Source organism: Biomphalaria glabrata, chromosome 3, assembly GCF_947242115.1.
Source record: "Biomphalaria glabrata chromosome 3, xgBioGlab47.1, whole genome shotgun sequence".
Lineage (NCBI taxonomy): Eukaryota > Metazoa > Mollusca > Gastropoda > Planorbidae > Biomphalaria > Biomphalaria glabrata.
The window spans coordinates 11770270-11830772 of record NC_074713.1 but is presented as its reverse complement, the minus strand read 5'-3'; the positions used below and the strand labels follow the sequence as shown (position 1 = coordinate 11830772).

Genomic DNA, 60503 nt, shown 5'->3' with positions numbered 1-60503 from the left:
TTCACAATTCGGAAATCCGACAACAATAGATATACATGTTTTCAAGTTACATGAAGTTATTTCTTTTTTCCAGTCTATATTTATATATGTCTAAGGCTATACGCTTATTTTTATCTGCTCCCTTTTCATTACTATTCTTCCTTTTACAAAAGTCGATATTTTCTTTTTCAATCTGAACACAAACAAAATAAATGTATAGTGAATGGTCTACGGTGATTAAAAGGGTCCACTATTTCCAACAGTTCAGAAAATCTACCACTCAGTTACTTCTGATTTTGATGACAACTCTTTGCTGCTCTCTAGATTGTTTAGATTTATAAAACTTACATCATACTAGCAAATCGATAAAGCTTACACGATATTAGCAGATCTATAAAGCGTACATGATACTAGCAGATTTATAAGGCGCCGCAAGGTTTTCATTGCCGGAAGTGGTAATGGACATAAACACTCCATTACCTATAAAATGCTCCCTAATGGCATGTGTCTCAAATAGCCTTTGCAACCAGTCCAAGTACGGCCCTTCACATGTGACTCAGATATTGAGTCCGTCGGAACTGTTTTCACTAACAGGAGAAGGGGCAAATGCGAGTAACTGGCGCCATGACCGTGTTCCACATATAGTGAATCTACATCCATAGCCTAGGTGTCCCACACTGAATGGATCTACACACATAGCCTAGGTGTCCCACACACTGAATGGATCTACACACATAGCCTAGGTGTCCCACACTGAATGGATCTACACACATAGCCTACGTGTTCCAAATACATCGGATATACACCCACAGCCTATGTACCACACATATTGTGGATCTACATCCATTGCCTACGTGTTCCACATAGAGTGGATCAGAGTGGATCTACATTCATAACCTACGTTACCCACATATAGTGGATCTGCATACAAAGTCTACGTGTTCCGCATAGAGTGGATCTACATTCATAGCCTACGTGACCCACATATAGCGGATATACGGTTACAGCCTACGTGACGCACATATTGTGGTTCTACATCCATAGCGTACGTGTTACGCATAGAGTGGATCTACACTCATAGCCTACTTGACCCACATATAGTGGATCCACATCCATAGTCTACGTGTTCCGCATACAGCGGATATACAGCCATAGCATACGTGTTCCAAGTAAAGTGGGTCTACATCCATAGCTTACGTTTTCCACGTAAAGTGGGTCTACATCCATAGCTTACGTGTTCCACATTGAGTGCATTTACACACGCCATTGGCGAAGCTACATTAGGGATACACATTTACGCTTGGCACAGACCGAGTAGCCTACTTTCTAATTAAACGAGTGAGCTATGCCAACTACGTGTGCTGTAAGACCACATTTGGAGAATTCCTCATAGCCTCACTAATTATCACCATGTTTTAATCTTTCTTGTCGCCAAAAATGTCCGTGGCTTGTCCGTGAGGCCTCTGTTGACACCGCCAACTGGTGGTGGCTCAACACTCTATTTAATACCTGGACCCCGAGCGCCAATAATTGGACCAGGGACTCTGTTGAACTGGCAATTGGAGGATGTTAATTTAGGCAAGCGTTACGTAGTGGTCACGTGTTTGCCTGTCTGATCTTTACTTAACAACAGCGTTTCTAAAAAGATGACCCCATTAAGTCGCCCCTGCAGAGAACATCCCCTCTTTACTTTTGTATCTCGGACATTCGACAATACAGACTGAACACACGTAGACAACGTTATTTGTACTTTGACCAGGACAACTTCAATATCTTTTGATGTGAAATGATTATATATATAAATTGTCAATATTCTATAGACTATAATTATTATTAATTGAGGAAATAATTAACTCTTTGTCTCCGTAACTAATTTCCACTTTATGACGGGATCGATCATAATTCACATTTGAATATTCTACCCTGTTATCATTAAACTTTAGTAACATTTTTCTTTGTAATTAGAAAATGTTACTTTTAATATAGAATTTTAGGAGAATGCATGCTCTTTTTGTATAGAACAAATTAAAGTTTATAAAAACAAAAATTAATTTAATTTAATCCGATCGAATCAACAGTGGTATCGTTCCTTAGGAGAGAAAGATTAAACAGCTGAAGATCTCAAAGTCACGAAAGCTCACAAGCTTTTTAAATATAACTAATACGCCGCTTTATGGTTTTGATTAAATGATTTTATCTTTTTCAATGCGCTATGTTATTACGTGTCTGGACAAGTTGGGAAAAAAGGGGGAAGGGACATATGGGTGAATATTACCATGATCGCTTTTAAAAAAGTATTTAAAAAAAAAGTAAGAATTCGAACTAAGAGTTAAAGCCTCCTCAAGAGAACTAATTCAACTTAAACCACCACATTTCAAGTACAATTTCTTTCCATTTATCGAGACAACAAACAAAATAATGTATTACCAATGATTAATGCGCTAATCTTCAAATACAAAATCTAATAAAATACTCAGAAAGACACAAAGATAAAGGCACATTTCTCGTTCCCTATGCTAGGACAAATTTGTACAAATGCTCATTCTTCCCTAATGCTATTAGAGCATGGAATGGGTTGCCTGAGCTAGCCAGGAAAACCAGTGACTTAGCAGAATTTAGGTCATTGGTTAATATGCATGACTAGATGCATGACGCGTAGGACGTAATCATCTTTTTTTTTGAAGTAACGTTTATATTATACAAAAAGATAAGAATTGTTTTTTTTTCCTGTATTGACTATGGTTTTGTCAGGTACAAGAAATAATTGAGATTTTTGTTTCTAAAATTTGCTATTGAAATAATCGTATATTTTTGTTAAATATTACAATCTATATATATAATTCTCTTTTTTTCCTCATGAGTTTGGACAAGCAAGAAGTAAAGGAAAGATCACCATCTTGTTTCTGCGGATAGAGTTATCCCATGAAAAAACAAGAAAAAAGGAGGGGGGGGGGGAGAACAATTCACCCATCACAAAATAGCAATGCCGGACCGATGTGACCAAGAAAGATCACTCTTTTTTTTATTTCTATCTTACGTAAAAAAGAGTGTGTGTGTGTTGGGGGGGGGGGAGAACAAGAAATCTTTCTCTTTATACATGCTATACACTTGACTTCATGTACGTGTGTATTTTTTTACACACGTCAATATTTGGTGTCATTAAAATAGTTTTTTTTTCTGTAGCTTTGTTTTGATTTTGCTCCTTCGTATTGCCTTTCATTTCCTAACCATGGCCACCGCTTCACATTTATTTCGTGGGGTCAACAGGTCTCTCAATGTAGACGAAATTCCTGCATCAGGTAACTGTTTATTTTTATCAGTCGCATATTTCTGGAAAAATGTCATCGACAAAACGGTTGCTCTCGAACTTCGCAAGATGGCTGTAAGCATCCGCGGGAAATCTGTTATATGTTATAAAATGGTTTAATTTAATAATTTTTTCACCTAAAATTAGCGCGGGTCCGATGAAAGTGCGGAACCCACTGCGGTCGCATAGGTTGCAGTGGCCTAAGGCCGGCCCTTTAAAATAGCGGCGTATGGTGCGCTTCCGGTCGACAAATAACATTTAATTGACAAGTACTCTCTTTCTCCTTCGCATGCTTATCGTTGATGTTATTGGCATTTTTTTTTAATAAGTTGATATTTATTAAAGCTTTAAAAAAAGAGAAAGGGCCTTCATAAAATTGTCTGCCCTGGGGCTTCCGTATAATTAAATCCGGCCCAGATTAATATAAACCTGTTGAATCTGTTTAATTGCACCAACAAACATTTTCAAAGGTTTTAAATAACTTGAAAAAAGAACCATAACTAATGCATTATTGTTAGATTTTTTCAACACCATTTCCAAGAGAGTTAGTCTCCCTTTATTAATCAGTGCATGATCATATTTTTCATCCGAATGGAAGAATACATATTTGAATAGTGAATATATCTTATTTATCCCGGAAATAGTTGTTTTAAATACTGTATACTATTTTAATATTATTTTAATTTACGCTTTTGTTGTCTTTTTTTTGGTCACAAATAGTTCTTGTGTCCAAACGGTTCAACAGACTAAGGCAGTGTTTCCCAAATTATGTTCCGCGGGACCCTAGTGTTCTGTAAGGCCCGAATAGTTGTTCCACGAACAATTAGAATAAGAAGCTATTAGGCTTCCACGTAAATTTATCTCTCTAAAAAATAAGCAATGTGTTCCGCTAAATATTCTGAATGTGCAAAGTGTTCAGTTAAGAAAAAAAGTTTGGGAAACACTACACTAGGTACGGAAGGAAGATTCAGTCGACATTTTATTCTTTTGATGCTATAAAAATATATTAAAGTACAGCAGAAATACCTCAAGTTCAACATTCATTTTTTGTCTTATGAATTTGTATATGAAAAAGTTCTTTTATCTATTTCCGTGCACTCTTTAATAAGAAATCTCCAGGAGGAACATCTGAAGATGAGGGAGACATTTTATCTAGACTTCACTGAAGCGAACGCTTAAATGTGTTGTATTAAATGTCAACTTTAAATTGGCTTTTGTCTCATTTGTGTCGGGGACGCTCATGACAATAAATTCAAGACATTGTTTTTATCATCTTGCTCATGACAGCAAATTCATGACATTGTTTTTATCATCTTGCTCATGACAGCAAATTCAAGACATTGTTTTTATCATCTTGCTCATGACAGCAAATTCAAGACATTGCTTTTATCATCTTGCTCATGACAGCAAATTCAAGACATTGTTTTTATCATCTTGCTCATGACAGCAAATTCATGACATTGTTTTTATCATCTTGCTCATGACAGCAAATTCAAGACATTGTTTTTATCATCTTGCTCATGACAGCAAATTCAAGACATTGTTTTTATCATCTTGCTCATGACAGCAAATTCAAGACATTGCTTTTATCATCTTGCTCATGACAGCAAATTCAAGACATTGTTTTTATCATCTTGCTCATGACAGCAAACTCAAGACATTGTTTTTATCATCTTGCTCATGACAGCAAATTCATGACATTGTTTTTATCATCTTGCTCATGACAGCAAATTCAAGACATTGATTTTATAATCTTGCTCATGACAGTAGATTCATGACATTATTTTTATCATCTTGCTCATGACAGTAAATTCAAGACATTGTTTTATCATCATGCTCATGACATTGTTTTTATCATCTTGCTCATGACAGTAAATTCATGACATTGTTTTTATCATCATGCTCATGACAGTAAATTCATGACATTGTTTTTATCATCTTGCTCATGACAGCAAATTCATGACATTGTTTTTATCATCTTGCTCATGACAGCAAATTCATGTCATTATTTTTATCATCTTGCTCATAACAGTAAATTCATGACATTGTTTTTATCATCTTGCTCATGACAGCAAATTCATGACATTGTTTTTATCATCTTGCTCATGACAGCAAATTCATGACATTGTTTTTATCATCTTGCTCATGACAGCGAATTCATGACATTGTTTTTATCATCTTGCTCATAACAGTAAATTCATGACATTGTTTTTATCATCTTGCTCATGACAGCAAATTCATGACATTGTTTTTATCATCTTGCTCATGACAGCAAATTCATGACATTGTTTTTATCATCTTGCTCATGACAGCAAATTCATGACATTGTTTTTATCATCTTGCTCATAACAGTAAATTCATGACATTGTTTTTATCATCTTGCTCATGACAGTAAATTCATGACATTGATTTTATCATCTTGCTCATGACAGTAAATTCATGACATTGTTTTTATCATCTTGCTCATGACAGTAAATTCATGACATTGGTTTAACATCATGCTCATGACAGTAGATTCATGACATTGTTTTTATCATCAGTGAAATGTTCGTTGTAGTACTTTGGAATTTGGCACTTCAGGCCCCAGGAATTAAAGGAAGTTGTTTCATCGACTAATTAGAACATTTCAAACTGTCTTTGTGAGAAGCATCTGCAAACAAAGTCAAGTCATAAAAAAAGATCACTGAAAGAAGGCTAAGACTCTAGCAAGTACTTTCTGACGTCACTCTGACGTCAGAACGGTTACATTTCTTCCGAGTGACGTACCATCGTTCAGTTGACACTTTGTACGCAAACAATTAGGCACGCTACATATTTCTGAACACCAGTAGGATCTTTAGATCGAGCCCATGACAAACGTACATACTGAAACGTCTAGAATATATCCCACAATTCAGTATCAACCTGTCCCAAGCTTCACTTAATTAATTGATTAATATTTAATGTTTGAAGGACTACTTCACAGAACAACAAATTCCTTATAAATATGAAACATAATATCAGTAGCAAAGGATGATGAACCAGCAAAGAAGAAAAATTTTCCAGTGTGTTTGGTGATTTCTATTTTCAATAATACAGATTGTTATTTTAATGGCTTTAAATTTGAAGTTTATCAATGAAATCAAGAGAGATCTCTATAACTTAAAATACTTTTTCACTCTTCGACTCACTTTTGAAAATTTATTTTAGAAGTGGAGTTGAATTTTAAAAAATGCAATTTAAGTTAAGCAAAGGGTCTACCAAAACCAGAAAACATGAAAAAGGGTCTACAAGACAAAATAGTTTGGGTCAGTTTGGGAACCACTGTTCTAGATTATGTATCTAAAATTGCAAAATAATAAATATGAGACGAGAGTGCTAGGGTTACATATCTTTCAAGCAGGCCGGCCACTAGACATGAAGGATATTCTAGTTACAGTGTTTATCCTCTCAGCCCAAGGTCTGGGAATCCAGTTTCTTATTTTTATGAATATTATATGTAGATTTGTTTCGTAGACTATTTGATATAATGATACAAATAACCTTAGAATATATTACCTAGCTAAATTATCTATGATAATTATACTTCAAAAATAATCTACTGTTTTAAGTTCTCTGGGTACTCCATGTTAATTTTTTTTTAAAGTTAGAGCTAACATTGAAATAGAATAATGTAACCTTTTTTAAACAAAAGACATTGACAGAGTAAGCTGTGACGAAACGTGCTAGTATGTAAAGAAGAATGTTCTTAAGTTTTAATGACTTGCCACCAGATAAAAAGTATTCCAATGTTCTACTTTGAATGACGGCATTTTAAGAGGAGGTTATGGAAAACAAGTCGGCTTCACACATATTTCGCAATATTTATATTCATTCATTCATTCGCCTTTTTGTAAAAGTTTTCGTCAAGAGCAGTTTCTCGTGTATTTCTTGATCTTTCATGTCTGGCTCAAATTTTGGTTCCGTGGACAAGGGGCGAAGGCGAGTGACTGGTGCCTAAAGCAGTAAGCTTTGGGCAGGAGGGATTCATTAGCCCTGGCCACCTAGCAGTAGGAAAACAATATTCAAAACTCTGCTGCCTTGCATCTAAACCACAACATGGGAAAGGTTTCGTGGGTCAATCCTGAGGAAAAATAAGGAGCCGGCGACCTTTGGACAATATGCATCATACAGTGCTACACCCTGTCAGAGCCTGCGACGCCGCTGATCCTAAATTATACAACTATGTATGTCTTTTGCAAAGAATTAGATAAGAAGCTTTTAATAACCCATATCACCTATGTGCCCTTGAACTGTAATATTGCGAAATTAGTTTAATAAGATCATATGAAGGTTTGTGTAAAAAAGTTTTCAAATTACTTCAACGGCTGGTAAAATCAATGTTTGACCTATAGTGTTTTCCATATTTGGCTATAAGTAAAGAGATCTTGTAAGACGCTCACATACTATCATCTTCTCTATATGATGTTAAAGAGGGTTTTGTGGGTCTATTCGAAACTTTTTCTTTAATAGTTCGAAAGATTTTAACATGTTATCTATTTTAACAGCGTGGCAGTGTCTCAAGTGATCCTTCAGGTCAATTAGTTTAATATTTTCATAAAAGTCACTCAGAAAACCGCTGGTTTGACAATGAAGGAAATGAATCGCAATTTCAAATAATCAACGCTGTACAATCTACATTCTGCTTTGTTCAACATTAATTACATGTAGACTAAATTAAGCTATTTATATAAGTATTAATTTAAATATAACAATTTTGCATTTATATAGGAGGATAAATATAGAAAGGATTAACTAAGATACAAATCATATAAAAGTGTAGGAAATAGTTACAGTAATGGGATGTGAACAGTAAAGTCACGATCTGATTAATTAAAATCTATTATTGTAGACCGCTTTGGACATCTCATAGACCCCCAATTTATGTTTTCACTTTGGTAGACCCCTTGAAAGTCTTCATAGACCTCAGAGGCTCTATATAGACCACTTTGGGAATCACTGATCTAGAAAGATATTGGTAATCAATCTATTTAAATGTAGGCCTACGTAAGATAATTAAAATCAACAGGCTTGAATTATTTCGATCTAGGATTTTCGAAACATTATTAGAAACAGGAAATGGCATAATATGAATATATTGTTCTGTGATTAGTAACCTTTTCTATTTTATTAAAATTCGCATTATTTCTATATTTTGAAAACTAAAGAACTAAAGATATAGACAGAAAGATCAGTTTTCATAGTTTCGGACGACTTCCTTTACAGCTTGAAAAAGAGTTACATAGGCTACATATCTATCTATCTATCTATCTATCTATCTATCTATCTATCTATCTATCTATCTATCTATCTATCTATCTATCTATCTATCTATCTATCTATCTAATCTATCTATCTATCTATCTATCTATCTATCTATCTATCTATCTAATCTATCTAATCTATCTATCTATCTATCTATCTATCTATCTATCTATCTATCTATCTATCTATCTATCTATCTGTCTATCTATATTTATTTATTTATTTATTTATATGAGAGAGAGAGAGAGAGAGAGAGAGAGAGAGAGAGAGAGAGAGAGAGAGAGAGAGAGAGAGAGCTGTGATCTAATCATTATTGGATAAGAATTTGCTTCCGTTTTTCAGTCAAGGTATAATAGGCCTATGTATGGGTCAAGCAGACATAGAAAAAAGAAGAAAAAAAAATGCTTTAAAAATAAAAAAAATTGTGTGTTTTTTTTTTGGTCTTATATATAGATTGTAGCCTATTTGAAGGAAAATAAAACTCAAAGGTTTGACAGAAAACTTGTGTTTTCGAAATTCAGGAGTCAGTTTGCGAATCTGTCAAAACCAGTTTTTTAGTGAGCATCTAGAAGGAAAAAAAAACCCACCTTTGTACGAAATTTCTATACCACTGCATGCGAATGTTAAGGTATCTCTTGATCAATCAGTCAGTCAGCGGTAAGTTACAAGCATAATATATATTTAGAAAGTATCGTACTCTACTGTTTTATTATTCCAAAATTATTTAAAAAAAAAATCGGAACACAATTTTATTGGTTATTATTTCGCTATCATTTAAGCAGCCATTGGATTAATTTAAGGTCCATAGACTAGTTTTCTCCTTTGCTTATGCTTAAAGACAAGTGATATTTTCCCATTTATTGTTAATGCCTCCTGTATGTATTACTAACGGATCCTAACGGTTTGTGTGTATATTCATGTGTTCTAATTAATATTCTTTACCCCCCCCCCCCCCCCAACTCCTCAAATATGTATGAATCTAGTCCTGGCCTCATCTACTAAGAAAATACCATTCACACTAACAAAACATCACCCACTCTTTACGACTTAAATATTCCTGGGCTTTGCTGTTACTTGCACATATGAACGTTGCATAGAATTCAACAAATGACAAAAGACAAATGTGTGAAGGAAGTCTTTTACTAGTCAATAGTTTACAATGAGTTTTATTTTAGCTAACGTTGATGGTTTGGTTGATCCAGTCTCTAAGTGCGAAAACATCAGTGTACATAACTAGTCTGTTAGGCTGTGTACAGTCGGGAATCCAGTAGCCAATGCCTGAAATATTGACATGAGTAATACATAATTGATAAGAAACATACGATAGCCAAAGGTCAATGACTTCGCGAAGGCTATTTTATGTCATAGCTATGAAATGTTTTTAGAGCTAAAATTTCTCGATAGGTCACATGCGATAAAGGTTTACAATTAAAAACAAAGGTTTTAAAAAGTATAAACTTAAGCCCTGGCGTAGACTACATCTTTAGGAGAGCGATGAAATCTTGGGTTGCTTTGATTCTTAGGGAGAAACATAGAGAGGTATGACAAACGTAGAGAAATAGAGAGATATGAGAGACAAATACAAAGTGAGTAAAAAAGAGATGAGAGACAAAGAAAGTAAGAAATAGAGAGAGATGTGAGAGACTAAGAGAAAGTGAGTAAAAGAGAGATGAGAGACAAAGAGAACCTGAGAAATAGAGAGAGATGCTAGAGACAAAGAGAAAGTGAGAAATAGAGAGAGAGATGTGGGAGACTGAGAAACTTAGAAATAGAGAAATGAGAGACAAAGAAAAAAGTGAGAAATAGAGAGAGTTGTGAGAGAAAAAGAGAGAGGTAGAAATGAGTGTATATGTGGCTTCACACGTGTGTTGAAGAAATACTTTGTAGGTGGACCAATACCTGTCAAAGTCCATCCGTATTCTCTATATGTGTAGAGTGGGGCACCGTACTCATACTGTAATAGGACGCAACACATGAATATTAAGTTATAAATACATCTCAATAATAAATATATAATGAACAATCATTTATCTCCAGCTACACACTTTCATTGGTTCCCTGGCTATTTAATGTTTTTCTTTGGCCAGAATATCCCCGCCCTTTTTTGCACTTTCAATAAAACGGGCCACATTTTAACGATTCCTATAACAAACATCTTCGTCCTTAAATTTTGTTATATTGGAACGGCCAAATCTGCTTCTGTATTCGTCTCTATCTATCCATTCTCTCTTTCTGTCTCTCCCTTCTCTTCTTTATCATTTTCTCTTATTCTCATTGTTTGAGAATACGACTTAATCTTTGACACTTTGGTAGCTACATTTAAAATAGATCATTACTTTACCTTCCTCTCAAAGTTGCAAGAGCTCCCAGAATAAAAAATATTTTCCGTTACATATTTGCGAAATAACATTAATTTATCTGTCAATATAAAATCTAAAATTCACAAAATTAAAAAAAAAAAGTCCTGTGTAAAGAGTGGCCTAATTTGCTAATAGTAGTGTCCCTTTCAAAACTATTAAAGTGATTTAGCAAGCATCAAATATGTAAACGGAACCTGTTCAAAAATGTAATGCTATTCCGTTCCAAAGATCTCTTAAAATATAGATAAATGAATGAGTGTTATTTCGCAAAAAACCTCTTTCAGACATTGCAATTTATAGGAAAAGGGTATCTGTTTCTGTGAGAGACGGTTATCGAGGGTTTCGTGTAAACAGCACAACGAACAACCGCTACTACATTTCCCAACTTATGTTGGCTGGTGTCAGGTACGTCTAAATCCCTGTCTTCACCGTTTACCGATATTCAACCTAACCCTAAGACCACGATGACGGAAATTAAAAATAGATGGGGGTTTTTAAGAAAAGGTCAAATTGGAGAGACCTTTTTAAATCAGTGACGCCCAACCTTTTAGGGCTTGCGGGCCATTTTAAGTTCCGATACTCGTCTCTCGGGGCCACATTAACGAAAAGATACACAAAATGAAATAGAGAATAAACAATTTTAAATAGTTTGATTACTTAAGGGTGTCTTATAACTGAATTTTTTTTCGACTAAATTAAATGCTTGTAAACATTGTGGTCATACATAGCATTCGTTTTCGGAAATCTGCAAGTTTATGTAGACGACACGGCATAGAAATCTTTTGTCTGCATTGCTCAAAATCTATTTTCTGTATTGCTCGAAATTTCTCAAGCGGGGAAGTCTGGCTTTGTAAGTGAATCAGTTCCAGTTGGTGTAATTCCTCAGAGGGAATAGAATGGATTTCAAAATCTGCTGCTCTGTCATTTAGTTTTGAATTGGGATTTTCGCCAATATCGTCCATCCATCTTGCAGGTGTTATGCCAGAAAGGCTGACAACTTCAACTGCATTGTTTTCAGTCCGATTTTATTCCATCATGCTATTAAGCACTTTTGTATGCTTCATTTATCTTTTAAAATGTGGGCAACTCTGTAGCCTCCATTACTGTCGGCTCATTTTCTTCTCGGTAAACATTTTCGCAAATCGATCAACTCTAGACGTAAATTAGCTATCTTCTTTTAGCGTCTCAAACCAACAATGCCACCATATTTTCGTAATGGTTTGTTTTAGAATGCCTTTTATGTTATGTTCTTAAAAACAAACACTATCTGTACAAATCAAACTTGTTGGCTTATTCCATAAAAAAAAAGATCGGTGCACTATTCCTGGAAGTTTTAACATCCAATTTTTATTTCTTCGACTCTTAATTCATTAACTTAGAAATGTTGGATTGTAAGACACCAATTAGTTTGATGTCAGAAGTACAAGAACCAAAATGTTGCATTGTAAGACACCAATTAGTTTGATGTCAGAAGTACAAGAACCAAAATGTTGCATTGTAAGACACCAATTAGTTTGATGTCAGAAGTACACGAACCAAAATGTTGCATTGTAAGACACCAATTAGTTTGATGTCTGTCACAGTCCAGTTTTAGAACCTCTGTGACATGAAGTGACACTCAGTCACCTATTGTAATATTCCGTGCTGGTAAGCACGAGAATAAGTTTAGGGTCTCTAAAATAAGGGTCAATATTAATCAGTTAGTGAAGAACTCCAGCAGAGAGTGGCTGTAATATAATGTTCTCTGTCTGTAAAGTGTACTATAACAAATTTGATCTAGTGTTAACTTGAAAGATTTCTTCGGACTTATGTTGTGAATATTTCATTGATGTGATTACTTAGTCTACATGGCATGAGCAGCCAATATTTATTGTATTATATTTGGTGAAGGCTGAAGTCGCCAATATCTTTTGTGATCTATATTTTATATGTAATAAAATTCTTGTCTGCCACAAGAGCATCCATTAATAATTCGGAATGTTTGTGGTTGGAGAGTTCAGTACGTTAGTGTTCTCACGCACCTGCAAATATAGTGAGTATGAGAAAGTATTTAATTAAAGAACATTACAGCAATACCAGAAGAGGTATCTACAACACCAGAGACATTCGCGTCATCACGCCTACGACCAGAACTAGGCAGTAACATTTGGTGGCCAGTAAAGGTGTCTTAAAAGACAAGTGAACCTGCACGTTCCCAACGGACCTCATTCGCCTTTCAAGTAAACAGCGCAAGATTACACCATAGACCGGTACATTTTTTTTCTCAAGATGGCGTCTAACTTAAGAAGGACTAAATCCAGCTTGCTCACAAGATCTACAAGGAAATTAAGGTATTTAAAAGGCATTGCTGTCCAACCTGTAACAAAGCAAGCTATAAAACATCACTAGATTTAGATTTGAACTGGGTGTCAAAACGCTACAGAACGCACTTGCCTGATCGCCACTGGCTAAACAAGATTCCAACACATGTTGAAATTCAGGTCATCTCCAACTACTAGATCTAGGTCATCAAAAACTAGTTAGACATCAACACCAGTCACGCCATTACATGCAGACCGAATCATTCAAGTAACCTAAATAGCTTTGCCAAAGCTATTCCACATCTGCATGCTGAGATTCATCAACCCCGTGTGTAACCAAGAGCAGTAGACAACCCTATACCACTCAAGACATCGTTTGATGACATATACACCGCCTCATCATCGAGTGCTCGCCATTATTCATCATTGGCACACTCAGAAGACATTGACATGGTCTCTACCATTCAGGTCTTGTAGAAAGATTGCTCTCAGTTGAGACACATCTACCTATGTTCAATATTTTTTTTCAGCATACTAATGGATATTCTGATTTGATGTTATTAATTGGGCTACTGAGGAGTTATATATAGCCTGATATACAAGTACCTTTACAAGTTCTATATTTCCAAGAACTGGATTATATTAATTTGAACTAACAGAAGCCCCTAGAAAGTAATTATCTTGGATTACCTATTTGTGAACTTCCTAACCACTGTGGATTATTTTGTGGATTATTATTTTGGAGTACTTGACAGAACTTGTATTATTTGTAAATTTGAGCATTTGAGCCATCTTATGGCATAGAACTGGGTTATTTTTACTACTACCACTTTGATGCTCATATTGATGTGTATTCTTAATTGGATTACTTATACATGGATTATTATTGAACTACTCCAGCTGTATTTGCATCTGACAAGCTACAAGAGAGAAGAGGTTTAATTTACACCAGTGTACAAAAAAAAAAAGTCTGTAAGTTATAATTAACAAATTGAATACATGCATATTATTATTAAGTACATTGATTGAAGTTGATTATTAGAGTTAATGATTAATAGCTCTTGGCAGTTTTGGAGACACATTTTGATTTCATTTTTCTAAGTGTTCTTTTAAGGGTGGCTGGAGAGGGACTATTTTGTGATCTATCATAATAATAGGATCTATTAGGGTCTATCCTATTTGTTCTTTAACCTCTATAAGGCCCAATGCGTTTGAGGCTCTCCTTGTCGGTAAAATATTTATTTAGCTGTTGAGTCTTGTTTGTATTTCTGTCAGTGTACTTAATCTGTATCTATATTGTTGTTTGTTTAAAAGTCCTGTAGCCATATATCTGTATTTCTCCTGTCGCATTTCTACTTTTTATTAATTTCTTTAAAGCAGACTGTGCTGTTCTCTATATTGTTTCTGTGTTTGTCCTATTCACTTATACTGTACATATATTTTTCTTTCTTTTACTAATTTACATTTTTTTACTATTTTACTCTGGCACAACAGCACACATGTATAACATATGTTGATATTTATGAGTATTGAATTTGAATACTTTATAATACTGAATTGAGTATTTCATGAGTAAATCTTGATCTATATTTGGACATTTGCTTGACGATTCTCATTACATTCTTTCATTACATTGTAACCATTGATTGAATTTTTTATTATTGTATAATACACACATGTAAAATAATTGACACACACTGTATTGATAAGTGTAACACAGTACATTTTTTTTCTCACTTAATTAACTATTTTGAGCACACAAAGCATTAAACATGTCTTCCTATGACAAAATTTTAGAGCTAGTGAAAGTCATGGAACTAGAAGGGGATGAGAAAAAGGAATTTATCAAAAAAGAATTAGAAAAGGCTGAAAAGAAAGAAAGGGAGGAAAGAGATAGGGCTGAAAAAGAAAAAGATAGAATAGAAAAGAAAGAAAGGGAGGAGAAAGATAGAATAGAAAAGGATAAAGATAGGGAAGAAAGAGCTGCTGAAAGAGCCCATCAGAAAGAATTAAAAGAACTAGAAACTAGACAAAAAGAACTAGAACTAGAAGCTGCCAAAACAAATCCCAACATTAATACCCAACAGTCCACAACAAAGCCATTCATCTCTAAATTTCATAAATACAATTCCAAAGATGAAACACTTGAAAACTATTTGGTCCAATTTGAGCATATTGCCTCCACTTACAATCTTAACAATGAGGACATGGCCAAACACCTGCTAGCAAATTTGTCGGGAGAACCCCTCAACATCATTTCCACTTTAACAGTAGACCAAAAGAAAGACTATGCGGCAGTAAAGACTACATTACTAGAGCACTTCGGGAAAAATTCAGACTTCTATCGCAAGCTGTTTAGGGACACTAAATTAAAGAAAGATGTAGACTTTAATAGAATAATATTTGACATGAGGACGAATATGATAAAATGGTTAGAGCTAGCAAAATGTGACATCAAGGACCCGACACAAATCCTAGACATGCTACTTATTGACAATGTTCTCAACAACGTGAAAGATTTGGTATTCACTTTCCTTAAAGAAAAAAAGATCAAGACAGAGACTGAACTGATAACCAACCTAAATTTATTTAAAGACAGTCACCCTGGACACACCATTGACAAAAGAGACCTACACCAACTTGCAGCAACAGCAACAACAACCAACAACAACAACAATGATAAATACAAATGGTCTAACACCAAGACTTGTTTCAATTGTGGGAGAAGAGGTCACGTGAAAAACCAATGTAAAGCTCCTATAAACTACAATAACAATTATAGGTACAGAAGCTACACTAATTTCTACAATCCAAACAGCTATAAGCACAACAATAATTACAATAATAGACCACATAGACCACACCAGAGTGCAAGTCCCAATGAAAGAAGAAATTTTACAAACAGTTACCAACACAATAACTATAATAGAAACAACAGACAATCTAGAAGGGACCAATTTAACTACCACACAAACAACCACCCAAACAACTACAATAGCGGAAATAAAAACAATAGAAACAACAGTGGCAATAACACCAACACACATAGAGAGGAAAATGTAGCTTATATGCAAGCAAACAAGTCTAAAATAAAGGTCTTCCCATCCTATGTCAATTTTAAGGAAGTGGGATCAATTCGTGACAGTGGAGCCACGGCAATCATAGTTAAAGCCTCTTTAGTTGAACCAGGACAGTATCTAGAAGATACAGTAAAAGTGACCTATGCAAACATACAAAAATTTGATATTTGTAAGACCGCTAAAGTTCTAATAGAATCCCCCTGGATTACAGGAGAACTAGAAGCCATAGTCATGGACACCCCAGCACAAGATCTAATAATAGGCAATGTAGAAGGTGTAAAAGATCCAACACTAGAAGAAGTTATGCAATGGGCGGAAGATAGACAAAAGTATGCCCTATTCAAACATGAGGCATTATTAGTTGAAACCAGATCACATAAAAAAATAACACCAGAAATAGAATGCCCCACTGTATTACTTAATGAAATAGGTATAACTAGGGAGGAACTAATAGCAATGCAGAAAAATGACACCACAATACAAGACCTCTTAAGCAAAGATTATAACAAGATAAATTTAAATAACCACCATATAGAAATTAACAACTTAGCCATTAGATATAACAGGAAAGAAAACTGTACTAGACTTCAAATCCTGATCCCTGAAACTTTAAGAGCTAAAATATTAAAGATGGCACATGACGATCCCACAGCAGGACACTTAGGGAAGAAAAAGATATATGCTAAGATAGCCAACAAATTCTTTTGGCCAAAGATGGGAAAAGACATTAAGAACTATGTAAACAGTTGCATACAATGTGCCAAACAAAAAACAGTGACTAGAGCCCCATTAGAAAAATCAGATAAATCTCACTATTTTTGGGACAAAATTGCCATGGACATAATGGGACCCCTAACTACCAGCAGTAAAGGGAATAAATATATTTTGGGTATCATTGACATGTCAGAGTCAGTCTGTCAGAAGTATACGAACCAAAATGTTGCATTGTAAGACACCAATTAGTTTGATGTCAGAAGTATACGAACCAAAATGTTGCATTGTAAGACACCAATTAGTTTGATGTCAGAAGTATACGAACCAAAATGTTGCATTGTAAGACACCAATTAGTTTGATGTCAGACGTACCAGAACCAAAATGTTGCATTGTAAGACACCAATCAGTTTGATGTCAGAAGTACACGAACCAAAATGTTGTATTGTAAGACACCAATTAGTTTGATGTCAGAAGTACAAGAACCAAAATGTGCATTGTAAGACACCAATCAGTTTGATGTCAGAAGTATACGAACCAAAATGTTGCAGAAAAGATGCGCTGCGTTACACACATGAGATGTCAAGAGCACGGCTAGATCAAGACACCCGCGGAATCGTCAAAGACTCTAAAACAACTGCCACTTCTTGTCGCCGAAAAAAAAAACATGTGTTCTTATAGAAAAAAAATGTTTTGAATATTACAAGACAATAGACTATAATGAAATCCATCAAAGAAAAAGTGAGACTTCTAACAGAGTAAATATATTTTTCAATATTTTTATTTATTTTCACATTTTTTACCTATGTTTTTGCGGGCCGGTCGGAACCACTTCACGTGTCGGATCTGGCCCGCGTCCATAGTTTGGGCATCACCGATTTAAATAGATGTATTGAGAGTGTCGGGGAGATGAGCGACTATAGCAAATGTATTGAAATTAAATTGTATGAGATGTAAATATCATAGCGATTTCAAATTCTAGAATAAATGTTTTGTATTTATTTCAAAAGCATTTTTAGTTTATACTTAATAGTACAATCTCCGGCGTTTCAGTATCGTTTGAGTAATCAAACATGTTAAATAGGGGATATTATTCCAGTAAGAAAAATCAGAAACGTATTGGTTGATTTTCAAGCAAAACATGGTTGAAGATAAAAGTAAAATCGGATAGTCAAGATTTCCTCTCTTCAGACTTACACCACATGGATTGAATCCACTTTCAGGTAAACTTGAACACATGGTATTACGAGTGAAGAGATTGCCGTATTTTTGTTCACATCTGGCCCTTGACCTTATGCGAGTTTCGAATTGGTGAACTTTTGGAAGATTTGCAGAAACTGAAGAAAAGAAAAGCAAAAACAAAAATTCTTATGTGCGTTTGGAATTGGTGAACTTTTGGTGAATTTTTTAAAAGGGAATCACTTCCTGAAGAAAGCAAAAACAAAAAAATTAATTCTAATTTAATTCAAATTGAAATTGCTAAATATAGATGACATAAAATGGGCGACATTTGTTGGTTACATTTGAAAGAAGTTTGGAATTTTTAAAGTGTAAGAATGGCATAGCAAACAACAATTATGTGTCGAAAATGGAACAGGTGCACTAACAACTTTCTAGAACTGAATGTCACAAAAACTCAAGAACTGATATTAGATTTCAGAAAGAAAAACCAAACTATAGGTGGAAATGCATATAAACACTATATCTATACAAGTAGTAAAGGCATATAAATATCTAGGCGTTATCATTAATAACAAGCATTTATTGCAAGACCATCTTGGAACTCTGACTAAGAAAACAGCCCAGCAACTTTTTTTTCTATACAAAATCAGTAGCTTTAACCTAAATATGAAGATCCTAAATACTTTTTACGGCGCGACTATACAAAATCTGCTAACATACGGAATAATTTGTTGGCAAGACAACGCCTCATCTAAACTGTTGTACCGTCAAGAAACCATCATAAAAAGGGCATTAAGAATTACTTTCGCAACATAACCACATTTAAAGGAACTTTTTGAACAAAAGTGTCTAAGAAAAATGGAATAAATCTTGGAAGACAACGGCCACCCGCTCACACAGAACTACGTCAGGTCTTCGCAAAGTTGGCGACTTCTGTCAATCAATACAAGAACAGAGCGGTACAAAAACTTGTTCCTACTCGGTCAGGCTATATCAACGCCGCTCGTTGATCAGGAAACATGATCAGGACCAAGATGCCTGTGTGTAGTCGCTGAATCAAATTTTTATGTTGTGTCTGTTGTATTTATGTGTATTCTTCTGTTGTCTTTATATGAGAAAAGAGTCCTTGTAATTACAACAAATTACCTTAAGGATCAATAAAGCAGTCTTAGTCTTAGTCTTAGTATTAGTCTAAAAAAATGCCTAGTCATTCTATTTATGTTTTTATCTACTTTGCCAAAGTAAAAAAAAAAAGGAAAACAATTACAGTACACAAAGGAAAGAAAATACTGAGGTAGTTGTAGTATCAATTGTTTAGATGGGAATAAAAGAAAAGTTTACTCACTATCAGTTTTATTATACCAGCCAACAAAAAGGCCTATTTGGCCCTCATACCAGTCCTCGTTTGGAAGGCAGGCGGCAGAAATGTAGAGATTAAATGGCAAATCAGTGTAAAGTTTAAAAATTGCAATGTCGCAATCATCTCTTGGATGAAATATTCTGAAAGAAATCGAAGTCGTAAGATATTTAATTAAATTTCAACTTCTTAGAGTTCGAATATTTCAGTTCAGCTACTAGTTAAAGCCTCTTAATTAAAAAAAAAACAATAGTTCATATTTTTGGAATTCATTAAACCAGCTCAATGGAAGTTTTAACATTTTCCTATTTATATTTAAACCTGTTTAATGGCGGTAGGGCAGGGGTCTGCAACCTTTTGAATCGGAAGAGCCAAAAATTACAATTTACAAAATTACAACGTTTTTATAGAGCCACACACATTTTTTTCTTGTCAACAATAAATAGTTCTCGTATAAAATTTTTTTTGATTGATAAACAAAAAAAAACACAAATGTATTTATTGATAAGAAAAATCTCTATTTATTTTTATATAAATAGTTTTTTTTTTACACTTTGTATATATATATATATATGAAATTATTAGATAATTATTTACTATTTAAGTATAAAACTTCAACAATTAAACATTTACATACAACATAGCCTGTGCTTCAATAACAAATAATTAAGGAAAAAAAGACACAATGGAAGCTCTGGCTTTGCATGGTTTTTAGAAAGTTTGCATAAATTTGGCTTATAGTTTGTTGTTTTTAGTTTCAAACACGACACTAAATTTTCAATAGTTTGTTGGATTCTTACTTTTCTTAAATTACTCTTACTCGCACGAATATGTCGATCAAAAGATAGACAGTACTCCAAATTCCAACTTTTTCACCTGATTGTAGCAATCTGAGAGACTATTAATGAAATGCGTCTAATATAAGTGCCTCATCTTTGTTTTTGTTTTGTTTTTACATGTTTCGGATGTTCCTTCAGAGTTGAAGATAGTTTACTTCCTAGTCCAAACCTCCCGCAGAACGACGGGGGATGGGAGCGGGCAGGGTTTGAACCCTCGACCTTCGATAAATCCGAACGACAGTCCAGCGCGCAAACCGCACGACCAGGCAGCCATCTCGCGGCATTTCTTTGAAAGTTGTCCACTTTTGTTGCATTCCATACATTTCTAGAGCTCCAACTCTTCCAACTTGATGTCTTGTTGCATTACATACATTTCTGGACCTCCAACTTTTCCAACATGATGTTCAACTCTGTAAATTGTCCACTCCACAAAGCTTTACTTTTTAAATCGATCAATTGTATTTCAAAAGATCCAGTATCGATTCCAAATGGCTCAATGTGGATTTTCTTACTATTTGTGTTGAGAGGATTTTTTAATAAATGCTACAATCGTTTTGTTTTTTTTGAATTGCTCAAATCTGTCAGCAAATTCATCTTTGATTTTTCTTTATAACTGTGCTGAAGTAACTCGTGTCAACAGTTGCACTGGTTTTATCGCGATATTGCTTTACAAACTGAAAATGAAGTAACTTACTGCTCTGAATATTTTCTGCAAAAAATAATTATTTTTTCTTCCAAACAAACAAATTCTACTACCATAACATAGGCTGGGTTTTTCATTCCTTGCAGTTTTAGATTAAGTTCATTTAATTTCACCCTCCACCATAAAAAAAAATGCTTGCAACCATTTGTCGTTCTCTAATTTAGGGTGATGGATGTCTTTATTGTTTAGGAATGTATTTCATTTATTACAAGCATAAAGTACAACGTTTCAACACATTACCTTTGGAAAGCCATAGTACATTATCGGGAAAAAAGAGGTCGGAATACTGAGTCTCCATTTTGTTTAAGAATTCTTTAAACTGACGATGGTAGAGTGCTTTTGACAAGATTCTGTTAAAAATCTTGATTACCAAATTCATGACTTCAATATTTCGGCCGAAAGTGTTTGGACACAAAGCGCTTCTTGGTATATTATGCAGAATTTTGTGTTTTTTTTTTGCTTCAAAGAATTCTAGTTGCCCCTTTATTTTTTTCCTGTCATACTTATGGCTCATCAGTTACTATTGAAACGATTTTTATTTATATATTTATTATAATGTCTTCAATGTATTTTTGCACGACATTAGCTGTATCTTCTCCTCTAGTTTGTCACGAGAGCGGTAGCAATCCTAGAAGTTCTTTTGGATCTTGGGAAGACATATATCTGTCTTTTATGTCTCAAGACTCCTGTATATCAAGTGATAAGGCAGAAAAAATGTTGAATATCTTCCACCTGCAAATATGTTACATATAAAGACATGGTGGAGGGGATGCGTTGGAAAGCGAGTACAAGTGGTTAAGAGATAGAATCGGTGCCAAATCCTCGTTAATCGAATCAGAACGATTTTTTTTTCGACAAAATAAATAATATTTCCGTATGGAACTAAAGAGCCTCAGCTTAACACCCAAAAACCGCATGTGTCTCGCGAGACGCAGGTTGCCGACCCCTAAGGTAGGGCTTAGGAGGTGGGGGGATACAAACTTTATTTGCTCTTTACTTTCCATTACTTGTTTAACTCGTAATACTATAGTTGGATAGATTTTGTTTATTTCTATTGTTCGGTTAGTACGAATATTCAAGACGTGATTTTGCTTTGATTGTTAAAAGTAATAATGTTTAAAAAATTCATTTGGTGTTTTCTTATATAAAATGTAAAAGCTCCCGCTGGACGACGGAGGATGGCATCGAGCATCGGATCCGTCGAAATAATGTTTTTTTAGCTTCAAACCCTGCTGAATGGGGGGGAAGGGGTTTAAACTCAAAACCCATTTGGCTACGCTCATAGAATTTCAAGCATGTCATTTGCTTTTTTTTTTATATTGTAGAAATATTTTTTAGCTTGATATCCCACTGCAGGGAGGTTTAAACACACACACACACACACAAAAACATTTTGGTAACGCTCATAGTTCTGGTGACTGATTAATGGATATTCTTTTATTAAAGAGGGGGTTTATCGTTAATTTCGGAGGGGTATTTAAAATCAAAATCTTACATATCTATGCTCTTGGAATATGAGGATTGTAGTTTGCATTTTTTTTTGTTTCGTTTTATAGAAGAGGGGGATTTATCTGCAAAATAATCAGGTAGGGGGTTTTTCAACTCAAAACCTCCTTGGATGCGCTGGGGCAAGTGATGGTTTAGTATTAAAATCTCACCTAAAATAAACAAAGCCAGCAAACCCCCCCCCCCACACTAAAATTCTAGCCCTTCCCCCACTCCCCCCTGCGGGGAGAATTTCATTTCGGGAAGGAGTGAACCCCAAGCCCCTACTGGCTACGCCCATGAGACTAGGTCTAGATAAAGAATCTAGAATTGGTCTAGACCTAGAATATAAACTAGGTCTACATCTCGAATCTAGACTAGGTGTAGATCAAGATCTAAAACTGAATCTAGAATCCGGGCAATATCTAGATCTAGAATAGTTTTCGTATTTAATCCAAGATTACTAGACCTACAGTTAGGCAAATATTTAGGTCTAGTAGGCCTACTACTGGATAATAATGCTATATGCTGTTCGCATCAAATTCACTTCTTAATGTGATACTACTGCTTACACAAAAAGTCAATCTGCACCCCTAAACTGTAAAAAGATAAACTATTTTTTTAATAATTTAGATGTAAATTTTGTTTAAATAGTTTAATATGCTTAAATCTAAATCTAGATCTACATCTGGCCTCTATTAAGTATAATTTAGATTGTTGTCAGGTGTATCATTAAGACATGTCAAAACTACTCGCTATAAAATTATTCGTTTTTTTTTAAAACTTTCAACTAAAACGAAGTACATGTCTAAAATTATTTTTAAAAACAATATTCTATTCTATAGTTAGTTAAGAAATGGAAAATCTATTTATAATGATCCTTGATACTTTTCCATTGTAACCTTAGATGAAAATGTTTTGTAGCAATGAGCGAATGTATGAATAAAGCTTGATTTATTAATGAAGAAAGTCTGTGACTTACCTACCCTGAAGTTTGCATATATAATTTAAAAAATTAGATGTTTCAATTTCGGAAAAGAAAAAAGCCGCAGCATCAGAACTTTGAATGAACTAAAATATCAAGATGTCCGATTTTCATTTTCTCTTCCAGTTTCTGAGACCTAAACGTAACGACGGACGGATGGACGTACGGACAGACAGACCACACAAAACTTATAGTGTTTGTGTGTGGGAGGTCGATATAATCGGGCCTTTGTAATTCAATGTAATAAACTATAAATCACGTGTTAAATATGTTACAAGAGAGTTAAAATGGAATGGGAGGGGGGGGGGGAGTTTCAGGCCAAAGATGCAGTATTAAAAAAAGGCTCATGCCAAATGCATCAGAGATTTTTTGAAATATTTTGATAAAGAGATAAAAGTCAATGATTTTTTTTCTGCATGCAGGACTTTCTTTAAGGCATAGGGAGGAGAAGAGAGGGAAAAAAGTGATACGGTAGGTCTAATCAACTTCATTAAAATGTAACAGATTATAAAATTAAATTTTTAAGGAGGGGGAGAGGAGAGCAGGAAGTAAAGCAGTACATTGGCCACTTCGAAGACAATAAGTTCCGTACATGTGATTGGCATTTAAAAATAAATCTTTCATAAAAGAGACTTTACCATGTAATACTAAACACATACTCTCGTAATAATATAAACTTTACATTGAACATTGAATTTCTCCTTATAATGGGGCAGTGCCAATCAGATGTAACAGATTATGAAATATAAGTTTTAAGGAGGGAGAGGAAGGAGCAGGATGTCAAAAGTATTTGAAGATTTGAACAAACAGCATAAGGTTTATATTTTGTATAATCCTGTAGAATAATAATGGGGTATTAATGTACATAATTACTAAAAAAATATAGCGTGTCCAGTCGAATGTGCATTATATTGTTAAGTTGGTTCGTCGTAAGATCCCATAATTTCCTACTTCGAGTTTACGCATTTAGAGACAGACAAAGGGGTGAGGGATGTTCAAATTGTTATTACTGAATTTTAAAGAAGTACAATTGATTGACAGAGCGTGTTACAAAATCATCACCTTGAGTAAGCATTTACGAAAGTAATTTGTGAAAAATGTTTAGGCAAGTTCATATTTTTAAGAATAGACATCTTCACCCAAGAACACATGCAAGGATGTTGATAAAGTTTGTTAATAAGTGACTTTTTAAAACCTTAATAAATTAATATATTGCAAGTACTTTCATGTTGCTTCCTTTTAAAATACTATGCTACATTTTTTAAGTATATATAATTTTTCAAAACTATGTAATAAAGTATTCTATTCAAACTATTTCATTCAAATTAATTAACCTTACCGTTGCGCAATTAAACAAAATTGTAATAATTTCCTGTAGCCTTTAAGCCTATCTTGTTTTAAAAACACAATACGTTATTTGAGGCCTATCTAAGCCCACTTTTCCAGCATGCGTTGTTTTCGATGCATTATCAAAAACATTACATAATTTCGAGGGCAGGTAACAATAGATGTACTTCGTTTGTTAATCAATTTGTGGACCGGATGGTATGGTAATGCAATACCCATTCCACCCCTAGATCCTATGAAATATTTCAAAAGAACTGAAAAGTCAATTAGTGTAAAGAAGACTATTGGTAAAGGCGGAGAATTTTTTTTGAGGATGGGGGGAGAAAGGTGATGTTTAAATTTACGGCCCGACTATGTTATGAAAGATGGGGGTGGGGTGGGGGTCCATGGCAAAAAAAGTTGAGCCTGTGACCAAATCAACGGGCGTAGCCGATGGGTAATGACAGTATTCTAATACAAACAATTGTATCCAAATGTGTAATATTTACTTACCTGTATTGGCCAACAAAATGGAATCTAGCTATAGCACTTTGGGGTTCACTGAGGTCAGATCTGTTGTGGACACCACAATGAGCTTTGTAAGCTTGAGGACTGTACAATGAACAACAAATGTGCGGTATTTGCTTATGAAAATTGAAAATTTAGTCTGCGTATTAAATTATTTATCTATGTATAAAAAGAAAGTTTAAGCAGAATAGATGTTCGCTCTGTTAATTTGCACCTTAATGGGCTTTGTTGCTGCACATAAAAATTATATATGTGTCAGACGAAAATAGCCCAATTTTTCAGTAAAGGAAATAACAAAAGTCATTATTCTATAGAAGAAGTTACGAAGGTTGTATAATATAAAACCACAGACCTATGTATACTACACTAAATATAGGTACTTGCTCTTTATTTACAATTTATTTAGGTAGGTGCTGTTTTACTATTACACTCCAACTATCACAGGTGTCTTTTTTGTGCAACCCTCTTTCCTAACAACGTATAGAGCCAAATTACAACTCTTTATTAGTATAATTAAATCTTTATATCAAATTCTGTATGAATGCATTGATAAAATAGGTACTTATTATGACATTAGTAGATTGGTCCTATACTCTTAAGCGAGCAATTCTTGTATATATCTATCTATATATCTATCTATCTATTTCTCTCACTCTCTCTCTCTCTCTCTCTATATATATATATATATATATATATATATATATATATATCCGAGCCTCTCTCGGTTAAATAATTTCCTAAGAAAGGTTATATGCCCGAAGTCATTTTGGGAATGTTTGTTGTAATTACGAACATTAACGATCAGATAAAGACTAAACAAATCTGAAGAGTTGCTTCAGTGTTCTGTTAGTTCTAAATGTAATTGTACATGGCGATTAAATATAAAGTCTCTTAAGTCCTCCTACAGTCTAGACAAACCACAGTTCACATCCGTCTTATAGTTTTACAATCCATTTGTTGCGTAAAACTATTGTAGGTCTACTATTATTATACTATTATATGTCAACTAAGGCAAGTTGGCGCCTAAGCTGGACTTCAAAGCGTTTCGATGTTGCGTCGACCACTTTTTAGCTCACCTAAAAAAGGCTGCCTTTGGCATACGTTCGTCTGAGATTCGTCTCCCTTACAGGATACTGCTCTGTCCAGCCTAACTGTCGGACTTTAAAAATTCCTTCTATACAAAGGCCGCGAATACACATTTGAGACTAAAAGAAAATCTGCTGCCGAGGCGAAAAGAAAATCTCAATCAACCACCGGCGGATAATGGTTATGCTTGCCCTAGATGTGGCAAAATAGGTAGGTCACAGCCGGGGATCGTTTCCACCCAAGTGCCACGTTGAGGCAGAATAGCATACTCGGGAGAAAAGATACCAACAACAGTGCTAGGCAGGCCTTAAAAAGTAGACGTAGAGGAAGACCAAAAAAAACACGACAACGCAATTTACTAGAATACGCCGAGAGGACCGGAAAGAGCTGAAAAACTAGCAAGAGACCCTGGAGAGTGACGTGTTTTTTTTTTTCTGAGGCCCTGTTTCATGAAGAACGATGATGATGATGATTCAAGTATATGTACAAAGAGAATGATAGATTGATGAATAGCTTACGGTATATACATATATGTATTAATAATTAAGTATAAAAAAATTAAGCACCTTGCTACTACAAACTTGTCGCTATGGTTTCAAAGTAAACTAGACACTGACCGATTGACGTCAAAATATTTTCAACATAGTCAGTGATAAAATTAGACCTCAACTGAACTCAAACTGGAACAAACTGTTGTGTAATGGCCACTTATACTCAACGCCGTCTATGATTGCCAATCTGACAATGACCCTGACGACTGTAATAGATACTTACAGGAGAAGATGAGCGACGCCACCACTGACAAAGAATGGAATTCACTAATATAACTACAACACTGGCACCCTAACAGGGGTCCAAAAATTTTACCGAATAACAAGTCCAAGGACTAGTAATCTTTTACGGACCAACACACCGTTGCTAAGATTCACTTAAACTTAGTTTATAACTATGGTTTTGTGTTCTGACATTAGTATAACTGTAGTATAGTTTATGCAAAGTTGGAAATTCTGATCTGATGAAAAATAATACAACAAAATTTTTAAACAAAGGTAGATGCTATTTCCTTATCAAAATTTATTTTTAATTTTGTGTTTTTTTTTAAAATGATTATTTCATTAAATATTAATTCTTCATTAACATTTAGTTGAAGTAAAAAGTACACTAGGGATCAAACAGAGAATTTCACTACAAGATCAGCTCTCAATTCACACTAATCCCAGCCCATCATTTAATGTATTTACCATCAATTTTCAAAATATTGTTTTCAAAATGTAACTTGAAATTGTTATAGGACATGTACCATTCACTAACTTGTACTGCCATTTATCAGAAAGGTTTTAAAAATAATGACCTACATATGGAAAAACTTTATGCATATCTAAACAATATACATTTACATTGTTTTAAAACAAGTTAATTTATATAAATCTGTATTATAGCGTATTTGAAGTATTGTATGAATAGGAGTTACTATATAAACAACATGTGGACATATTTTAAATATCATGGGGTATAAAATTAATAGTTTATATAATACAATAAAAATGTAGCATTAGCCAAATAAAAAAAAGTTGCACTTTATGTGAACTCAATGCTTGAAAAAATAATTATGAAAATAATATTTGAAATTAATATATTAATCAATGATCGTGAGCCACAATAAAAAAAAGCATTTAACAATTTCATGATTATCCATACATTTAAATATACTTATAACTGAAAAATTATTCAGAATGTTTGGATAAAACCATTTGAAATAATGATTATAATTTTTAGCGGCCCCGGAAAGAGGAAAAGACGCTATTATTTTTGTGTGAAATGTCTGTTCGTCTGTCCGTCCGTCCCGTTTAGATCTCGTAAAATAGATGAGATATTAAAAATCCGACATCACAATATTTTAGACCATTCAAAGTTCTGATGCAACGGCTACTTTATTTTTCTGAAAGTGAAAAATCTAACTTTTAAATCACTTATGCAAGCAGTTTTTTAAAGAGAATAAGCTAATTAGTATGCATTATAAATTAGATCTAATTTAAAACAAATAGTAATCTTGTAAACTGCATTTTCTTGTATATTTTCATGTCAGTCAAATTTTTTTTTTTTTTTTTTTTTTTTTTTTTCAGGATTCGAATAAGAGATTGAGCCTATTCAAAAAAAAATTACAAGACTTCAGTAAGGCCAGAGAGGCACGGTAGTTTAGCGGTAAAGCACTTGACTTCCGAACCGGGGTCCCGGGTTCGAATCCTGGTAAAGACTGGGATTTTCAACTTTGGAATCCTTGGGCGCCTCTAAGTCCACCCAGCTCTAATGGGTACCTGACATTAGTTGTGGAAAAGTAAAGGTCGTTGTGCTGGCTACATGACACCCTCGTTAAACGTAGGCCACAAAATCAGATAAACTTTACATCATCTGCCCCATAGATTAAAAGGTCTGAAAGGGGAACTAATTAGGCCAGGTTCACATTTAACTTTGCATTCACTTGCATTATTCCTTTGATCTGAACCGTTGGGGCACCACACAAGATTTGTCAACCTTCTTTCTCCATTCTTATCTCTCATTTGTCTGATATAATTTCATTTGGATGTTCTATCTGAAAATATTAAAGCCTGCCTGGGTGGACCACTTCGGGGGCCGATTTTGAGTTTGTGTTTCCACACAAACTTTCTTTGTAACCTTGTTTAATTTAATTTGCTAAATCTAATATAAACACGCTTCCCGCTGTCAATAATACTTGTGATGGAACAACATGCATGTTCTTCTCAGTCATTTTTGCAAAGGGCATTGAGAACGTTTCTTCTTCTTCTTAAAGACGTTTATTCTTCTTCTTCTTCTTCTTAAGAAGGTTTCTTCTTCTTCTTCTTCTTAAGAACATTTCTTTTTCTTCTTCTTAAGAACGTTTCTTCTTCTTCTTCTTCTTAAAAACGTTTCTTCTTCTTCTTCTTCTTCTTAAGAACGTTTCTTCTTCTTCTTCTTAAGAACGTTTCTTCTTCTTCTTTTTCTTAAGAACGTTTCTTCTTCTTAAGAACGTTTTTTCTTCTTCTTCTTCTTCTTAAGAACGTTTCTTCTTCTTCTTCTTCTTCTTAAGAACGTTTCTTCTTCTTCTTCTTCTTCTTAAGAACGTTTCTTCTTCTTCTTCTTTTTCTTAAGAACATTTCTTCTTCTTCTTCTTCTTCTTCTTCTTCTTAAGAACGTTTCTTCTTCTTCTTCTTAAGAACATTTCTTCTTCTTCTTCTTCTTCTTAAGAACGTTTCTTTTTCTTCTTCTTCTTCTTCTTCTTAAGAACGTTTCTTCTTCTTCTTCTTAAGAACGTTTCTTCTTCTTTTTCTTCTTCTTAAGAACGTTTCTTCTTCTTCTTCTTCTTCTTAAGAACGTTTCTTCTTCTTCTTCTTCTTCTTAAGAACGTTTCTTCTTCTTCTTCTTAAGAACGTTTCTTCTTCTTCTTTTTCTTAAGAACGTTTCTTCTACTTAAGAACGTTTCTTCTTCTTCTTCTTAAGAACGTTTCTTCTTCTTCTTCTTCTTAAGAGCGTTTCTTCTTCTTCTTCTTAAGAACGTTTTTATCTTCTTCTTCTTCTTCTTCTTCTTAAGAACGTTTTTTCTTCTTCTTCTTCTTCTTAAGAACGTTTCTTCTTCTTCTTCTTTTTCTTAAGAACGTTTCTTCTTCTTAAGAACATTTCTTCTTCTTCTTTTTCTTAAGAACGTTTCTTCTTCTTCTTCTTAAGAACATTTCTTCTTCTTCTTCTTAAGAACGATTCTTCTTCTTCTTCTTAAGAACGTTTCTTCTTCTTCTTTTTTTTAAGAACGTTTCTTCTTCTTAAGAACGTTTCTTCTTCTTCTTCTTAAGAACATTTCTTCTTCTTCTTCTTAAGAACGTTTCTTCTTCTTCTTCTTAAGAACATTTCTTCTTCTTCTTCTTCTTAAGAAGTTTTCTTCTTCTTCTTCTTCTTAAGAATGTTTAATCAATGTTATATTTTGCCATCATTTTCAAACTGCCCACCTCAGTTTTAGTTTGAAAAAGAATGCACTTCCCCCACATAATTTTAAACGTCTTTACCATATTTTATAAATTAAAAAAGTAACGTTTCACTTCCAGACGTTGCAATCTTTGGGGCAAATAATATACATGTCATCTGTTTTTGTGCCCAACAGTTAGCAAGTGTGTGATAAGGCCAGGACAATGATCAACCACCTTTACTTTTCCTTTCCCAACCTAATGTCTTCCCATTAGAGCTGGTTGGTCTCAGAGGCGCCTTAAAGATTCCGAAATTGAAAACTCAGGTCCTCTTGGTTCCGAAGCCAAGCACTTTACCACTCAGCCACAGCAACTCCTTCTTGTTTTAATTGGGCTCAAAATAATAGTTTTAAAGAAATACTAAATTCAAACCTGTTGGCTGAATTTAAGAGTATGCATAAATCTGTACAGAGTATAATATAACTTAATAAAATTGGTCCAAAACTGATTTCACAACATGATAGGGTTTTTCTTGTAGTGCTATGCAGGAATCCAAGAATCTCATTTTTTCTTATAACAGCAAGTTATCTAGGAAAAGAAAATAGGGATGCAAAATTATTTTTTTTAAATATCAGAGGTTTAATGTATATGTCATTAAATATAATTATATAATTTTGCAATTCTAAAAAAAATCTGTACCTAAAATGAGCTACTGAGTTAATGTGTAGAAACCGGCATGGCTCTGGGCATTATTAATGAATTATTACTATAGGTGAAGGCAGATATCAAGTTAATTTGATTTACGTTACACTAATCTTGAAGCACTATCACATATATTATGATTTAATTTTTTGTGGAAAAGTTAGTTTTCAAATACAAGTAGGTTTCTTCAACTTTGAAGAAAAGCGCATGAAGAAAAATATACTTGCAGTAACTTACCTTGAAGAGGTGCAACCAACCAATTTTTAGTAGTAGTTTATTGTAAAGAAACGGTATCATTTAGCCTGCACGACAGCCAAGATATATTAGGCATCCATAAATAGGGAATTTGCTTAAAGAGAGTTTTAAAATACTGAAGAAAAATGTTAAATTCCATTCCAAATATTTGGCTTAGTATACCTTAGCTTGACCATGAAAATCACACATTTCATAAGACATCTTTAACTAAAATTGTATAGTAGTACTTACACCAAATACAGAATGGATGCCAATATTCTCAATGTCTGCCCAGAGAGTAGATGTAGTATAAGTATGATCCTTGGGCCAATCTGGTATGTCATCCCGGAGGATTCCCAGCTACCCGTCGCCTCAGCGTGGCGCCTCCGGTGGAAACGTCTAGTATTGGAACTAGATAGGCGAAGTACGAGTAGCGAACCAGGCCTTCTAGCAGGTCTCCCTGGGTGAACTTTTTTTTTTTTATCTCACTCGGGGTGGGGATGGAACAAGAAATCTGCACCACATTTCAAAAAGTCCGCCACGCCGTTCCACAAAGGGTGTCGTCATCAGAACCGGATTGCTGTAGTGGCGACTCTGACATGGAGCAGTGACGGTTCACAGTGTAGGAGTATGAGACAAGCTCCCCGCGCGCTGTTCTCGTCCACTTATAGGGTGAGTAGGTCACGGGGACAGTGCGCTGTGTATGCGACGAGGCCCGGTCTGGCCCAATGGCCAGGCCTGGTTGTTGGATAAAAACCTTTCTAACGAACAACGTGATAAACGGCGCCTATAGGCGCCGATTCCATACTAGACTTTATTGAAGGTATGTCATCAGAACTAGTTGCCATGTTTCTACTTGTTAATAACTGATACATTACAAGCATTTTTTTAAAAATAATTTATCACAGACTAGATCAGAAGTGTTGCCAGGAAAAAATACCAATGGTTAGAGCACACAAAATGTGGTAAAAAAAGTTTGCATTTATTTCTGTGGTCACCACATTAACCACTAAAAGGTATTCATTTATACAAAACATGTCAATCTCCAGCAGCTTTTAAAGAAGAGTTTAAAATGCTCATTGATGATGCTTAGTGCCTTACTGCAGGCACAAAATGCAACAAAACATCATTTATAAAGTCGGATATTGACACATGTAATACACACACACAACACTATATATATATATATATATATATATATATATATATATTGTTGTAAACCTGGTGGTGACACAGATGGGGGTAGTGCTGTGTGTTTTTAGCCTACTCAAATCGCCACAGTCCAGCGCAGGACGAGCGGTCAACTGTGACCAGTGACAGTACACGCCAGTTCGGCAACGACCTGTGTGTAAATATTACGCATGCAAGTCACGGCGATTGTGATCATTCTGAGTGGTCAAGAACGTTCCATCCGATTCTAGAAGGCCAGTAGAAACACTATATAAGAGCGAGTGTGTCAGAAAGACTAAACTTCACGTGACCTCGCAATGTGACCAGTACGAGGCGAAGTTAGAGACAGACGGTGTGTGAAGTCAGGCGGAGCAAGGCTAGGTTTTGGACAGTTAGTGTGATGTTATTGCCAACTGTACAGTATTAGTAATGTATTTGAAATTAAATTGACTGATACTTTGGAGCCCTGAGTTGTGAGGTTCTTTAAGTTCGTTGTGTCGTGTGGTGCAGTTTGAAGAGAGCCTGGATAGTAGGAGAGATACGTAACAATATATATATATATATATATATATATATATATATATATATATATATATCGTCCCGAGACATGACGTTAAACTGCGCTCCTCTTTCTTTAGCACATTTGGAGCTCAAAAAAGTGCCCTACTTCTTTTCTATCATTGTGTCTGCCTCCTCTTTTCCTAAGTCTGCCTTCATTGATCATCACACTGTCTCCTTAACTTTAAACTCTCACTACGTCCTAGACCAGTCCGTTTGCCGTGGACTGCGACGGGTAAGGGGGGATAAAGAGATCCTGGTGTTTGAGTGGTGGCTATCTGAGAACCACAACAACACAATACTTTGGCTCCAAGTTCACCTAGACCTGAGACCCAGATGGCCCGCTCTGGGTCAACCGGCTGGTCATGCCGAGCTACCAGCATAGGTCGTCGACCTATGCTGGAGGGCGGTGGCTGGAGGGTCAATCAGGGAGCTGCTGTATCGGACACATGTCCGATGTAGCAGCTGACTGAGTATAGCACCTGTGTAGCCCTGGCGGGCTCATTCTGGACATCCGAATGGCCCGTCCCCTTGTTGGACTCGATGGCGGGTGGGGAGCACAGGTGCCGAATTAACCAAAATATATATGGACAAAAAAACACACACAAAACTACTTGCCCCAGACCTATGTCTGGGCAAGAAACGACGAATTGACGATAAAAAAGAGGAGGTCCCAAAAAGCTGTGCCACCTGGCCATCATTTCTGGTGGTTAGATGCACAGAGGAGGGGAAAAGCCTGACCAAGTTGAGCCCTTTTATTATCTATAAGGGACTCAAGTCAGTAGTGGGAGAGCCCAAGAGTGTGTCTAAGCTACACAAAACAATGGAACTCCTTGTAGAAGTAGACAGCAAGACACACTCTGATGGGCTTTTAAGATGCAGAAGACTCTGTGATCTCCAAGTGGAAGTCATGCCACACAAGAGTCTGAACACCAGCAGAGGTGTAATCAGCTCTAGGGACCTACTGGAATGTTCCGAGAAGGAAATAGTGGAGGGCATTGAAGGAGTCACCCATGCCCGGCGCATTACCAGGCGCAGGGAGGGTGAGGAGGTCAAAACCGCCACTAGTATCCTCACATTCGGAACTAGGACACCGCCAGAGTATGTGAAGGCAGGATACCTACGAGTTCCAGTGAGGCCCTACATACCTAACCCCATGAGGTGCTTTAAGTGCCAGGGTTATGGACACGGCGCGGCAGTCTGTAAGAGGAACACTGTGTGTGCCAGATGTGCTGAAGAGGGTCATGAGGACAAGGGCTGCACAGCCCAGTTCAAATGCCCAAACTGTCAAGCTGGCCACTCAGCCTACTCCAAGGACTGCCCTGTGTGGAAACAGGAGGTTGCCGTGCAGGAGTACAAGGCAAGAAACGGATGTACCTTTAGCCAGGCGAAATCGGCTGTACTGGCCCTACCCAAGGGCCAATTCGGCTTGACAAAGACCTACGCCCAGGCTGTTGCTAAGAAAGGAAGATCCATAGCCACACAGACGGACACATTGACCCCACCACCCCCTCCTCCTCCCCCAACTCAGAAGAAAACACCGCCAAAGAACACACCTCTGAAGAAACAAGAAAGCCCTGTTGTCATGCTAAAGAACAGGTTCTCTGTGCTCGCTGATGAGAGCATGGAGACTGAGCAGCATGTCAAAACCAATACTCCGGGAGAACCCGGAGACATCATGTCTGACACAGGTTCTCCTCAGAGAACCCAGCCAGACACCCCAACCTCTACTGAGTTAGAGGTTGACCAACTCCCTAAGGGGAGAAATCAAAGCGGAGAGGATGCCCGAGGTGAGAGAGAAGGAAATAACCTCCGCTCTAACCAGAGGGATCTCCCCTCTCCAGAGAGAAAGACTTCCCCCAAAAGGGGGTTGTCCTCCTCTCCATCCAAACCCAAGAATAAAAATACCAAGGTCACTGGAATAAAGGGAAACCCCTCCGGGGGCCTCCCAAGGCCAAATAGCTCCAAGTAGGTCAACTAGAATAAGCCATGGATTCCAGAATTGTACAGTGGAATTGTAGAGGCCTCAAGGCCAATTACGAGGAAATGCAGCTACTGATGGACTCTGAGACTCCTGTAGCTGTCTGCTTACAGGAAACATTTCTAAAAGATTGCATCAGCTTCCGAAGCTACCGTGCTTACACCAAGAATGTTGAGGATGCAGAGAGAGCATCAGGTGGAGTCTGTATCCTTGTGAAGGATAGCATCCCCCATGAGAGGGTAGAACTACAGACCACACTACAGGCCGTAGCGGCTAGGATAACCCTTCACAAGGTTATCACTTGCTGCAGCCTGTATCTACCACCAGGCGCTCCATTAAACCGAACAGACATGGAGGACCTATTGAAACAACTCCCCCGGCCTTATTTAATCCTTGGGGATTTCAATGCCCATAACACCATGTGGGGATCCAACAATACCGACACAAGAGGTCGTATGCTGGAGGATATCTTCCTCCAACATGATTTATGCATACTTAATGATGCATCACCGACCTACTTGCACCCAGGAACTGGATCATTCACATGCATTAACCTCACCGTATGCGTCCCCGGACTTCTGGACGATTTTAAATGGTCAGTTAGCAATGATCTACGGGGAAGTGATCACTTCCCAATCATCATTACTAACAATCTCCCTTCATTGGGACGACCTCAGCGGTGGAAACTGAATAAGGCCGATTGGGAACAATTCCAAAAAAGATGCTCTGAGGATATCACAGAAAATATCCTCCATGAACAGAACCCAGCTGATACCTTTGCTAGCAAGCTACTAAGTATAGCCAGGAAAGTTGTACCCCTAACCTCTGCAAATCCAAAACGGCCTAGCAAACCATGGTTTGATACAGCTTGCAAAAGTGCTATTGGTGATAGGAAAAAACGACTGGCTGCATTTATAAAGAATCCTTCCCAGGAAAACCTAAAGCTATTCAGGATAGCTAGAGCAAAGGCTAGACAAACCATACGGTCAGCCAAAAGGAATTCCTGGAGAAGTTTTGTCGGCAGTCTGGATGCCAAAACTTCTGCTAGAGCGGTTTGGAAGGCAGTAAGGCGAATCAAAGGGAAAGAATCAAATGCAATAGGGCATTTGAAAAACCAAGGACGAACTGTCACGTCCCCCAGAGAAATAGCTGACTGCCTTGCATCCTCAATAGCAGAAAAATCATCCACTGCACACTACACGCCAGAGTTCCAAAAAGTCAAAACCAGGGAGGAAAGACACCCCATTGATTTCAGGTCAGAGAACAATGAAGACTACAACAAACCGTTCTCGCTTGAGGAACTGAGGGAATCGCTGGACAAGTCACATGACACAGCGCCTGGAGAAGACGAAATCCATTACCAGTTCCTCAAGCACCTTCCCGAACCCTCATTGGCAGTCCTACTAGGGGTCTATAACTGTGTGTGGCAAACAGGCGCTTTCCCAAACAGCTGGAGGAAAGCCACAGTTATACCGATACCTAAACCGGGAAGAGACGGCTCTGACCCAGCTAACTATCGACCAATAGCACTAACAAGCTGCATCTGCAAAACCATGGAAAGAATGATTAACAGTAGGCTGGTCTGGTACCTGGAAAGGAATAAAGTGATCTCAAACTACCAGTGCGGATTCCGGCAGGGGCGGACAACAACTGACCACCTGGTAAGGCTGGAAGCTTATATTAGAAATGCATTACTCAGAAGAGAACATCTAGTAGCTGTATTCTTCGATATAGAAAAGGCCTATGACACAACCTGGAAACATGGCATTCTACGTGACCTGGCGCTTATGGGGCTTAAGGGACACCTCCCCCGTTTTGTGGAGGAATTCCTGAAAGATCGAAAATTTCAGGTCCGAGTGGGCAACTCCGCTTCTGACACTCATGACCAGGAAATGGGTGTACCCCAGGGCAGCATTCTGTCAGTCACCCTGTTCAACATTAAAATAAATAGCATCATAAATGCGCTGTCCCCTGGCATAGAGTGCTCTTTGTATGTTGATGACTTTGTCATTCTTACTTATGGGAAAAACATGAACACCTTAGAAAGGAAATTACAGTTATGTTTAAACAAAATTCAGGGTTGGGCAAACTATAATGGTTTCAAATTCTCTGACTCCAAAACAGTTAGTATGCATTTTTGTAATCTAAGGGGGCTCCACCCAGACCCTGAACTATTTATACACAAAAAGAAGATCCCTGTCGTGAAAACTACAAAATTTTTAGGCCTCACCTTAGATTCCAAATTTAATTTTCTCCCCCACATTAAGGAACTTAAGAAGAAATGCCAAAAGTCATTAAACATACTAAGAGTACTCAGCCATACGGACTGGGGAGCTGACAGAGATACCTTGCTGCTGCTCTATCGGAGTCTAATTCGATCCAAGCTAGACTACGGATCCATAATATATGGAGCAGCAAGGAAGTCGTACCTAAAAATACTGGAACCAATACAAAATGCTGCCCTGCGTCTCTGTCTCGGCGCGTTCCGTACATCACCTATCCCAAGTCTCCATGTGGAGGCTGGAGAACTCCCCATGGATATAAGAATGAAAAAGCTTGCAATGCAGTATATAGTCAAGCTAAAATCCAACCCCACAAACCCTGCTTTTGACTCCATATTTAACCCCACAGAGGTAGAATTATACAATCGAAGGCCTAACGTCATACAGCCGTTGGGCCTTCGAATGAGAGAACCCATCCAAAATTTAACCCCACCCATTGACCAAATCTCTAAAATAGAAACCCCTCAGAATCCTCCTTGGCTAATGAATAAACCTAAATTAAATTTATCCCTCCTTAATTTCAAAAAAGAAAATACAGACCCAAGCATACTACAAGTCCACTTTAGGGAACTGCAGGAGAGCTACGGAGATTGTGGCACCATCTACACAGACGGATCCAAAATGGAGGGAAAGGTCGCGTGTGCCTGCTCCTTTCGGAACAAAACAATCTCCCGTAGACTCCCCGATGGCTGCTCCATCTTTACGGCCGAATTGCACGCAATATTGCTTGCACTTATGGCCGTAAAAGCATCAGAAAGGAGTAAATTTATAATCTGCTCCGACTCCAAATCTGCATTGCAAGCTTTGGGGCGGATGAAGACTGACATCCCATTGGTACATAAGAGCCTGAAGCTGTTGGACCTAATAACAGCCGACCGTAGGGATGTCACCTTCATCTGGGTCCCCTCCCATGTTGGCATTGAGGGAAACGAAGCCGCAGACAGAGAAGCAAAGAGAGCCCTAAATCATGCGGTGTCAGGAACCCAAATTCCCTACTCGGACCTGAGACAAAGTATTGCCTCTGCCACCTATCGAGAGTGGCAGAACCGATGGGAGGCTGAGACTCACAGTAAACTCAGGCAGATTGTGGCGGATGTCAGGTGGCGGCCCACATCTAAGGGTCTGACAAGGCGTGGTAGCACAACCATGTCCAGACTTAGGATTGGCCACACCTACATCACGCACTCTTTTGTACTGAAGAGAGAGGAGCCCCCACTTTGCGAGTACTGTGACTCTCGCCTCACCGTGGAACATATCCTCGTTGATTGCCCCAGATACCAGGATGTCAGGGCGAAACATTTTAGAGCCACTAATCTAAAAACACTATTTAATAATGTCGACCCTGGGAAGGTACTGGGCTTTATTCGGGAAGTGGGGCTATCTACGAAGATCTGATTTCTGAATTTGTGAACATGCACTATTTACATTAGATTTTTACCAAATATTTAAATTTTTACTACCTTTACTATTTTAACTGTGAATAGACCTTAATTTTAATTATATGACTGTATAGAATCTGGCCCTTGTTGTTTAGAGAGAGAGTAGTCCTTAAGGGACTGCAGGCACGACATGGCCTAAATTGTGCCGATGTGCCTCAAATCAACAAATCAAATCAAATCAAATATATATATATATATATATATATATATATATATATATATATATATATATATAACAAAGCATCATAACAAATAACTGACCAGGTCTATGAGTATTATATTATCACCCTGAACTTCAGGGGACAAATCTAACTTGACGCCATATTATTTAAAATCTCATGAACTTGTATGTGTAATGAATAGGGTCTAGGCATGGCTATAGTCTACCATAGATGATAAAATTAAATATTTTAAATTATATATTGTGTATCTGTTTTTAAATTATGGGGTCTAGGCATGGCATATTAGATTATATCTGATATCTATTATTTTTATATTATATAACTATAACTAGTCTAGATTCTATACTAATATCTAAATAATAAGATTTGTGGTTGTCATGTCTAGAATTCTCAGTAGATTTGATATTTTGCTATAAAATATTTTTATATTGTGGAGTCTAAATCTAAACTGAATCTAGATCTAAAACTAGAAGACTAGTTGTCAAGATTTAACTAGACTAGCTTAGTAAGTAGATATATTTAGATCAGAGAAGAGTACTAGACCCTAGCCTCATTGGGCCTCTCTTATCAGCTTCAGACTTTTGAGACATTCTAGAGCTTTAACATGCGAGACTCAGTCCAATTCCAAGATCTACAAGTAGATTAAAGACACAAGAAGTCCTGATCAATTCAAATCAATCATTGCCAAAGTTTTAAAGGTTATAGAGATACAGACTTTATTTATTGATATACTCTACTAAATCTAACATCTATACTATAATATATAGAATATATATATAAGATCTAGAAAAAAAAACATCATTCAAGATAAAGATCTAGATCTACAATTGAGTAAGCACGAAAAAAGGGTTGTCCGAAGAAAACTGGCAGGACAAAGCAAAAGAATATCTTGATACCTTGTTACGAACAACTGCTGACCGCAAAAAGTTGGGGATTTTTTTACGCGGGACAGATGATAATGATGCAATGTACATAAAAAGTTTCCAGATTTTGTGTAAAATACCCAAATGATGAAGTACTGGAAACATCTATTGTTACGAAGTGGCCTTAAAAAAAAACTTTTTTGTGACGATCCCTTATTCAGACAATTTTATCTATCATATCAGTTAGTAAGAAAATGAATGAAGTTTTTACAGATCTAATAAAATATAGTGTGGGGAAGTTTAATGCTCAATGCAGATCAATCCGAATGGCTCGCCGAGTATATTTCTTCTTTGGCATCCTCATTGATTTCTCAAAAAGGTACGATGCGCAAAACAAAATGCTTGACGGCACTCCGATCATAAAATCTCAAAGCTGGTGTTCCATACTTTCATTAGTATATTTCCATGACTAACCTATTGTTGACGATATTTTATTTTTTATATTAATGTAAGTAAAATTCAAATTTAATTGACAAAAATAATAACCACACTAGTGATACTCTGAATATTTTAAAGAACTAATAAGAGATGATACATAATCTATTCATAAGCAAAAAAAATGAAATTAAAAAATGACACATATTTATTAATTAAATTAATAAAAAGATTTACCCATATACAACACAGGCGAAAGCTGTGATGATGTAGTATTCTCCCGCCAAATTCTTTATCAAAGCACCGCTGCAGAGGTGCTCATGTGGGTTATCTTGAAATCGAATACTGCACTGAAGAGGTTAAAATAGATAACATCATTTCATGCACAAAAGTTTCCCTTTTCAGAGCTTGCGTTCTATAGGATCATCTGTTTCTGTGACCAATGGCTAACCAGGATGTCATGTGACCATCACAACGACCAACCCCATTTACTTTACCCCAACTAATGTCCGGTACCCATTAGAGCTGAGGACTCAGAGGCGCCCAAAGATCGCATAATTAATACATCCCGGTCTTCACCAGGATTCAAACCCGGAACCTCGGTTCGGAAGCCAAGCGCTTTACATTACCACCGCAGAAGTGATGAGTTGGTGCCATGGTGTAACTGAAGCAATGAAGAGATAATTGACTTCATTTTAAAGTCAAATGCATGTTTTGTACTCCAATGTGCTGATTTCGTTAAAACTTGAAATATGAAAAACTTTACTGCATTTCTGCTTGTTTAAAGCGTGTTTGTGTTAAACAAAGAAGATGTCTATGATTATTGTAACTAGATCTGTAACAATAAATTCTTTACAAACAATGAAAAATTAGATGTCTGCACTAAAATCTATCATCTTTAACGGGTTAATTTAAAAGTTGGATTCTTTTATTAAAAAGTTTCTCTCAACATATGACGTTACAAGGTGAAAGAACAACAGACATAAACACTTTCAATCTCTATCTCTATATATAATAATCTTCATGGCTCAACAGTTTGGACGAGAAAAATAAGTGAAGGAAAGATCACTCTTTTATTTCTGTGAATAGAGTTACGCCACGAAAAAAAAAACAAGAGGGGGGAGAACAAGTAGTATTCACCCGTCACAAAATAGCAGGGCTGGACCGTTGTGAGTTTGAGTTTAGAGTTTTTAGTGACCAAGAAAGATCAAATAATTTTTTTTAATTTCTACCTTACGAAATAAAGAGAAGGGGAAACAAGTTACCTAAACTGTAGTATCTATCGAGGCGACAGAGAGCACGGCTCAGAAAACAAAGAGGTGTGTGGGAGGAGAACAAGAAATCTTTCTCTTTATACATGCTATACACTTGACTTCATGTATGTGTGTATTTTATTACACACTTCAATATCTGGTGTCATTAAAATAGTTGATTATTTTTCTGTAGCTTTGTTTTGATTTTGCTCCTTCGTATTGTCTTTCCTTTCCTAACCATGGTCACCGCTTCACATATATTTCGTGGAGTCAACAGGTCTCTCAATGTAGACGAAATTCTTGCATTAGGTAACTATTTATTTTTATCAGTTGCATATTTCTGGAAAAATGTCATCGACAAAACTGTTGCTCTCGAATTTCGCAAGTTGGCTCTCTTCGTCCTGCGGGAGGCTGGGACTAGGAAGTAAACTTTCATCAACTCTAAAGGAACACCCGAAACATGTAAAATATTTTACAAACAAAAATTTTACAAACACTAAATAGCAGCGCCGGACTTAACCGTTGTGACCAAGAAGTCATGGAAAGAGAACAAGTAAACAATTATATGTATTTTACCGTCACTAAATAACAGGGCTGGACTTAACCATTATTGGGCCCTATGCGAAACGGATTTCGCGGGTCCAAGTTTGGGTAGGGAAGCGGGTAATAAGTGAAATTTAAGAGTTTGTATTAGAAAATAAATTCGTCTATGTATTTTATTCATTAATACTATGAATAGAATTACTTTACGAAACTTGCGTATAGCAAAGTCATACAGTATATCATAATAATTCTGTCTTCTACATAGATCACGCTCGAAAGAAAGAAATTTTAATTGTTTCAATAAATCTTTGAAAATTGTTGACCTCTAGTAATTCTTCTTTAGCTTGATGCGCCAGAAGCTTCTTTCACCAAATTACACAATTATGGCATAATGCTGCGCGTAAAATTTGCGTTTTCCATTTTGAATGACACCCCAAAATGACGACTTTTTATCTATATATTTCCCGAAATTTTTTTCTGAGTTTTCAAAAGATTTTCAGAGATTTCCAGGACTTTTTCGTATATTTTGCAATTTCAGGAGATTTTGAGGAGCTCCTGGTAAATGAAGAGAACGAGGGAATTCTTTTATAAGTTATAAAATGGTTTAATTTAATAATTTATACGCCTAGAATTAGCGCGTGTCCTATGAAAGTGCGGTGTCCACTGCGGTCGCATAGGTTGGAGTGGCCTAAGGCCGGCCCTGCAAAAAATCGGCGCATGCTACGCCGCCGGTCGTCTAGTATCGTTATAAAACAAGTCCATCTTTCTTTAATGCCATCACTTCAGTACTCTAATTATTCTTGTTTTCCTTGCTCAATTATTTAACCCCTTTCATTTTTAACCTTAAACAATTTCAGATTCTCCCCCCCCCTTTTTTTTTTTCAATTTATACTAACGCTAGAACTGCCTAGAACTCACAAGAGATGGGTGAGAGTGAGGAATAGCTTCTTGTACATCGTCGGTTATCTGTGCTACCTCTAGGACTCCGTTGCCTGTGGCTAGTGGTCGTTGTCCACAACAAAAGTAATCTATCTTATTCTCAGGGCTGAAAAAAATAATGATATGTAGTGTTATCATACGATGCGTTCAATAAGGCACTTCGTGAATTAAATATGGACTTAAGACACTGTAAGGTGTATTAATTTAAGACAGTGAAATGTGTTTAGGAATTACACACTTAAACGTGTAATTAGACTATGATTAGCTGCCTAGTCGGATGGTATGCGCTCCGAACTGTCGACTTAATAGCCCAAGGTTCACGCTCTTCTCGTTTCCATCTTATAGCCTCTTTCTGGAAGCTCGATTAAGAACGTAATAATTATCTTTTCTGAACTAATGTTTAAAATTTACATGTCAAAGTGGAAGAAATAAAGAAATTTGATAGGTATTGCTATAATACAATGTCTGTACATGTTACACATTATATATTGTGTTTAATTACTTTCTGTTTAGCATGGCACGTCGTTTAGCTAAAAGAAGGAGAAGGCGGATCTTGACTAGGGAACTGCTGTTCGCCGACGATGCGGCACTCAAAGCTCATTTACATGATGGACTATAAAAACTAGTAAATGATTTGGCAGCTGCTTGTCATAAATTTAGCCTAGCAACAAGCCTCCCAAGACCTAAATCCTGGCACAAGATGTTGAAACCATGATACATATTGGACATCACACACTTACGGTGGTGTAGAAATTCCCCTAATTAGACACTAAACTGACAGATAAAAAAGGAAAGGCTTCTGCAGTAATGGCATTACTCTCGAAGCGCGTCTTGGAAAAATCTAAATTGACTACGTAAACCAAAATCCTGTTATTTAAAGCCTATTTTGTAAGCAATCCTAATGGCAGAGAGAGTAGGTTAACATACATGTGTCAAAAGCATAGATTAAATAGCTTTCACTTACACAATGTGCACCTCCGTGCCTAGAGTGATGGCGCCAACCAGAACGTTTTGAAACTGGCCAATATACACTCATCTATGCTCTTTTGACATAGAAAAGACTAAGCTGGCTTGGACATGTCACTTAATAGAAGAATCTCCAAATTCATCCTATTTGCTGAATATGTGCAGGGAATCAAGAGCAGCCCATGAATAACCTATAGAGATGTCTGCAAGACATGAGAACTATAGGCATTAACAGAAGTATGTGGGAGTAGATAGACCAAGAAAGGACAGTTTGGAGACAGACTGTGGTGCTGGTACAAACCTTGCCGAGAGCAAAATAAATGAAAGGTCCTTAGTCAAGAGAAGGATTATGAAAGCTGCGTTATCAGCTAGCCCTAAAACAGATACATATACATACAGTTTAGTGGGGCAACCCCGCGATAAAGAGAATAATTTTTTACATGTAAACATTTTATTGTGACCCTGGCATGACACTCGCCCAGGGACCCTCAAACTGCTAAGGCTGCCTTTGATTGAACTTAGGTTCTTTTGTTTCACTAAGTATTTTGTGGACAATTCAATGTGCATATTTTCTGGATAAAAACAATAATATAATAAAATTAAAAATTACATTCTTATTAGTGTTGTCGATTTCTTCTTTCTTGCCAAAGGTTCGGCATAGGCTGCAATCAAAATATCAAAATCAAAGTTATAAATAGCACTGCATAACCATATATACTTATATACTAACATATTTACCAGAGCAAAAACAGCAATAATATATGTCTAAGGTATGATGTTATCTATCTATATATATATATAACACTACTTCCCTCAACAGTTTGGTCAAGCAAGAAGTAAAGGAAAGATTACTCTCTTATTTCTACGGATAGTCGAAAAAACAAGAGGCGGGGTGGGGGTCAGAACACGTATGCACAGGTTGCTAAGGATTGCTGCGCGCTGGACTGTCAAACCCTGCCCGCTCCCACCCCCTTCGTCCTGCGGGAGGTTTGGACTAGGAAGTAAACTATCGTCAACACTAAAGGAATATCCAAAACATGTAAAACCTTTTACAAACACTAAATAGCAGGGCCGGACTTAACCATTGTGGGGCTTTAGACGAAACAGATATCGCGGGGCTAAGTTTGGGTAGGGAAGCTAATAAATAAAATTTAAGAGTGTGTATTAGAAAATAATTCGTCTATGCATTTTATTCATTCTTTACTAAGTACAGATTGGCTCATTCAGTATAACAAAAAAAAAATCTATTTCTTACATAGATCATGCCCAATAGCAAGAATTACCAAATGTTTCAATCTATCTACGAGAATAATTGACATTAAGTAATTCTTTATTAGTTTGAGAGGCGAGGAGCTTCTTTCATCAAATTACACAATTCTTGCTGATGCATAATGCCTCGCGTAAGATTGGCGTTTTCTATATTGAATGACACCCCAAAATGAAAATTTTTGTGCATATCGTATATATTGTGTATATTTTAAGGACTTTTTCGTATATTTTGCGATTTCGGGAGATTTCCAGGAGCTCCTTGTAAATCGGTCACATAGGTTGCAGTAGCCCTGCGAAATAGCGGCGTATGCCGGTCGACTAGTATTAAATAATAAGTTTCGTAAATATGTATTTAATTGTGTAAATTACTAATATCTCCCCTCCACAATTTTTATTTTGGTCCAAAGAATCTATCAATCCTCCTTGAACCCACCACTACGTGACGAGTTTCTTATACTTTTGATGAATAGTTACCATTTATAATATATGAATTTGATGAACACGAAACTGTCAGCCAATATTGATTTCTATACCTACACCTTAAAACCGTTACTATTCAAATAATGTAATTGATAAAATTTATCATGGTCGACATCTACTATACAAAGTAGCGTCAATAGTTTCGGGGGTGACACCTAACTGAAAAAAAGTACTTTTGCTGTAGAAGACTTAAAAAAATAAATGCCTGTAGCTAGATGACAATCCAACAAGCTTATGTACGTTTATAAATTGAGCTAGACAATAGGGAGCCCGGCTGCTCTGCGTAACTGTAAGGGTCGTCAAAATGGGTATCGACACTTTTTATAAATATCCACTTAAATGATTTCCAAGTTATTTGAGAGATTTACTGGGACAAGACTGCTTTTCTGACTTGGTATTTCTTAGCATAAAGAACTAGCTGGTCGATACAATTAACTTTGATAATGTTATTGGTATCTTTGCGAGGGCAAAATCACGAGAAATACTTAAATGAGATTCTCGTTACATATTGTTAATTTGTCAACTTCGTTTACATTATACGTAAGTTTTGAACTGGTGACTGATATTTTAAATGTAAGACGCTAGGAGAAAGAATTTCTGAAGCTTGTCATGGGTATAAACTTTTCTCACAGGGGGGCCCGTACCCCGATGGTGGAAATTCTAGCGATCCTCCTTAATCCCTTGCTGGCAGGAGGCCAATCTGCTTTCCACTCCTGACTCTCTATAAAAAAACTTTTCTCCTATATAAACAAAACTTAAAAGTATGAACAAAACACTATATCTTAAAAAAAAAAAGAAAACTATAAAAAATCTGTAATAAAAAAAGCAAAGCTTATATAAAAAGGAAGAGCTCCGTCATTCAACAACCAACGAAATAACCATAACGATTATTCATTGTGTAAATTTGCAAAGAAAAAAAACGGAATGTTTTTAAAAAAATGTTATTCTTTCAATTTAAGGCTATGTTTTCAAAACCTTTCCGGACCCACAGAGGAAGTCTATAGCACTCTTTTAGATCATCTAGTGGTTGGGGGTGGGAAGGACTACAAAATATATCGTATTTGCGTTTTAGAATTTTGTATTTCTTATTTTAAAAGTAAGACATGTTTAAGAAATTGAATAATTAATTTAAGCTTCACAAGTTAGCAACACGATTGGTTCAAAGGTTTATTTTTTAAAGACATTTCAACATTATCATTGGATCTAATGCCTTCTTTTGGTCACGTGGACACATTTCTCCATAGTAAACACAAATCCGCTAGAAGATGCCTAGCAAAATACTAGGATGACATTAGCGAGGATCAGGACCATTACAAACTTAAAGTTCTAAACTCTCTGCAAGGCCGCCAAGCTATGGGGGCAGTGAATGTAAGTTTGTATTTAGGTCTTGGTGGGTTTGTAATAAAATTTGCACTGTGTGAAACACTTGTCTTTGAAGAATAATAAAGAAAACATGCACAGTTGAGGTTAAGTCTTTTTCAAGTTCTAATAATCTAATCTTTCAATATGTTATGGCTAGTGAGAAACTCTCATAAATAACAAAATTTAAACAAAAGAACCAACACTCAAAACTTTTTTTTAACAATCAAAAAATGTTAAGTTGCTCAAGCGAAAATACAAAAGAACTTTCAAGTAATAAATATAAATGTTTGGAGAACAAATTATAGTGTGTGTGTGTGAAAGGGGCACCGACCCTAGTAACGCCACTGACTATTCGATCAAAGAATTCCATTTTTACGTGCCGATTTTCGAATTTTCATTATCTTGCGTTGTTTTTGTGCAGAGTACTTTCACATAGCCTAAATGATGTTTTAAGTTTTTCAGTTAGATTGACTAAATGTCTGAAAAGAGTGTCAATATTAACACGTGTCAAACTTAGCCAATCACATTAACTAACATTCCCTTGTTCATTTGTATTGCCAACGGGACTGCTGGTATACACACACACACACACACACACACACACACATATATACATATATATATATATATATATATATATATATATATATATATATATATATATATATATATATAATGAAACTTTCAGAGCTGGCACCGTTGAATTGCACTGTACCCATCATATTTTGGTGGAAGCTTGGGTGGACAGCCTATTATCTGTAAAATTTTAAAGAGGCCATCTCTGCTAACAAGATCGAAGGCCTTTGTCAGGTCAATAAACGCAATAAACAAAGGCATATTTTGTTCTCTGCACTTTTCCTGGAGTTGGCGGATGGAGAAGATCATGTCAATCGCGGATCTCCCTAAGCGAAAGCCGCATTGTGATTCTGGATAAACCCGATCAGCGAGTTTTTGTAGCCTGGGAAGTATCACTCGAGCAAAGACTTTGCCTACAAAACTTAGGAGGGAGATTCCCCTGTAATTTTTGCAGTCGCTTCTGTCACCTTTGTTCTTATACAGTGTAATACCGAAACAAAAGCCACCCTAACCTGCGCTATCTGTGGACGGAAGTGTCTCTTCCAAATAGGGCTCCACAGCCACATGAGGAAGTGTGCTCTGAGATGATCCATAGTCGTTCTACGTACGACAGAAGAAGGCCAATGAATATATATATATATATATATATATATATATATATATATATATATATATATATATATATATATATATATATATATATATATATATATATATATATATATGTGTGTGTGTGTGTGTGTGTATGTGTGTGTATGCGTGCGTGCGTGCGTGCGTGCTTGCGTGTGTGTGTGTGTGTGTACTGTAATAACTAAAGGGAGCCAACTCAACGAGGACATGATGTTTATTAATCACAGGATATCACAAATACATGTAGAGCAAGATGTCTTGATCAAAACATCTTTACATCAGCTCTCTCACTAGGGCGGAAATCGTTCTTTTCTTCCTGATGTTGACATCTTTCTTAGTCGTCTATCATAGTGTGCACCTTCTAGCTTAGATGTCTGTGCGCAAGGCAGAGTTATAACATTGCCCCCCTTCTTAGAACTTTTCGTCCCGAAAAGAAACAGTGCAGTGGAGTTGACAATTGAGGTGGAGGCCGATCGGTGGGAACTACAGACGGTCATCTGCACAGTTTTCCGCAGCCGACGCTTTCTCTACTTCCAGTTGGCCAGTCTACGCTTGAGACGATATCATGGTCGCTGCTTCGACCTCATGACGATAGTCGCTGATGCCAGCCAACTTAAACAGGGAGAGTTAGTGGAGGTCGGGGTTGCCAGCCACTTAACACAAATAGAGGTTGTGGTGATCATTTTAGATTCCAGGATTGTTGTTCTAAAACGCTGAGTCAGCGGACCTTTTTCATGAACGTCTCGTGACACAGTTAAAGGCCCACTGGTAGCCATGGTTTTAAGCATATAGTCTTTCTTAGCCTCATCTGTAAGGTACGCCCATGAAGCATCCTTGTAATGTTCATCCATCACTACATCAGGTTTCAATGGAATTAATTCACCACCGTTCAAGTCACTCTCACTGATGTGGGCAGATGTACAAATTTCTGTTAAGTTCAGATCTTGTAGCTGGGTTTCTTGGCATGGGCACTGTCCCCGCTGGGCCCCGCATGTACAGTTCATGTCAATCGCTTGAATGCAGTTGTTAAGCATCGAGTTCTCTCAAATGTCCCTGTCAATGTCACACTCATGTTTCTGTCTTGGCCATTGTTGGGGCCCGTATTCACATTTTCACACGACGACATTCAAGACAAGGAATCAGAAACGGTCTTGAGGCTTTCATGGTTTAAGTTCTCATAAAAGGCACTGACAGATAAACAGAGGTCTTTAAGGTCCATAGTAACAGTCTTGGACGCAGACCCCCAAGTTTGTCTTGATCTGTCCCCTGCGTCTTCGTCACTGCTGTTGGTGCAGCCACAGTCCTGACCATGCAACTTCTTCACTATATCACAGTGCGCACCTTCTAGCTTAGATGGCGGTGCGCATGGCAGAGTTATAACAAAATATAAAGTGATTGGAACTAAACTAACTTTTAAAAGTTAAACTAAAAGTAGGTTTCAACTAAAATAAAGTAGTTAAACTATAAGTTTATCATGAATTTCAAAATGTAGGTAAACTAAACTAAAGAAAATTAATTAAACTTATTATAACTTTTTTGGGGGTGGGGGGTGGGGGGAGGTGAGGTTGAACTAGACCTATATAGATATAATCACCCGACTGTATTCCTACTGTTTGATCTTATTCTTTTAACATTGTAGAAATATTTATCCATAATAAAATCAGTATTAAGAAATATGTTTTTTTATATAAACGTTAGTGCACAATAAAATAAAATAAAAAAGATGTCTAAATAAATATGTGTGCTTGTATTTTGGCCTTGAATTTAAACTTTTAGAAAAGAATGGTACTCTTTTATTTTAATTAAAACAACTTATTATAGAACGGAAAATCTTACTTGTACCGGTAAAGCTTAAAATCTCATTAAATAATATAAATATAAATTTCAAATTTCAAACTAACCATGCCGATGTGCTATTTTCTTGTCTGACCAATAAAAATACAACTAACACTATTGCATATTACCGTTTAACCCGCAAGGGGAAAAAACAGGGTGGTCTTGTAATTACGAACTGCACACTCAATAGGCCTGCACTTTATAGACCTACGCGTGAATGGTATCTGGTCAGGTTGTTAAAATCAGTCGGACACACCGTCTATTTACTTTCTTGGCAGGGAGGGTGTGTAACTATTTCCGTGTAAAGAAAGATCTACGAATAGCCAGTGTGCTATTTTCTTAATTCGTCTGACAATTTCACATAAAGCTAACACTATTGCATAACGCATAATGAAAACTTGCAGTGTAGTCTACAAATGTACAGTACACTAGGCCTACATGTGTATGTGTCTAGCTGACCAGGTTGTTACAATCGGTTGGACACGGAGTTTATTTACTTTATGGTCAGGTAGGGTGTAGATTAATTTTTTTTCTAGAGTTGGTTATATTTTTAGATGGGCATAGCTGTCGATTTAGACTTAAATCTTAATAATAAGTCTTTAGCAGGGCCGGTCTTACAGATTGCGGGGCCCTATGCGAAACGGATTCCGCGGGGCCTAGTCTGGATAGGGATAAGGATAACAAGTGAACATTAAGATTCTTTTGTTTGAAAATAAATACGTCTTTACATTTTATTCATATTTTAGGCTACTAAGAACAAAATCAAGGTCAAATTAACTTGACGAGCCATCTACAGAGGATAGTTTTCCAACAAAAAGCCTATAAACATTCAAAACTGCCTTTTAGATTTACTATCGACTAGCAAAATATCGCTTTTGATTTTGTTTAAAGAGATCGAGATAGATTTAGATCTGTATTTATATGCCATTGACTATTAAAGTCAATTAAGTATTGGAACTTCTTGTTTTGATTAAAAATTGCCTTTTTATTAAAGGAAAGCTGACATTGCCGGGTTTTTTTTAAATCGCGAGTAGGATTGACGTTTTCCATACTGAATGACACTCCAAAATGACAATTTTGTATTTCAGGACATTTTTATGAGTTTTCAGGATATTTAATAATTTCAGGAGATTTTCAGGAGCTCAGGGAAAATCAGGAGGCAGCGGAAACCCTGTTATGTTGAAATGGTTTAATTTAATAATTTACAACTAGAGTTAGCGCGGGGCCTATGAACGTGCGGGGCCCACTGCGGCCGCATAGGTTGCAGTGGCCTAAGGCCGGCCCTGGTCTTTAGACTATAAAAAGGGTGTACTTAAATTATTGTTTGCCGAAATAAATTGATGAAAACCACTAAATATTGACCAAACTAATCAGAGTCCACTAGAAACAGAAATTAAACACCTCCAAAAGGCTCACAAAAATTTTTCGGAACAATCCCTTTCATAATATTGCATACAAACTTTTTGGCAAATAATGTTTAACATTAAATAATACTGCTACTTTCAGTTACAAATATTGACTCCCATAACTTCTACCAGCATCTTATTTAGCCTCTTCAAATGCAGACTGGCTAAATAGTTGTTAACTGCATCATTTTTTTGATAATCAAAGTTATTGATATCACATCACCAGAAAACAGGGATGTGTGTATCAACTATGAGTTAGTAACTAAAAAAGTTAACTAGTTTCTAGCTTTTTAGTTAAGTTCTGCCCAATACTCCCTCTCTCTCTCTCTCTCTCTCTCTCTCTCTCTCTCTCTCTCTCTATATATATATATATATATATATATATATATATATATATATATATATCATGGGCGTAGCCAGGGGGGGAGGGGGTTTGGAGTTCAAACCCCCCCACTCCCCCAAAATGAAATCCTCCCCCTTCGGGAGGGAGTCGGATTTTAATGACTGATTTTTTGCTTTGATTTTGTTTATTTTAGGTGAGTTTTTAATACTAAACCATCACTTGCCCCAGCACAACCAAAGGGGTTTTGAGTTTAAAACCCCCTACCAGGGGGGTTCGAGTTTAAAAACCCCTACCAGGGGGGTTCGAGTTTAAAACCCCTACCAGAGGGGTTCGAGTTTAAAAAAACCCTTCCAGGGGTTTTGAATTTAAAACCCCCTACCAGGGGTTTTGAGTTTTAAACCCTCTACCTGGGGTTTTTGTAGTTAACTCCCCCTCTTCTATAAAACAAAACAAAAAAAAAATGCAAACGAAAATCCCCTAATTCCAAGAGCACAGTTAAGGATTTTAAAACCCCCTCTAAAATTTACGATAAACCCCCTCTTCAATAAAAAAAAAAGAAGCTAATTACGCACTCAAAATGTTATGAGCGTAGCTAAATGGGTTTTGACTCAGATTTGAGTTTAAACCCCACTTCAGCGGGATTTGAAGGTAAAAAATACCTCTTTAATAATAAAAACAAAGCAAATTATACACTCAAAATGTTATGAGTGTAGTCAAAGGGGTTTTGAGTTTAAACTCCCCTCCAGTGGAGCTTGAAGCTAAAATGTACCTCTTCAATATAAATAAAAGCAAATTACTCACGCTAAAATATATGAGCGTAGCCAAAGGTGTTTTGAAATTAAACCCCCCGCCAGGGGGGATCGAGGATAAAAAATACAACTTCAGTGTAAGAAAAACAAGATTACAAAGAGAGTTTGTGTTACACAAACTCAGAGGCGGCCGCCGTCGAAGTCGGATCCCTGTCGGATCTGCATATTCGCAAATAATATTCAAGAGGTGATTTAATTTTGATGGTCAAAAGTAATAATGTTTCAAAGATTCATTCGCCGTAAGTTTAAATTTAATTTAAATAAAAAATAGTAGATTAGTTTTAGTATATTAAAACATTACAATATTGATCAAAACGTTTGGAAATGAAAATCTACACTTTTTTTTTACACTTTAAGTTTAGAAATTGAAATTCTACATCTTAATCTAGTCTATTTTAGTCTAAACTAGATCTAGAAATTCTAGATATAGACTCTAAAATAATTTTAATTAAAATATAAATCCAGATCTAGATATACTGTAATAAAAATCTAGATCTAGTTTAAAAAATCTAGATTAGATTTAAATCAAGATATCATTCCTTTTTTAAACGCGAGTCACATAACGAGGCTTAATAAACATTACTATACCGAGTTCTTTTTTCATTTCATTTGAAGAATTAATTCCAAATAACGTCAGAGGAAAAAAAAACCACTACGTCACACGGCCTAGCTAGACTAAAAATCGCCTTCATCGATACGAGCCATTTATCGAGTGTTCATTGACTTTAGTGCACCGAGTGCGTTCTTTAAGCATTTCATTTAAAGAATTCATTCCATCTGACGTCAAAGGAAAAAAAAAACACTACGTCACACGGCCTAGCTAGAATAAAAATCACCTTCATCATTACGAGCCATTTATCGAGTGTTCATAGACATTGGTGCACCGAGTGCGTTCTTTTACCATTTCTTTTAAAGAATTCATTCCATATGACGTCAAAGGAAAAAAAAAACACTACGTCACACGGCTTAGTTGGACTAAAATATGTTTTTATTAATACAAGCAATTTTTCGAGTGTTCATAGACATTGGTGCACCGAGTGCGTTCTTTTAACATTACATTTAAAGAGTCCATTCATATGACGTCAAAGAAAAAAAATTCCATTACCTCACAATAGGCTAGTACCGGTACCATAAAAAAATGTCTTTATTTACACGAGATATTTAACGAGGCTTCATAGACATTGGTGCACTGAGTTCTAATAGAATTTATTTAAAAAGGATCAAAGCCACATTGTTTTTGCGTTTAGTCTGTCAGTCGGTCTGTCCGTTATCTTGATATAAAAAAAAACAAACTAAAAGTTATTAAAAATTGATTAACCTTTATTCAACGTTTCAAAACATCGCAATAATTTTTAGGTATGAACACAATTGAAAAGTTTATATAATAGATTGTTTCGGATGTTTGTATAAATAGTAAAAGAAAAAGAGAATTTCAGATAAATGAAATACCGTTAATTAAATTTTTTGGATGGTCTCGTATAAAAATTAGATGTACTACAGCCATGTGGAGAGATTTTCATACCTTACTTTGGTGTTTGGATTCTGTTTTCCTTAAAAATCGGAACATAATATTAACGATAATTAGATTTTTTAATGTTTTAGGTAGAAAGTTAAATGTACTGTAAGAGAGTAGTGAGTTAAAATATTTTTCATAAAAATCCGTAAAAACATTATTTCGTAAATGAGAAGATTATTTGTTTATGAATTAGAAGAGGGAGTTCAAACAATTAGTTGGCGTTAGTAGATTTTTAAATAAATTCGGAAATTTCTGGCGACGATTTTTAAGTAACAAAATCCGGAACTTTCTTTATCGATTACAAAACTTCTATGTTATGTTTTAGCAAAAAAATTTAATGTCTAAAAAGTAATTTTCAGTAATCAATTCTAGTAAATTACTTTTTTTTAAAGCCCTGAACAACTTATTGTCGATATTTTTAAAATTTGTTTAAAGATGAAAATAAGGAACAATTTGATATTGATAACCAAATTATAGTGACGCATTGTCAAAAAATATAAGTGTAATATTAGTAAATTATACGATTTCAAACAATCATTAGGCATAATTCATGTTTTATAAAACAATATCCGGAATATTTTTACAATTAATGAAATATAAGTCAGTATAGAGATTTTGATTTAGCATTAATATGCTATTTACATAAAAAACGGAACAACATATTATTGATAATGTGTTTTTGCAACGTTTAAGCATGGAAATTAAATGTAATATAAATTAGAAGAGCAAACAAACATTTGTTGGGGTTGATTAGTTTTGCACAAAAAAATCGGGAACAATCAATTTTTAGATACTTAAAACTATTGAGATGTTACGGGAGGAACATTAAAGTGTAAATCAGATTTTCAATAGCTTTTAGAGTTCTAGTTTTTTTAATCTAATCGTGACGGACAGACCGACCAACAGACAAAACGCACAAAAATAATCTTCTTTTATTCGGATGGGGGCACTAAACAAAAAATAAATAAAATCTGATTTTTTTTTAAAGTTTAAGGAATTGGTTTAGCACCTGGTCATGTAGCGACGTTACGCTACTGCACGAAAATCGCTGCATAAAAAGTCCATTAAAAAAAATGTGCGTGATATTTACATACAAAATGCATTATTAGCCTTTATAAACAAACAAAAATATTTTCTTTTAATTTTAGCAGCTAGTTGACCAGAAAAAACATCTTTAACTATTATTTATATTTGTTGTAAACGTTTCCTGTACATTTTTAAAATATATTTGACTTAGTGATACTGAAAATACACAAAAATTGTCCATCTTTGTTAGTATATTGTAACATTGCCTCCCTTACATTTACGTAATTGTTTTAGAATTGGTGTATTTTTATGAAAAAATCGCTTGCATAATTAATTTTATAAATTAAACGGTTTGCTTTTAGAAAACCAAAAGTAGCCGTTGCACCTAAACTTTTCAAGCCGCATTTAATGATGAAATAATATTTTTCATATCTCTTCTAGTTTTCAAGATCTGAGTGTGACAGACGGACAGACGGACAGACGGACATTTTGCACAAACCTAATAGCGGCTTTTTCCCCTTACGGGGGCCGCTAAAAAAGCAAATTACAAATCATCTTTGCAAGAAATGTTTCCTTAATTAATGAAAGATTAATACCTTATTATTTGGTTGTTGTTTTTTTTATTGTACGTACATTTGGGATATATTACTCTGAATAATGTATATTTCTACAATGAATGTAAATGTATATCTACAATGACATGATAGAAAAATAAAATGCTTACATATAGCCCAGACCAAGACAAAACTTAATACAAGACGCATGGTAGATCTTTTGACACAGAGAGACAGTCAGCTCTGGACAGTTGTTCGGTTTTATATCTAAGTCACCAGGGATTACATTATACATTAGTGTGGACCCTGGGCATAATTTCGAAATTTTAATTTTGAGGTTACATTTTTTTACAAAGCATGTATCAACTCACTCTGTCTGTCTGTCTAGTAAAAAGTGTGTACACATTATTTCTCCCACATTCATTCTTGGATTAACTTAAAACCTCGCACAATTATTCATTGGCATAGACAAGACATGAACCAATAAAAAAGTATTGGTAATTATTTACTTTGTTTGATGCCAACCTAGAAAACTTATCGTTCAGTATTCAAATGTATGGCTACATTAATTGTGTTTAGTCCCCTTAAATAATTGTTAACGCTGTTTCTCCTTCACACTTTTTTCAATTAAGTTGTTCCTAAAATAAATATTTATTAAACCTAACAAAACACGAATCAATAAACAAAAATACTCAATATGTCAATTAATTATAGATATTTTTTTTTGTTTGATATCGAATAAGGGAAATAGCTTGTATACTATTGGTAAATATTGTCTTAATGACCTTAAGAAAAGCTTTGTTTTTTTTTAAAAGCAACTATTTTTCAAATAAATTTGGAATTTATAACAATCATAGTGTTCAGTGTGACTTTCGTATGGTTCAGTGCCAAATAAAGAGATCTTATTATTTATTTGTCTATAGTGTTTCATTATGATTTAGTGATCGATTATGTTTTCTTGGGGTTTTATGGAATGATGTTTTGTTATGGTTTTGGGTTAGGGTTATGGCTTATTTTTGTCTTTTCTAATATATTTCACAACTGTCAGAAGAATGTTAATAATCACTATATATATACATATTTCTATTTATACAAAATAAATAAAAAAACAAAACACACCACCTTCAAACAAGGCAACATTTTTTTGGTCTTGCAGTGTCTAAATATTTATAAAATCCGATAGAACTCATCAAACAGATTTAGTCAAGCTTGAAAGTAAAAAAAAAACACGTCAGTCTAAACGTAAGGAGGTGTGGCCGAGGCATTCCACGACAAGTCGAGCCAAAATGGGTGAAAAGGGAGAGAACGATTTAAGGAGGGAGGCAGGGAGAAAGAGAGGGAGGCAGGGAGAAAGAGAGGGAGGCAGGGAGAAAGAGAGGGAAGCAGGGAGAAAGAGAGGGAAGCAGGGAGAAAGAGAGGGAGGCAGGGAGAAAGAGAGGGAAGCAGGGAGAAAGAGAGGGAAGCAGGGAGAAAGAGAGGGAGCCAGGGAGAAAGAGAGGGAGGCAGGGAGAAAGAGAGGGAAGCAGGGAGAAAGAGAGGGAGCCAGGGAGAAAGAGAGGGAGGCAGGGAGAAAGAGAGGGAGCCAGGGAGAAAGAGAGGGAAGCAGGGAGAAAGAGAGGGAGGCAGGGAGAAAGAGAGGGAGGCAGGGAGAAAGAGAGGGAGCCAGGGAGAAAGAGAGGGAGGCAGGGAGAAAGAGAGGGAGCCAGGGAGAAAGAGAGGGAGGCAGGGAGAAAGAGAGGGAGCCAGGGAGAAAGAGAGGGAGGCAGGGAGAAAGAGAGCGAGGCAGAGAAACAGGGTGAAAGATAAAGTGAGGGAGGGACTAAGAGAGACACATACAAACAGCAAAATACAAAAGAAGATTGAAAGAAGTGTTTTTCATGGTAAAAAAAGAAAGCAATGTACATTACATTTACTTGGAAAAATAAAACATCAATACTCATTTAATCATTTAAATACATTTTGTATAAGCAATACAATTCTTTTGCTCTCTTATTGTCAAACTGTCTCTATTTATATATATATATATATATATATATATATATATATATATATATATATATATATATATATATATATATATTAGATTATTTTTTAATTATTTTTTTAACATTATATTGAAATATACATATGTCTCCATAAATAAATAGGGGTCAAAATTTAAATTTGAAAATCATGAAGAAGTCTATTCATATTAACATCATGTCTTACTTTTAAAACATGTATGCAAGGAAAACATAGTTTTTACTTTTGTTTTGTAATTTAATGAAATGAACATAATAATTTTATAGTAATTCAGTCCATATGAATCTTTATTCATTGTCATATATAATTCTTCCTTTGTGATTGAAGATGCGCACCTTTCTCAAAATTATCGACTCGAAGAAGACTACAAAGTCTAATCCTCGCATCTGTAAGTTTAGTTAGTTGTAGATAGGCCTGCGTCTTCCGTCAGCTTTCTGTTGGTTAGGTGCGCTTTTACACTAACTAAATATATAATTCTCTTCGTGGCCCAACCATGCAAGACTCCACGTTGAAAAAGTCATGGAAAGATAACTCTTTAATATCTGCAAGTCGAAATAGAGTTACTCCACGTAACTTTCGGGTGACAGAGAGCGAGGCTTAGAAAAAAAAAAGAGGGGTGTATGCTAATAGTGCTGATACTAAGTTGGTCAAGAGACAAGGACATTGTGTTGTTGGTCGCATGAAAATAAAAAAACAACAATATTCTGATTTTATGATACCGTGATAAAACATTAAATCATATGAATTCTTGCTATTCAAAATACATGTTGCTTTGATTAAAACACAGATATTAGATGTTTGCGCACTAATCTTATAGGATTGGTGTGTGAATGGTAAAGCTATTGGCTTTTGAGCTAATGCATCTCTGGTTCGAATCTAGGAAAATACTGGGATTTTTAATGTCAAGATTTTTAGGCAGTTCATGAGTCGACCCAGCTTTGGTGGGTATTTGGCATTATTTAGTCGTAGTGCTGACTACATGACACTTCTGTTAAACGTCAGCCATAGAAACAGATAATTTTCACATCATCTGCTCTAGAAATAGCAAGGTACCTTAAGCTCCAATCTAAACTTACAGGCAGTTATTTATTAGATTTCATTGTTACCTGGTCATTCCAGAACTCTGTCACAACTGTTACATAAACGATCAAGCATATATTCTGTACACACATCGGGTATCAAACAAGGGAGTTGAACACTAATTGAGGTTGTGACAGAGCGCCACATGAGATTTGCGGGACATGTTCCCTGACAAAATAATAAACCAAGAGTTGCGATGACATGGAGGTAATTACGAGGAAAGCGCAAACAGGGACTTCCTCGTAAACTTGGCACCACACCTTCATGGAGGACCTCAGGACAGTGGACACCAGGTGGGAGGAGGCTTCAGACATTGCCAGTGACAGATCTCTGTGGAGACAGCTTGCAGCACAATGCGCCGAACGGCGCGGAAGAACCATCTAAGTAAGACATCTGCTACAGTGCAGGACCGGTCTTAGGCCACTGCAACCTATGAGGCCGCAGTGGGCCCGCACTTTCATAGACCCCGTGTGAATTCTAGGTGTAAATTAAAATAAATCATTTTAGCTTATTAAAGGGTTTCTGGAATTCTCCTGACCCTGACATTGTACGAAAAAATATACGAAAAAATCCTGAAATTTTAAAAAAATCTTCTGAAAACTGATGCAAATCTCCATGAAAACAGACACATTTTTTCATTTCTGGGTGTCATTCAATATGGGGAACGCCAACCCTACTAGCATTAATAAAAAGAATACGGCATTATCAGCTTTCATTGATTAAAAATAGAATAATAAAAAGAATTTTCACCAAAACAAGAAGTTCCAATTCTTGATTTACTTTAATGGTCACTGGCATACAAATATAGATCTAAATCTCAACTTCTTTTTAAAAAAAGCGATATTTTGCTAGTCGATAGTGAATCTAAAAGGCAGATCTGAATGTTTATCAGCTTTTTGTTGAGAAACTACTATCTACTGTAGATGGCTCGTACAGCTAATTTGATAGTGATTTTGTACTTAGTAAAGTATTAATAAAATTTCACTTATTATCCTTATCACAACCCAGAATAGGCTCCACGCAATAAGTTTCGCTTAGGGCCCCGCAATCTGTAGGACCGGCCCTGTTCATTTGGCTATTTTTTCTACATATCGATTTTATAATCATAAAGAGAGCCAGATTAATCTATTATCTAATTTTGTATTAGAATGAGTTTATTGAGTTCAATACTCGCTAATGGAGTTCGTGTCTCAGCGGTTTTTCAACACAGGTTAGATGAAGGGGCTCTTAGAAGTTAATCCTACCAAAATCCAATCCCTCACAACAAACGTGTTGAGCTTTAAAGTGATGAGTGAACAACAGGCTAAATTAACCACTTTATCTGTTTCTCTGATAGCCTAGCGCTATTCAGCATTGTAACATTACTGTGTTGATGACCACCATGTTGCTTTACAAAGGTTGGTATGGTTATCGTGACCCAAGTAACACAACTTAATGGAGTGTGTTGTCGTCTTGTTGCGCTTTCGTGGCTCTTCATATCTTTCAGTTTTAATATTCCTCATGATTTTATGTCACAAATCTTTTGACACTATTAATACTATAACGTGGAGATTAAAAGACCATAAGATATCAAGGTTGTTTTTTT

The 60503-nt window shown here is 35.9% G+C and overlaps 1 protein-coding gene across 1 annotated transcript; it reads right to left on the bottom strand.

Moving 5' to 3' along the window:
• Positions 1-9693: 9693 nt before the first annotated feature.
• LOC106074019 (trypsin-2-like) lies at positions 9694-56065 on the bottom strand. Its single transcript, XM_056024277.1, has 9 exons — positions 55987-56065; positions 44620-44671; positions 43023-43149; positions 40546-40658; positions 25412-25510; positions 19549-19703; positions 18219-18358; positions 10469-10523; positions 9694-9847 (listed from the first exon to the last, which is right to left on the bottom strand). Exons 1-9 carry the CDS (start codon positions 56024-56026, stop codon positions 9741-9743), a joined length of 888 nt encoding a protein of 295 aa, XP_055880252.1. The 5' UTR covers positions 56027-56065; the 3' UTR covers positions 9694-9740.
• Between the last annotated feature and the right edge of the window lie 4438 nt (positions 56066-60503).

Coding starts and splice junctions, on each gene's coding strand:
- LOC106074019 (XM_056024277.1), bottom strand. CDS start 56,026: ATGCGTCTTGTATTAAGTTTTGTCTTGGTCTGGGCTATAT. Junction 40,659..43,022: donor CTCACTCTCACCCATCTCTT/GTGAGTTCTAGG, acceptor TAACCTCTTCAG/TGCAGTATTCGATTTCAAGA. Junction 18,359..19,548: donor CTGGTATAATAAAACTGATA/GTGAGTAAACTT, acceptor TCTTTTCTTCAG/TTTCTGCAAATCTTCCAAAA.